Source organism: Scardinius erythrophthalmus, assembly GCF_964197995.2.
Source record: "Scardinius erythrophthalmus genome assembly, chromosome: 1".
NCBI lineage: Eukaryota > Metazoa > Chordata > Actinopteri > Cypriniformes > Leuciscidae > Scardinius > Scardinius erythrophthalmus.
In genome coordinates, this window is record NC_138221.1 from 18033289 (window position 1) to 18105377 (window position 72089).

Consider the following 72089-nt stretch of genomic DNA (forward strand, 5'->3'; position numbering starts at 1 on the left):
AAGTAGACTACAAAAAACGGCTCGATTGGACTACACCCCTCTACATCCTGCATTAGTGACATCACCAGAACCGTTTCTTGACTAACCTCCGCCCACAGGAATGCTCCCTCAACTCTACTGGCTATTTGCGCACTTCTTATAACTTAGGCTACTGTGTTTACTCAGCTCTTACGGTGATTTTCTGAAGTAAAACTGACGCTTCATCTTTTGTGTGATGTACAATAAACTTTATTATACTCATCAGTATATGTTTGATCATCATTCAGACAGCAGACTTGTAGGCTATTAGTAAGTAATGGATACATAGCCTACAAGCAGATGACAAATACGTTATAATAACCGTAATTAAACTAATAAACCATACCTGTTTCATCTCTATACAGCACTCTGACTCTGTAGGCATTATTGTCCGACTCGAAATGAACGCCGTTACTGAGAGTTTCTGATATTATCATCATTCCGTGAGATGAATTTGTCCTGACAGACTGAGCGCGAGCTCATGAAGCTCCGCCCCCTGTGTCGTCCAGCAGCACCTCATTTGCATTTAAAGGGGACACACTGAAACGGCTCGTTTTTCTGAGCCCCAAAAAATGTCAATTTAAACATGCTGTAAAAAATGATCTGTTGGGTATTTTGAGCTCAAACTTCACATACACACTCTGGGGACATCAGAGACTTATTTTACATCTTGTGAAAAGGGGCATAGAACGGGACCTTTAAAACGTATTTCATTGTCAACTGACTGAGGGTATTTGTTGGTTACTCTGTGCGTTTATTTCTGTGTTTATGATTTTTTACTGTTTTTCTTACCATTATTTATACTTGGAAGAATTTAAATTATTTATATGTGTTTCTTTATTTCATAGATAACTGTATTTTAATGAAGAAGAAGAAGAATAATGTTAGGATTAGTAATGCAAATAATTAATGATTGGCATCAGTTACTGTACGATGAATAGATAGATAGACAGACATAAAGGCTTAGAAGTGTCATTTATTATAAAAACAAATTCAGTAATTTATATTTTTCATTTAGGCAGATCAGCTCCTCCCACATCAGTCACATCATCAGTGAAGTTCCTCCCACATCAGTCACATCTTCAGTGAAGCTCCTCCCACTGCAATTCTCTAATAAATGCTGTAAATTCCCATCAGCTACAAGTGAAGACGAGCATCAGAAAGAGCTGAAATCTGCAAAGACTGAGTTTATTAAAGAGGACAGTGAGAACATGAGTGATCCAGAACCCTGCAGAATGAAACACACTGAAGATCCTGAAGAACAAAGAGGTTGGTGTTTATTCTTCATTCATTCATGATGCTGAAGAACATTCATGTTAGAAACATTCAAGCACTTCATCACTTTTAGATTGTTCAACTGTGAAATGGTACAGGGAGGTTTGAGAAATGTTTATATTGATTGTCAACATCAGATCAAGCTAAATACTATTTTAACTGTTTTATTTTACATTTATTTTATATCTGGTTCCCAATTTGCAACAATGTTACCAGAATTCTAGTCATTTTCAACATTCAACATTTAGGAATAATCAGTAAACAGTAAATGTAGCAGCACATAAAAACAATCCAAAAACCGCTAAGGAGCTTAGTGCAGGAATAACTAATGTGACACGTTTATCCTTGAAGCTTGCACGTCGTTTTATTTTGTATAGGTTTGCACAGTCAACAAAATATGTGCTTCAGCACTCACCCCATTCTTCCATGTGAACACACAACAGGTGTTTTAACCCCACTTAATTAATGACACTCCCATTATCAGTTGGTCACATGACTTTCCAATTATATGGCTCCTACATACTAGCCCCTAATTATTATAAATCAATAATTACATTAAATACACATAGGAGACATTTATAAATATAAGATCTCAAAATACAAAAAAAAAAAAAAAAAAAAACATGCGCATGTATATACACACATGCTTTACAACAAATGTTTGCACATTTACAATACATAATTTCTTCAGTACTGAGTCTTTGTAAAGTCCATAACACAGTGTCAGTAGATGTGAAGTGAGAAATATGTGGTGTGTCAATGTGATACGTGTAATAAGTCCATGTCTGTGTTAAAGAGAAATTCCCTTTCAAGGAAAATGTCAAATATCCACCTCTTGCAAAAGGCAGATTTTTGTCACTGGTCTAATCAAACGTTTGTCTTTGTCTTAAAGGAGAACTCCGGTCAATTTTAACATTGAGCTCATTTTTTTGTACATTTGGAGTGCTGTCAATACAGAGAACAACGACAAAAATCGGTGTTGCCTACACCGAGTTATTCTATTTTTAAAATTTGCACCCTGTTGACTTCAATAGGGCAAGTACTAAACCTGCTTTTAGCCTCTTAACATCCTTGATGTGTCATTACAAGTGCACAGAAAATGTGAGTGATTCCTTCTGAGTGAACACGAGTGGATCTGACTGCAGTAGATGTGAAAGAAATGTATAAAAATGATGTTATTTAAGCCAGCGCAAATACCTTTGTTTACATCCTGTTTTCGGGTGAAGTCCAAAGTAGTCGATTGCCGAGTTCACGCGCATAGGTTTAGTTACCTATGATCATATATAAATATTGCACCTGTTTCCATCGACGACGAGCATATATATCCTCCTTTTGAAAGATCCCTGGTGGCAATGATGTGTCTTTAACAGTAGCAAATGATTGGGTGTCAGTGCTTCCAAATCATTGATGTCAGTAGATTCCTTAGTGAATAAACAAGAGGAGTGGCTAGCCGCACACTGATCCACTCAAGACTAGAAGTCTACAAAAGCATATTTTATTTTTCAAATTGCATTGTGCAAAAAAAGTGCAAAGTGCATGTGGGTTAAAAACAAACTAGACACCAGCACTTTTTTTGCACAATGCAATTTGAAAAATAAAATATGCTTTTGTAGACTTCTAGTCTTGAGTGGATCAGTGTGCGGCTAGCCACTCCTCTTGTTTATTCAATATGCCATTGGCTCTACGCACCTGAAGTACAAGGACCTGCAGTACAAGAACTTTTTTCTGTTTGGAGCGCTACATATTTTTTCCAGTTTTAGTAGATTCCTTAGTACCATTAATATTTTCTTCAGCTTCACATAAAACTGTATGAAGGCCTTCTTCATCAAGGTTTTGTGTTCTTAAGGTGGTGTTAAGTACTTTTCTTACAGAGCTAATCATTCTTTCCCATATGCCTCCGTGATGTGAACCAGTTGGGGGATTAAAAATCCACTTTATTCCCTTCTGCAGGAGCACATTGTTGATCTGAAATTGGTTCCAGCATTCAACATCTTGTCTTATTTCGCGTTCCGCTCCAAGTAAATTTGTACCATTGTCAGACTGCATTTCCAAAACTTGTCCACATCTTGCAATAAATCTTCACAGTGCATTGATAAAGGAACCAGTATCCTATAATTGTACCACTTCGATATGAATAGCACAAATGGCTAGGCATGTGAAGATAATCCCGTATCTCTTCACAATACTTCTGCTCTTAATTTCAAAGGGTCCAAAATATACAATTCCAACGTACGTAAATGGAAGTTTATCTGGAGAAACTCTATTCAGAGGTAGGTTTGAATAGCTGCTTGCAAACGCTTGCAGATCACACACTTGGACAATATCTTCCTTATGGCTACACTGGCACCAGGTATCCAGTACCTCTGATGCAACCTTGATGGCATATAGTTTCGACCACCATGACCCACCTCTTGATGTATATGTTTAAGAATGATGTCTGAGATGTGAAAATCCTTAGCAAGTATAGCGGGATGTTTTGTCTCTTCTGGCATAACCGCCCTACTCAAACGTCTGCCAACTCTTAAAACACCGTCTTCAAGGATAGGATTGAGCTTATAAATGTGACTGTTCTTTTTCAGTTTTTTTCCCTTTTGCAAGCTTGAGAGTTCATCAGAGTATATTTTTCTTTGGCAGTTACGAATTACCTCTAATTCAGCTTTCTTTAGCTCTACCACAGAAAGCTTACTTCTGCCACATTGTGCCTTGATTTTCTCCATTTCCTGTTTTAAATGTTGTCTTTGTTGGTTTTCGTCCATGCAACAAGATCATGATACAGAGAAAGAGCTTTTTTCTCTGAAATTACTGACAACAGACAGTCATCCACATAAAAACAATGCAAAATTGCATCAATTACTTCCTTGCTGAAGTCTTTGTTATCTTCAGCACACCTTCTGAGGGCAAAATTTGCACAACTGGCCAAAGAGGTGCACAACCATACGATGCTTAACCATATTTCGAGTAAGGTCAACATCAGGCCACCAAAGAAATCTCAGCATATCTGCATCATCTTTTGGTACCCTCACCTGATGAAACATAGCTTTGATATCTGCTGTGATCACAACTCTTTCCTTCCTGAATCTGGTCATTACTCCAGTCAGTGAACTGGTGAGGTCTGGACCCTGTAACAGTTCGGTATTCAAAGATGTCCCTCGAAATGTAGCACCTCAGTCAAATACAACCCGAAGCTTTCCTTTTCGTTGGTGATGGACACCGTGGTGGGGTATGTAACATACCTTACCGTTACTACATCCTTAGTCCTCAGTTGGCACTCTCTCTGCATAACCTTTAGAAATAATGTCTTTCATGAAAACAGATTATTCAGAATGAAGTAAAACGTCCTTTTTCATCCTTTTCTTTAGGTTCAGAGTACGCTGCTCAGCAATTGTCCTGTTGTCTGGCATACAAACATTTTTTTCTTCCTCAAAGGTAAGCCAATAGAATAATGACCATCTACAAGCTTTAATGAGTCTGTTACCATCTCAATGAATTTGTGATCTTCTCTTGAAAACCCAAATTGTTCGTTTTTGTTACACTCAGGAAAATCAGCCTTGAATTGTTGTTGCTAAAGCTCTCCCAAGTTTGCCCAACTGAAATCCTGTTAACTGTAACATCAGGATACCCATAGGTTGACTGGTCACCACCATCTCCTCTTAGTGGACCATTTACTGTCCATCCCAAACTGGTTTGAATTGCATATGGTCCATTATTGAAACTGCAGATCACTTGAATTGGCTCCATAACCCTTGGGGCATTGATTCCTATAAGCGTTTCAACCTCAGAGTTAATTTCAGTTGAAGTCACATGCTTCAGATGTGGCCATCCCTGCAGATCTCTTTGTCTTGGGATGTTTCCACTATGCACAGGCATAGTATTTTGTGTATAGGCATCAGGCAACTCCCAAAATTCATCTTTATTCAAACCAGCCACCTCTAATCCAGAAACGACATGGGTAGTTGTGACTCTTTCCTCCATAGTACGCAAGAGAATATTAGTCTTTTTACCTGAAAGACCAAGTCTGTTCATCAATGTAAGTGTACAAAATACTGCAGTGCTACCTTGATCCAGAAAAGCGTAAGTAATTACAGACTTATTTCCTTTTTTAGATTTCACTTGCACAGGAACTATGGAAAGTTTACATTCAAATTCACCAGCCCCAATAAATCCACTGGACTCAACAGATTGCAGAGCACTGCCCATTACAGCGTCTGTTTGTCTCCTGACAGGTTTTAAATCTGTCTCCTCTTGGGTAGGTGTGATGTATACTTGGGTGCTTAAGATTACACACTTTACATGAAAGGCGATTTCTACTATCTTTACTGATGTGCCCTGTGCACATACAGCCAAAACAAACGCCCTTTTCTTTTAAGAATGCAATCTTCTCACCATGAGTCCTCTTTTCCAAAAGAGGGCACAATTCTAGAACATGTCCACATCTACAAAACAAAAAACTATTGTTGGTGGGTGAAACAATTTCCTTTTTGTTGGTTCCAATTTCTGATTTATTTTCCATTGCTCTGACGGTAGTAGCAAAACTGCTTCTTTTAGATTTAAGATAATACTGAGACTTGCCCTTGTTCAATAATTTACCTCCTGTTAATGCTGGACCATCCTGTATGTCTCTGAAAACTGGATCAGTCATTATTTTCACTTGTCTTTCAACAAAGTTAACAATGTTGCTAAAGGTAGCTCCTTGATTGTCGTCTTCCTGCAATTCACAGGCTTCAGATCTCCATTTTTCCCTCAATTTGTATGGTAGTTTCTTCACTACAGTAAACATATTAAAGGGCGTATCCAACTCATGAAAATACTGAATATCTCCAATGGAGTTACAACAGCTTCTTAGGAACAGACTATAATCCCGTAAAGCATGTACATCTTCACTTTTGATATTTGCCTTTGAAAGAGCCTTTTCCATTTAGGTAGATGCAATTATATACTGGTCACCAAAATGCTCTTGTAGTAAACCTTTGGCCCTTAAATACCCACGGTCGGCAAGCATATGCTGGCAACTTTTTATAATCTCTGTTGGATGTCCCCTGGTATACTGTTCAAAAAAGTTTAAGCGATCGCTGGGGCTTTCAGTTTTACGCTCCACACCGCTTTCAAAGGATTTCATAAAGGTATGATATTGCAGAGGGTTTCCATCAAACACTTGAATTTCACTTTTAAGCAAAGATGACAAACACTGTTGTTGAATCAGTAAAGATGTTATTTCATTTTGTTTATCCATAATATGGAGAACTTGATCAGTATTTCCTGGACTGGCATTCACATAACCACTCTGAGAAGTTTTACTTAACTTTGAGATGTTCTGGGAATAAATTGTCTGAGAAACATTCCCCTTGTTTGCCTTGTTACCATCCTTAGAAGAAACAATTTGTTGCGTCTCAGCTCTAGGAGTAAATGAACTTGCATCAGCGTTGAGTGTCTCTGTTGCCTGTTGTCCTCTATCAAACTAGGAATTCATTCCATCAGACAGATGAGTCACATCACTTTTAACACATTGCACACTAGAACATTTAAGCACTTTCACTTTAGCCATAGTTGCAGCAATCTCCATTCGCAACTCAAAATCCTCTTTCTGTTTCCTTAAATTCTGTTCCTTTTCTTCAATTGCATGTTTTACCTTCATTAAATTTTGACGTACCAACAAAGCTGCAATATCAGCCTCTGCCTTAATGCGGGCCGAAGAAGTTGTTGATGTAGTTGAACGTCTTGTGGCAGAGCTACATTGACTTGATCCTTTACTTCCAACATTAGAAACACTGTCACTTGGGTTTATATCATCTTGACTATGCATGGAAATTTGAGACATATTCTGTTGTTTTGAATCAATTGAAGGGCATTCAACTGTTTTTGACTGTTGATCCTGGTTATCATCACTTGACATCTCAATTCCATTTATCTATTGCTTTGTCTCTTTTATAAATGCATCACTGTGTTTATAAATGCTCGAGAACCACTCATTTTGTTTGATTTGTTCATCACTAGGCAATAATGGGATCACTGAATCATGAAGCTTGACTGTCTCTTTAAAAGTTTGCACCAAAGTTTCAAGTTCAGACTGTACAGCTGCAATGTTCTCATTTTTCAGCATGAGTTCTTTGATGGCTGGTATAGAACTTTTAATCACATTTACATTTCTTTTTCGTTCTTTCTGAAGTTGCTCAAGTTTATAAGTCAAAGCCTTTACTGTGAGTTGAACTTTTCTTCTACATTTGTCCTGTTCAGGTTCAACATCCGCACCCGTTTCAATCTCACTCATGATTGAAGCACGCACACATCATCACGTCTAAATACGGAGACGCTTCCCACAACAAGCAAACACAATCCAAAACAACGCATATCATCGGATATGTCTCACAACTCCAATAGATTCACAAAAGCCCAGCAATCTAAACAATGATTCACTAAACACACCAATAGCGCTGCATCAATCGTAAACAAACTGCAAAACCATTTCAAATCGTTCTGCGAACACAAGCAAAGATGTAACAAACCAATGTCCTACCGGTTCAACAGCATCAAACCTATCCGAAGACGTTGGTCCTGTTGCTTTGAACATCCAATTGTGCAATGATTGTTAGCAGCATACATATCCAAAGATGTTGGTATTGTTGCTTTGAAAGTCCAATGTGCAATAGTCCTTCTGATTAAAACAAGCGAGAGCAGGGCGAATCTCCGTCAGCCAGCTCTGCGCTTCCTTTCCGTCCAGTCAAAGCATGAGGGCCTCTTCCTTGAATCCAAAGTCGATGCGCATCGTTCAAAAATAAACAATTTTTTTGACTAACTTGTAGCGGCACATAAAAACAATCCAAAAACCGCTAAGGGGCTTAGTGCAAGAATAACTAATGTGACACGTTTATCCTTTAAGCTTGCATGTTGTTTTATTTGTATAGGTTTGCAAGGTCAACAAAATATGTGCCCCAGCACTCACCCCATTCTTCCATGTGAACACACACAACAGGTGTTTTAACTCCACTTAATGACACTCCCATTATCAGTTGGTATAGAGATTCTTCTTACAGTAAATTTGATAACAGGGTTGATGATTGTGATCAACACTGTACAGTTTGTGTAAAACTGAGACAATGGATTGAGATTATTTTCTTGTCCTCCCATCATGCCGCAGAAAGAGCCTAGTCTAGTGTGAACGGCCATTAATAATCAAACGCTTTTAGTAAAATAAATATCAATCTCAAAGTTGGTGTCAAAACATGGCAGTATTGTATATTTTAGTGTTAATATCATGTTAAATAATTGAGTTATTTATCAAATATATTAAATATTTCTTGCTAAAGAAACATGGGATTTGTGTCTATAATGTTTTAAAAATAATAACTGGAAGATAAATTTACCTCATTCATGAAAAGTTTCAAGGACATATAATCAATTTATAAAAAGGCATCAAATTATCATGTTATAACAGTTGTCTACTTTCTACTATTACATCAGGGCTCACTTTCATGTCCTTTCACTTTATATTTCTCTTTGAATTATTTCGATGTACTAAAAATTTAATTTAATACATTTCTTTCATGTCAGACCTGATGGAAGTGGAGGAGAGTGAAGAACTGAGTGAAGTGGAGGAGGAACATCATGTCAAACCTGGAGAAAAACCTTTGAGTCGCTCAAAGACTAAAAAGACATTTTTAAAGAAAAGAAGAGCCAAGAAATCTTTCACCTGCACTCAGTGTGGAAAGAGCTTTACAACCAAACAAAGTCTTGAATGTCACATGAGAATCCACACTGGAGAGAAGCCATTCTCATGTGATCAGTGTGAAAAGAGTTTCCCATACAAACAAAGTCTTGAGCGTCACATGAGGATCCACACCGGAGAGAAGCCGTTCTCATGTGATCAGTGCGGCAACACTTTTCTTAGGGCATCAGAGCTGAAGACACACATGGCAGTTCATACGAAGGAGAAGACGCATTCATGTTCTGTGTGTGGAAAGAGTTTTTCACTGCGGCAACATTTACAGCTTCACATGAGAGTTCACACTGGAGAGAAGCCGCATGTATGCTATCAGTGTGGGAAGAGTTTCAGTCAACCAGACCACCTTAAAGTACACATGAGGATCCACACTGGAGAGAAGCCATTCATGTGTGATCAATGTGAAAAGAGTTTCCCATACAAACAAAGTCTTAAGATGCACATGAGGATCCACACTGGAGAGAAGCCGTTCACATGTGATCAGTGCGGCAAAACATTTATCTGTGCATCAGTCCTGAAGAAACACCTGACAGTTCATATGAAGGAGAAGCCGCATTCATGTTCTGTGTGTGGAAAGAGTTTTTCACGACTGCCATATTTACATGCACATCAGAAAATTCACACTGGTGTGAGAGAGTATGTGTGTTTTGAGTGTGAGAAGACTTTTACTACAGCAAACTGTTTGAAACTGCACCAGAGAATTCACACTGGAGAAAAACCTTACAAGTGTTCACACTGTGACAAGAGATTCAATCAGTCTGCAAATCTTAAAGCACATGAAGGAATTCACTCTGGAGAAAAACCTTACAAGTGTTCACACTGTGACAAGAGATTCAGTCAGTTAGCACATCTGAAAATTCATGAGAGGATTCACACTGGAGAAAAACCTTTCAAGTGTTCACAGTGTGACAAGAGATTCATTCAGTCAGCAGATTTGAAAAAAACATGAGAGGATCCACATCAGAGAGAAGCCGCACACGTGTGATCAGTGCGGGACAAGTTTCTCTTTTAAAATTCACCTGAAGCTACACATGAAGATCCATACAGTGGAGAAACCACATCAACACAGTCTGAGATCACAGTATGTAGTTCATCTTTATGTGCTGAGCATTAAAGTCTCTTCTGTGTAAGTTAGCCACACATCACTCTATAGCCAAATCTCTCCTCTCCACCTATAGCGTGTGTGTGGTGAGCACAGGACATTTTGTTGATTGATTGGTATTTATTAACTCATGGTCTACCAGCAGGAATATCTAATTAGTCAGTTCAGATCAGGGCTTTGACGCCGAACTTCGTTATCCTAATATAATTTGAATATTTAAAAAATTAATGGTATTCGAACGAATATTAGGCAGCCTTTAACCCCCCTGGGGTCGGCGGTATCGCCGGCGATACCAGCTCGCTTTTTTTTTTATCAGTTCAAAAGAGATTCATTTTTCTCTGTTGACTTTGATATTACAAACAAGTTTCATACATCAATCGATTCTGTTAAATGTGTATTATTTGTGTATACTCACAATAAAAAGTTTTGTGCTTTTTGCCAAATAAAGAAAAATAAACGCAAAGCGAGTTCTGCCTTCTCTCTGTCAGTGAAGTCCATTCTGAAACGCGTCCGAAAATGAACAATAACTCAGCGAATACTCAGTCAAACAGGCATACAGACACACAGGCATGAAGCTTGAATTCTCTTCTTTTAAATGCAGTAATTTATATAAAAAACAAATATTCTCAGTTCATGTAATCTGTAAGAAAAGAGCGAGATGTCAGTCGTTCTCATCTCATCTAATTATTTTTTTTGATACTTTCTTTTTATTGATTTTCTTTAAACATTATACAGGGGGGAAGGGGGTAACAAAAAAAAAACAAAACAAAAAAAAAAACAAAGGAATGAAAGGGAACATGTTGGATCACCATGTTTCTACAGTTTGATCCTTTCTCAATGTCAATGTGATGGTCTTTGTTCTGTCGATTTTATGTATTCAATCCATTTCTCCCACTTTTGGCAGTATTGATCCTCTTGAGTCCTTATTCTGTAGGTTAGTTGCTCCATAATATGTAATTCGTCCATAACTGTCATCCAGTCGTCCTGTAATGGTGGGTCAATCTTGTACCATTTTCTTGTAATTGCCTTTTTACAGGCTGCTAACATAATTTTCAATATGTATCTATCTTCTTTCAACACATTTCCCGTAATGACACCAAGATATAATAATGTACAGGACTTGGGTACAGCATAACCCAGAACTTTGCCTATAACTAAGTGAACATCTTCCCAAAATTTTGCGATCTTAGGACAGAGCCAAAACACATGCGAATGATTCACGTTCACATCTCCACAGCTTCTCCAACATGGCTGTGGTAATGAAGTATGTTTATTCCTAATTTTGGGTGTTATAAAAAATCTAATTAAATTTTTCCAGCAATGTAATCTCCAGACACGCGATGATGTTGTTGATTGCTGTGTTTTCCAAATATATGACCATTCATCATCAGATATGTTCACTCCCAACTCTCTCTGCCACTTCAGTTTTACATACATCGTTGTATTCCCTCTTGCCTCCATTATATGTCCATAAATTGTAGAGATTATTCTAAATTTCTTTGCGTTGTAGGCTTCAATTATGCTTTTGATTGTTGGATTTTTGTCCAGATTTACACTGCTTTTTATTTTTTTATTGAAAAAGTCCCTTATCTGCAAATATCTGAAATGGTCTTGATTACTTAGATCATATTTTTGTTTAATCTCCTGAAAGCTCATGAAATTCCCATTTTTAATTAATGTGCATATTGCTGTTAATCCATTAGGAATCCATTGTTTAAATCTTTGGTCAAGGGAACCAGGGATGAAACCCTTGTCATAAACTATCCACCGAAGCAGTCCGAGCTCTTTCTCTAATTTGTATTTTCGTACCAGATTAAACCATATTTTTAGCGTAAACTGAGTGACTGTATTCACCTGTTTAATTACACTCATTGCTTCTTCTCTGTCTCCAATAAGACTTTGAATTTCTCTTCCTTGTACCGATTTTTCTAAATTCTTCCATTTGGCTATATATTCTTTGTCACACCAACAAATTACATGCCTAATTTGTGCAGCATGAAAATATCCCTTAAGATATGGCAGTGCCAAACCCCCCTTATCCTTTTTTATCTGTAATGTTTCAAATTTGATTCTCGGTCTGCGGCCATTCCATATAAACCTTGACATGATTTTGTCCCACAGTCTGAATTGTTTTTCGGGTATCTCAATGGGTAGTGACTGAAAGAGGTAAAGAAGTCGGGGTAGAACACTCATTTTTATGGTCTCTATTCGTGAACCAATGTCTAACGGGAGGAGAGCCCACCTGTCAAAATCACTCTTAATTTCCTTATCTAGTTTGACATAATTATGCTCATATAGATCATCAGTGTTTTTTGTTAAAGTGACCCCAAGATATTTCATTTTTGTTGCTCTCCAGTTCAGATGATATTTTTGTTGTATGTTTTTGGATGGTAAATAGTTAAATGTTAAAATCTGTGTTTTGGTCAAATTAAGTTTGTATCCAGAATAAAAGCCAAATGTCTCGAGTTGGTCGATTAGTACGGGGATGCATGTGTCTGGGTCCTCTAAAAAACATACCACATCATCGGCGAAAAGTCCAATGATATGTTCCTCTTCCCCAACCTCTATTCCTTTAAGATTACTATTTTGCCTGATTGCTTGTGCCAGGGGCTCTATGAAGATTGCAAACAAGGTTGGAGAAAGACAGCAGCCCTGTCTGGTAGATCGTCCTAAATTTATGCTTTCAGTTAGACTGCCATTTATTCTTATTCTTGCGGTCGGGTTTTGGTAAAGCGTTTTAATACATCTGACAGCTTTGTCGTTAAGTCCAAATTTCTCAAGTACCTGATATAGAAAAGTCCAATTTACGCTATCAAAAGCCTTTTCTGCATCAAGGCTTATTAAGGCGGCACATTTTCCCTTTTTTAGAATATGATTGATTATATATAAAGTTCTCCTTGTGTTATCTTGGGCTTGACGTCCCTTAATAAAGCCTGTCTGGTCTTCATCTATAATGTCACTGATAAAATATTCATATCTTTTGGCGATAATTGAGGTATACAATTTATAGTCAACATTGAGTAGTGATATAGGTCTATAGTCTGAACAAGTCTCACTGTTGTTTTTCTTGGGGATCACTGATATTACCGCTTCATTCCAAGAAGGGGGCATTTCACCATGTTGAAGTGTGTAGTTGAATGATTTTTCGAGTAGAGGTATAAGCTGTTCATTAAATGTTTTATACCACTCGGATGGTAGACCGTCACTGCCGGGAGATTTGTTTGTTTTTAGTTTGTTCATTGCTTTCTCTATCTCTGCTTTTGTGATGGGCGAAGTCAGATGATCATTCTGATTTTTTCCAATTGATGGTAAGTCCAGTTTCTCAAGAAAAGCGTTCATTTGGTCGATGTTCGCGGAGGGAGGCTGACTGTATAAATCTCTATAGTAGTTCATAAACTGAGTTCCAATCTCTTTGGGGTCATGAATTATTTGATTCGTATTTGTATCCCTTATCTTGTGAATTGTCCGATCTGCTTGCTGTTTTTTCAATTGTTTTGCCAGTAATTTGGCTGCCCTTGGTCCCACTTCATAATAGGATTGTTTTAGAAATCTGGTCTTCTTTTCAATTTCTGTGATTAGTATTTTATCTATATTATCCCTAAATTCTTTAATTTTTGGAAGTAGCGAGGGATCTTGTGTAGTCTTGTGTTGCTGTTCGGTTATAAATAGCTTCTCCTTCTCCTTTTTGTAGACTTCCTCTCTGTTTTTTTTAATTGCTGCCGTCTTAGCAACCAGTTTTCCCCTTATAACTGCTTTGAGAGCATCCCATAAAATAACTGGGGTAACCTCTCCATTGTCATTTTCATTTTGATAGATTATGATGTCTTTCTTAAGTTCCTCCACACTTGACTTATTATTTAACATTCCTACGTTTAGCCTCCATAACGTATTTTTCTCTTGTACTTTCAAATTAACTGTAAGGAGAACCGCACAGTGATCAGACACATCTGCTTGTTGAATTTCACACTTCTTTACCCTATTTAAATCATTCTTATTCATGAAGAAGTAATCAATTCTAGCATAGCTGTTGTTAGGGGGAGAATAGTGCGTGTAGTCTCTTTTAGAAGAATGTAACTCCCTCCATGTATCAACTATCCCAAATTCTTTAAGTGTTCTCTTGACCATTCTCATAACCGGATTGGTATGCTTATTTTTATTTGTCGTGTCTAGTTTACTGTTCATCACAATATTAAAGTCACCACCACATATTAATACTCCATCCATTTCTAAAAACATGATATCAAATAGGGTTTTAAAGAATTGTTTTGCACTATTGGGTGGGGCATACACGTTAACCAGTGTCACCATTTCGTTCTCGAGTTTTCCTTTCACAAAAATAAATCTCCCTTCTTTATCACTAATTTTTTTGATACATTCAAATTTCACTGAATTGGATATAAGTATGATCACACCTCTTCTACATCCATGACGGTATGAGCTATAAAATGAGTTGGTATATCCAAATCTCTTAAGTTTCTCGCTCTCCAGACTGGACAGGTGTGTTTCTTGTAGAAAAATAATCTGTGACTTATCCTTCTTTAATTTGGTCATTATCTTCTGACGCTTCACAGGATTATTTAGACCATTAACATTCAACGTCAGTATTTTAGTATTAAGCTCTACCATTTCTAATGAGTTTAAGAGGCAATCCAACACTGAACATAAGGAACAAAACCAAAGAATAACAATTGAACTCTGAACAATGTGACTTCCAAAATAGAGATGTACTTATCCATCCCTTGTGGTCCCTGTTGGTGGGAGGAGGGTTTTGTGCCTCACTGTGGTGGGGGCCCTCCCTAGCTGTGAGAGAAAACCCACAAATACTAGAATTGTCCAACATTTTGTGCTTGCTGCAGAACACTCCCTCTTGTCGGTTCAACTGATCTATAAACTTAAGTCGTGAGTCATTATGTCTAATATGACCCAGATTTGTGCGTATCAGACTAATATTCTTTAGTTCAAAAGTAATATTGTTTTTAACAAAAAAGATAATGATGATACTGATGATCGAGTTCACTCCGCGACGTAGCCTTTATCTTTTCATCCATTGCAGTTCTCTTGGTGTGAGTCTCGTCTGAACTCTGTCAGCCTCTCCCTTGCACGCTGAGCTGCGCTGTCTGGAGTGTTGGTGGTGCGTTTCCATGGCAACGCTGCATTCAGTCGCTCCTCCGCTGCCGCGGCGGTGTTCGGTTTAGTCACCACCTCCACCCTGATTCCGCGTCGATTCAGGTCCCGTGCTGCCTCATCCGCTGTGCTGTATATCACCAGACCGGAATCCCAGTACACCCGCATCTTCGTGTAGGGTGTCTGGTACCGGATCCCCTTCTCCCTCAGAGCCACTTTGATAGGTCCGTACATCTTGCGCCTCTCCATGACGTCCGTTGCATAGTCGTTATCAAAGTAAAGTCTTTTCCCGTTAATCTCGATCTTCTGTTGCCACGCTTTCCTCAGGACTAACTCTTTGACATGAAACTCTAAAAAGTTAACGATTATTGATCTCGGGGAAGAGGCAGCTGCTGGCTTTGGAATCAATGCTCTGTGTGCCCGCTGGACACGGAGCTCGAGACCCTCTGGCAGGGTCAGGTGGCTTTTAAACAACTCGTTAACAAACTCAGTGACAGATCTTCCTTCTTTTTCCTCCGGCACCTCGTAAATCCTAATATTATTTCTTCTTGAGCGGCTCTCGAGATCAACAACTTTGTCCCGCATCTGCGTGTTTTCTTTCACCACCGCCAGTAGCGTTTCTTTCATCTCCAAGCAGGCCGACTCCATGTCAGCTATTCGGGTTTGTGTCTCAGCTATGCTGGCGTTTTGGCTCTGAAGCTCCTGCAGAACTTCACCTTTAAACTGCGAGAGGTCGTCTTTCAAAACTTTCTTCACGTCGTTTTTAAATTCGTCCAGGTCCCGTCTCATTCCTTGTTTAAAATCTTTTAGCTCTGTACGAAGCATCGTTAGGGATTGAAGCAGAGCTTTCTGATCGGTGCTAGCTTCCCCTAGCATAGCGGTGTTAGCTTCACCTCCGTTATCGTCGTTTTCCTCGTATTCAGTAGACTCGATCACTTCTGGGTTTTGTTGCGTATCACTCGCATTTTTATTCATCATCTGACTCCTTAGCTTTTTTCCTCCTTTCATACTTAAATTAAAACGATCTCAGTGTTATTTATATTGACTGGAGGTACTTTGTCTAAACCGACTTGAGGAGCTCGCTATTATGCGTCCATCTTGTTGTAGCACCGCACCGGAAGTCCATCATCTAATTATTTTTAATGTGACCCCACCCACGGAGAGTGTGCGCTATTCAAACGCAAATGACTGAGGTAATCCACGCAAACCTGTGAACACCCCCATATCAGCTCGAGAAAACAAGTTTATTCAGATCATTACTTGTTTACACCGTCTCGCAGCGCTGTGAGGAATAATAATAATGGAAAATGTACCTCAGAAGTGCGGGTATTTCGAGGAGCAAGGATCTGACTGAGCTAAATTTTTTAGCTCAGTAGTAAATTTTTTCAAACCTGTTAGGGGCATTATTTTTTGTAAATGTGTTTGCTTGTAAACGTTGTTTTCAATTCAGATTCTGAGGCTTTATGGCCAGTGTTGGAAACTTTTCCTTCGTCAAAGCAGAGACCAGGAGACGTTGGGATATCTTTCAAGCAGAAGTTACTCTTTATTGAGAACTCGCTGTGCGTCGCTGTAGTCATCCAAGTCAAGTCTAACTCAAACAGTATACATTGTAGTTTATATACATTCCAAGGGGGAGGGATTTACATAAAGGGGGCATGTACATGAAGTAGCCTACATGAGTCAGCTTGTTTACAGAGATTTCCTGATCTCATCAGCATAACAGTGTCATTCAAATGATCCAATCAGCCTGACAGTATCACACATACCTTCACATTATCATAGCTTAACTTGGGACAATGACACTGTTCAGGAGGTGCATAAAGACAAAAGACAAAAGGTTAATGTCAGACACCTGGATTGCTTGACTTAATCTTCTTTGAATATCATCATCTATGCCTCAAATGCTAAATTCAATCTACTAAACTTTCACAGTTTATATACTATTGTATTGGAACCTAAATTAAACATTTAATAAATGTGTAATACAATATTTCCCCCTTTGAGAGTTCTAATAACTCTCACAAAATACAAATTTAGACACTTAAAAGTTCATTCTTGTAACTTGTGATCGTTACATGCACATAGCACATGCTCTGTGTTGATTTTCTGTAATTGCATGCTGACACAGAAACAAACATGCAATTAGGGTCCATGAAGTTCTTACGGGTAATAGTCTTGTCTGGTTGGAACTGTCATTTTCTCGTGAGAGGCGCGAGTCATTTGTTGAATGATACACTTGATACTGTGGATGCATAGATAGTACGCCAGTAGGAGAAACAACAGCAGAATTGCTATTTCCTTGATCCACAGCCAGGGTTTACCTAACAAGTTTCCGAACCATGAAGAATTATCTTCAGTCATCTGGTGTAATTTTGCTGGATTTTGTTCAGGTTCTCTGTTGTATCCATTAACCCGGTGCAGCACACTGGTGCAGGCTCCCCCTTGCGTTGCAAGAATGTAATCCAAGACCACTCTGTTCTGTAAGATCATTATCTTGTGCGAAGCGAGAGTTTTCGTGATGTTACCCAGGGCCAAAGCCGTATCATTGGCCAAGTTCTGTACATAATTCGATAAGCTTCTGACTTGATCAAGGGCCTGCATGACACCATAAGACGGGATTAATGATCCAAGAGTTCTTGACCACCATTGTGCACAAGTGAGTCCTAGAATGCAGCCATCTTCTTTGTTCGTGGTAGAAGCTGGATTTTTTTGGTGTAGATGGGGTGTGTCACCCATGGGATTCCTGCTCCTACATAAGGTGGATTTGGCATGCAAACGTTCCAGAAAACAAGACGTTTTTCGACATATTCATCAGCTCTAAGAATATGTTGTTCCTGGAGTCTACACTTTGTGCGATGTCCATGATGGTTAGTAGTACGACAATCTTGATCATGTTGATGGATGACTGAAGTTCCCGTATGTGAGTCTCTGCGTTGTGTATTTTTTCTTTTTCTTTTGTGATAGTTGGCTTGGCTGTGGGTCTAGTTGTTTCATTGAGGTTGTGGCTTCATACGCAGGTGAAGGAGGTTGGTGCATATGGGTCTCAGGACAGCCATCAAGTGCTATCTGCACAGAGTAAGAAATAAAACAAAAGACAGATAGAGTAGTATTTGTTCAAACACTAGGGTTGTATCCTCTTCTGAGTCTGCTATTGTTGTTCCTTCTGTCCCTATTTCTTAATTCCTGCGACACCTAAAGAACAGTGAGGTAAGGATGGACTAGTGGATGGGGAAGGCCTATGAGGGAGTCTTCACCGCAGGGTTCGCCCCCGAAGCCTGCTGCATTCGGTTATTCCTTGGGCTCCTCACTGGTCCATGTCCTATCCTATTCCTGTAGGTGGGGGAACAACTTTACAGTGTGACACATGAGTCCAGGTTTTCCTTCCCTGACAAAATACTGCAGCTGCTGTAATCAACATCACTTGATGTGGTCCGCGCCACTTAGGCTCTAAGGGCTTGTTTCTGAATGACTTTATCATGACCCATTGACCTGGGATGATTGTGTGTCCACCTTCTGGTGGAGTCTGCCAACAAGACTCAACTCTCTCTTTGGCACTCTGTACTGCCTTTGTGAGGTTTTCACAATTAAGTCTACTAGTTCTGCAGCTTGAGCTGAAAAATGATCTGGAAGACAGCCTGAAACTACCACTTCCACAAGTTACTGCATAACCTGCTCGTCTGTTACCTTCTATGACTTGAGCTGAACCATCAACAAACATTTAAGGCTGTGAGTCTACTTAACCAGTGTCTCCCAAAGGAGGGCTGAAACAGTCACTTTCATTTTGTTCTATTAAACAAAAATCAATCTTTCATCTTTGTTGTAAGTTACTGGGGAAATTAAGCACTCACAGCCCAAATGGTTAACACCTCAACAAGCTGCCCCACAAGTTTAATGACGAGGGGAGGGGCTGCTTCAGAGTAGCAAGCAGACTGAGTAGAAGCTGAGTAACATTGTTAACTTCTCTAAAGTTCTTTTTGTTTTTCCTACACTCTTTTCTCCAAAGTCCATGCTTACCATAGTAATAACAACTGCCCTCTCTTTTAGGACATTTGCGTTTCTGTTGATTCTCTGTGTTGACCTTAAAGGATGCTGCTGCAATTTTTACTCTTGCCTTGACATCAGAGTCTCTTTCCCAAGTAGCTAAACTCTCCAAGTTGTTATGTAGGGTTTTAGTGGACCATGTGAAGTCTAAGAAAGGCAATAGCTTTCTATGTTCTGACAAAAGACCATCAAATCATGTGCAAACTAGGGGGCCATTATCATCTAGCACCTTCTCTGAAGTGTCAGCTATCCCACTGTATGCTGCAGCTGACTGACAAAATCTTTCAGTGTACTCACTAACAGTTTCATCCTTCTTCTGTACACAACTAGTGATCTTTGACCAGTCCACTTTTAGTCCAACAATGTTCTTTAACCCTTTCAAAACACCTTCTCTCAAATAATCTTTACTGGCATGTTGTAGTTCAGAAGTAACGGCAGACTCAAAACTGTTGAATTCAGATTCAGTTAGAATTTGTGACATCAGCTGTGGGACTTCTGCCAACGACATGTCGTAGAGACGCATTTTGCTGATCAATGCTCTTCTAAATTCAGAAAAATGTGTATGTGCTGAGGGTAAGCTCTGGGATAGTCTCTCTATATCTTTAGGTCCTAGCGCTTTGGCAACAGTTTGTATTTGGACAACAGAAGAGTAGGGAGGAACACTTTCAGTTCCCTCAATTCTCTGAGATCTTCTCCTAGCGCCACATACTGAATCTACAGGCTAATCAGTTAATGATTGGATGGCTACGTCTGTTTCAAAGAAAGCTTGATACATGCACCTTCTTGCAAATGGAATCGTTGATGCTACCACGCCCCCATGTCACGTTCGGTCGGCTTGTCAAGCGGAAAAAAACATGCGTGTTGAAGTGTTGCGAGTCAACCTCCTCTAAAGGGGGCGCCGCACACCGGATGAGAAGCGCAGCACCGCACTGCATCTGACAACTCGAGGTGTCGCACACTGGAGGCGCACTTTCTCAGTTTATGGCCTGCAATATTGTTATGTTTAAGGACATTATGGAATTAAAGGGATAGTTCACTTTAAAATGAAAATTCTGTCATCATATACTCACCCTGAATTTCTTCCTTCTGCTGAACCGAAAGGAAGATATTTAGAAGAATGTCAGTAACCAGACAGTTTCTGGGTCCCATTGACTTCCATAGTATATTTTTTTCCTACTAAGGAAGTCAATGGGACCCAGAAACTGCCTAGTTACTGACATTCTTCTAAATAACTTCCTTTCTGTTCAGCAGAAGAAAGAAATTCGTAAAGGTTTTAAACAACATGAGGGTGAGTATATGATGACAGAATTTTCATTTTAAAGTGAACTATCCCTTTAATTCCATAATGTCCTTAAACATAACAATATTGCAGGCCATAAACTGAGAAAGTGCGCCTCCAGTGTGCGACCCCTTTAAGATCATGTCTGTACTATGTTATTATTGTAGGCTAATCTACAATTAAATGCGTTGCTTAGTCTGCAGTCTGAATTCACTTTATCTTAGAGTGTCCGTTAACTGAATGAATTGAGAATATCACAATCCGACAAATCCGATAACATCAGCAATTTTCATTCAACCAGCTGATTTCTGTAAATGAATGTAAAACTAAATGTAGCCTTTTTATGTAGCCTATATTGCAGCACAGGGTGAAGTCATAATGACGATTTGAGACAAATAAATGTAAATTTAATTTAAAATTATGTAATGACGCTCTGTGGCATGGCAGGATTTTGAACAAGGTCCTGAGTCGTGCCTGGTGTGTGTACACTCATAGAGAATAATGTGTTCGAATTTTAAAGACGTGGCGCTGCGCAACACATAATTTATCTGTTAAAGCCAACAACTGTTTGTTTGTTTTGTTGTGAACTTGAATGTCAACTTCTGTGAAGATGACTGCAGTTACAAAAGAGAAACTAGATGGCAGGTTAAGTTTCTAAATGACTGAAGATATAAGTTATTGTTACATTATGTTCTTAATAAATGTTTTGAATTTGACTTTGTAGTGAGGGAGGCCAGGGAACGAATTATAGATTCATGAGACTAAAGATTGCCCATTAGGTCTACACGAGACAAATTATATGTTTAACCACTACAGAGACGTCAGAGTTAGCGGCAAACGTCAGAACGACTAGCCAAGGAAAGGCTGTTCCAGGCGGGGAACATGAGCGCCCAGTGATCGCCTGGATCTCATAACCTGGATACAATTTTCATAAATCTTTTATAAATAAACCACAAATTTGAGCTTTAAACATCTACATTCTCGCCTTTAAAAACTCTTAAAACTACATTTCGTGACACAATAACAGTAGTATTATATTTCAACTATTAAAAAATGGTGCTTCTAATGTCGTCATTCCCCTTGTAGCACGAGCAAGTGACGATTCTCTGTCAACCAATCAACATTCTGCAGTGAGTCTAGCTCCACCCTTTAGTACCATTCAATACTTTTGACAGTGGAAATGCAAAATGCAATTCCGTACCGTACCGCTCAGTGGAATCGAGGCTTAAATGGAAGTCAATGGTAGAAAAAGTCTAGTGTGACCAGCCTTTAATAAATTTAGAAGTTTAGTAAAAAAAATTAAATAGCAATCTAAAAGTTAGTGCCATAATTATGGCAGTATTCTCTATTCTTTAATGTTAATATTACATTAGGTAATTGTGTCATTGTTCAAATAAAATTGTAGTTCTCACTACAGAAACATGGGATATGTGCCTATAATGTTCAATAACTGAAAGATTTACCAAAAATTACCTTTTTCCCCCTTTTATTGCAGACCTGATGGAAGTGAAGGAGGAGAGTGAAGAATTGGGTGAAGTGGAGGAGGAAAATGCTAAACCTGGGAAAAAACCTTTGAGTCGCTCAAAGACTAAAAAGACATTTTTAAAGAAAAGAGATAAGAAATCTTTCACCTGCACTCAGTGTGGAAAGAGCTTTGTATATAAACGAAGTCTTGTGATTCACATGAGAATCCACACCGGAGAGAAGCCGTTCTCATGCGATCAGTGCGGGAAGAGTTTCCCATACAAACAAAGTCTTGTGATTCACATGAGAATCCACACCGGAGAGAAGCCGTTCTCATGTGATCAGTGCGGGAAGAGTTTCCCATACAAACAAAGTCTTGAGCTTCACATGAGTGTTCATCCTGGAGAGAAGCCACATGCATGCCATCAATGTGAGAAGAGTTTCTTGCGATCATCTCTACTTAAGAAACACATGAAAGTTCATACTGGAGAGAAACCGTTCACATGTGATCAGTGTGGGAAGAGGTTTCCATACAGAGAAGGTCTTAATGTTCACATGAGGAGACACACTGGAGAGAAGCCGTTCACTTGTAATTGCTGTGAAAAGAGATTCTCAAGCAAACGACAACTAGAGGTTCACATGAGAGTTCGTACTGGAGAGAAACTGTTCACATGCACTCAGTGTGGGAAGAGTTTCACACACAGAGAAAATCTTAAAGTTCACATGAGGATCCACACTGGAGAAAGACCGTTCACATGTGATCAATGCGGGAAGAGTTTCAGACAATTGGTACAACTTAAAGGGCACAGGAATATTCACACCGGAGAGAAGCTGTTCACATGTGATCAGTGTGGGAAAACGTTTATTTGGGCATTAGCCCTGAAGAGACACCTGATAGTTCATACGATGGAGAAGCCACATTCGTGTTCTGTATGTGGGAAGAGTTTTTCACAGCTGCCATATTTACATAGACATGAGAAAATTCATTCTGGTGTAAGAGATCATGTGTGCTTTGAGTGTGGGAAGTCTTTTATTTCATTGGCCTATTTAAAACTGCACCAGAGTATTCACACTGGAGAAAAACCTTACAAGTGTTCACTCTGTGATAAGAGATTCAGTCAGTCATCAACTCTGAAAAAACATGTGATGATCCACAGCGGAGAGAAGCCGCACACATGTGATCAGTGTGGAAAGAGTTTCTCTGGCAAAGTTCAACTAAAGCTACACATGAGGATCCACACTGGAGAAAAACCTTACAAGTGTTCACACTGTGACAAGAGATTCAGTCACTCATCATCTCTGAAAAGACATGAGAGGATCCACACTGGAGAAAAACCTTACAAGTGTTCACACTGTGACAAGAGATTCAGTCACTCATCATCTCTGAAAACAAACGAGAGGATCCTCACTGGAGAGAAGCCACACACGTGTGATCGATACGGGATCAGTTTCGCTATTAAACGCAACCTGGATCAACACATTAAGATCCACACTGGAGAGAAACCTTACATTTGTTCACACTGTGACAAGAGATTCAGTCGATCATCATCTCTGAAAACACATGAAAGAACCCACAGCAGAGAAGCCGCACACATGTGATCAGTGTGAGCTTTTAGAACTCACCTGAAGCGACACATGAAGATCCATGCAGTGGAGAAACCACTTAAACACAGTCTGAGATCAAGGTAATTAATAGTAATAATAATAATACATTTTATTTGGCGGACGCCTTTCTAGATACACAAGGACATCTTACATATTTTGGAGGACATAAAAGAAGAAAATACTTTAAAATACATTACATTTCATAGAAATACATTTTACAAATGAGACAAATCTGAAAAATGTGCTAAGATGTCAGAGAGCAGTAAAAAAAGTGTGTCTGGAGGGTTACTATGGCGATGTAGTACTAAGAGGTTTTAAAGATTAAAAGCTTTCTTAAAAAGATAGGTCTTTAACATTTTTTTGGTCCCACTTTATATTAAGTGGCGTTAAGTACTATGTACTTACATCAAAAAATAAGTACAATGTACTTCTTGTGTTCATGTTGTATTGTAAAACACTTTTGCTGCTATTGAGGTGTGATATGGGTAAGGACAGGTGTGGTGCATTGGGTAGGTTTAAGGTGTAAGGGAAGGGTCAACTGTGTAATTACATAAATTAATTACAGCTGTAATTACATGCAGGATTTTTTTTAAATGTAACTACAATGTAAAAACATGTAGTTACACAATAAGTACATTGTATCAAATGATTAATTTCAATGTAAGTACATGTAAGTACATAGTACTTAAAGCCACTTTATATAAAGTGGGACCTTTTTTTTTTTAAATGAAATGACTGTGTCTGCCTGTCGAATGTGGGAGGGGAGGGCATTCCAAAGTCTTGGTGCAACGCAACTGAAGGCCCTGGCCCCCATGGTGGAGAGGTGGAATGTGGGGGTGACAAGGTGGCCAGTCGAGGAAGAACGGAGGGAGTGTGCAGGGACATAACCTGATAGGAGGATTGTGACTGGGTGCAAGATTATGGAGTGCTTTGTAGGTGATGACGAGGGTCTTAAATTCAATACGGAAGTGCACAGGGAGCCAGTGTAGAATGATAAGGATAGGTGTGATGTGTTCTGAAGTTCTAGTACCTGTGAGGATTCGAGCAGCAGAGTTCTGAACAAGTTGGAGTCTAACAAGCTTAGAAGGGAGTTCCGGTGAGAAGGGAGTTGCAGTAATCCAGATGTGACAAGGGCTTTAATTAGTGTTTCAGTGCTGGATTGTGACAATGAAGGTCTAAGCCTGGAGATACTGCAGAGGTAAAAGAACGAGGTCCGGGTAATTGCTTTAATCTGGGATTTGAATGAAAGGGAACTGTCCAGAATGACACCAAGGCTTTTGACTTGAGTTGACAAGGGGACCGAGAGCTCATCTATGGTAATATTGAGGTTATGCTGTTTTGAAAGAGTAGATTTGGAGCCGGTGAGTAGGACTTCTGTCTTATTGCCATTAAGTTTCAAAAAGTTTGTGATCATCCAGGTTTGAATGTCTTCAAGACAGTTGCTGAGTGAGGTGGGAGCAGGGCTCAACAACAAAAAAAAAAAATCCCCACTGGCCCCCGGGGCCAGTAGATCAGAGTTTTGCTGGCCCCTTCTATATTTTTACTGGCCCTGAAATAAATAAAAGGTAAAGCACTTTTCTATTAATCTGTATTTATTGTATACATTAGGATTGATCAATACAGTAAAGGGAGTACATGAATTAAGAGAGAGCCTCTGGAGACATGCAAAAATAACCAAATTTTCATTGTAACTATGAATGGTTATTGCAGTATATATTATTTTTCCAGCGATGAACATAGGCTCACCAACACAGAGAGAATGTTGTTTTCACAGGGATCCATTTTACTAAGAGATTCCACTTTTCCTCTTTTCTTCCCCTTAGCTCCTCCCTTTTCTCCCTCAGCGGTCCATTTTATTCACTGGAAACTCCTTCTGTCTGCCTCCATTTGTCTTATCCAATGATATGCAAGTGATTGTCATATATGACAAAGAAAAGCATCCGAAAAAAGTGAGCTTTTAATATAAACTATTTAAAAACTGTAGCAAACAAGGACAAACTCTGAAAGAAGAATGCCCACATCAGGAACCAGGACAGGTCAGGGTAGAAAGAAAACCCTAACCCTAACCTCCAACACAGTGTGACATCTTCATGGGCCCCTCCCTTTCTCTCCCTCAGCAGTCCATTTTATTCACTGGAAACTCCTTCTGTCCGCCTCCATGAGCCACCTCTTCACTATTGGCATGGGGTTGAAGTGCTCCAAGTTGGGACCCTCCAAGCTAATGAAGAGCAAGCTCTTCAACATTTCAACACTCAAGCTGTATAAATAAATACATTAATAAATACATCAATAACATTTATCAAAATATAATTGGACATCAAAAAAACAAATCATTTATTAGAATATAATTGGACATCACAAAAATAAAACAAAACAACAAAAATTAAACAAAATCTAAGAACTTTATTTGGTGCCTTCCTCTTTCGCTGGGCAAGGCAAAGTTTCAGTGACCTCCTTTCTGCATTTTTTTTTCTTTCTTTTGCCCTGGGAGCTAGTGGTTGGGCAGGGTCAGCTCCATCAGGGGCATCTTCCTAATGCCATCGCTTCATGGCACTGAAGTCCCTCTCGACAACAAAAATTAAACAAAATCTAAGAACTTTTTCAGTGCCTTCCTCTTTCACTGTGCAAGGCAAAGTTTCAGTGACCTCCTTTCTGCATTATTTTTTCTTTCTTTTGCCCTGGGAGCTAGTGGTAGGGCAGGGTCATCTCCATCAGGGGCATCTTCCTAATGCCATCGCTTCATGGCACTGAAGTCCCTCTCGACAACAAAAATTAAACAAAATCTAAGAACTTTTTCGGTGCCTTCCTCTTTCGCTGGGCAAGGCAAAGTTTCAGTGACCTCCTTTCTGCATTTTGATGGTCAGCAACCCAATCGTGAGGATCCACCAGTTTTGCTGCAGCCTGCAGCACCCGATGAGTCTCAACCCCCTTGAATCGGGACTGTAGCCTGGCAATCACACTGCGCAGGAGCATCCGCTTCACACTGGAGAAAAAAATAATAATAAATAATTATAATGTCTCAGATTTGAACACCTTAAAAATAAATTGTCATCCTTCTTGTTTAAATATATACTTGGAAAACTCTTCTTTGCTGTCCCTGAACCTCAACAGCTCAACATTTTGATAAGTTCCATTCTTGGTTTCAGCTAGGAAGCCCTCCACACAATTTCCTGCCTCTATCTCCATGGCTGTCAGCCTCAACCATGCTGATCTGGTTGATGTAAACAACCAAATAAGAATTCATGTTGACCGAGATTTGAGCCTCAAGAATGAAAACATGACTCAACTCAGGTACACTACACTGCAACTTAATTTGAAAATAAACTGATCAAACAAATTATATTTAATAGAAACTTGCCAACTCAAGACTTCTATGACGTCTTGGACCAGCATGATGAAGAGAAAGTGTTGAAAATCTTTGACCATGGACCATTTTGTCCCCATAACACATGGTTTACCAAGCCACACACACACACACACTCCCCACATTTCAACATGCAGACACACCATTTAACCCCCTGAGGTCGGCTGTCGCGTCGGCGCGATAGGCTCGTTTTTTTCCGTATGAGTGCAAAAAAAATATATAAATTTTTATCTTATATGCTTGTGTTATACATCAATCGATCCTGTTTAGTGTGTTTTTTTTTTGTGTATGCTCATAATAAAAACAAAGTGTTGTGCTTTTTGCCAAATAAAGAAAAATAAACATGATGCGAGTTCTGCCTACTCTCCGTCAGTGAAGTCAATTCTGAAACGCGTCCGAAAATGAACTGTAACTCAGCGAATACTCAGTCAAACAGGCATACAGTCACACAGGCATGAAGCTTGAATTTTCTTCTTTTAAATGAAGTAATTTTTATAAAAAACAAATATTCACAGTTTATGTAATATGTATGCAAAGAGAGAGATGTCAGTCGTTCTCATCTCAGCTAATTAAGTTTTAATGTGCTCCGCCCACGGAGAGCGCGCGCTATTCAAACGCAAATGTGAGGCGATCCAAACAAACCTGTGAAACGCCCACATCAGCTGGATAACACACACCGCGAGTTCACTTTCAGACTTATGTACTTTACGATGCTGTGAGGAATACTACTATCTTGATAATAATCCTGCAAAAATTTACCTCAGAAGTTCTGGAAGTATCATTTCGAGGAGCAAACGGATCCCGCTGAGGAATTAGGTCAGTTCTGTTTGCTTTGTTCTAATCTTAATGAAGGAACGCACAGATGCGCGCTGTTGTGGAGCTACAACAGCTGGCAAAAATACTGTTTAAATATGAATTGCGTTTCTGTGTATGAATGAATGAACGAACGAACGCACAGATGCGTGCTGTTGTGGAGCTACTACAGCTGGCAAAAATACTGTTTAAATAATATGAATCGCGTTTGAATGAATGAACGCACAGATGCGCGCTGTTGTGGAGCTACTACAGCTGGCAAAAATACTGTTTGAATAATATGAATCGCGTTTGAATGAATGAACGCAAAGATGCGCGCTGTTGTGGAGCTACTACAGCTGGCAAAAATACTGTTTAAATATGAATTGCGTTTCTGTGTATGAATGAATGAACGAACGAACGCACAGATGCGTGCTGTTGTGGAGCTACTACAGCTGGCAAAAATACTGTTTAAATAATATGAATCGCGTTTGAATGAATGAACGCACAGATGCGCTGTTGTGGAGCTACTACAGCTGGCAAAAATACTGTTTAAATAATATGAATCGCGTTTGAATGAATGAACGCAAAGATGCGTGCTGTTGTGGAGCTACTACAGCTGGCAAAAATACTGTTTAAATATGAATTGCGTTTCTGTGAATGAATGAACGAACGAACGCACAGATGCGCGCTGTTGTGGAGCTACTACAGCTGGCAAAAATACTGTTTTAATATGAATCGCGAATACAAAGAAAGATTACACTGGAAATATTGTTACAATTTTAAATGTTGTTGTAATTGTATAACCTTAATTGTATAATAAAAAAAAAAATAAAAAAAAAAAAATATATATATATATAAGGATAGATGTAAACAAAATCTTAAAAGGTCATTATAAGCCTTCTCTTTAAATAATTTTATTATGCTTTATTAGTGACACATTTGGGAAGAGAATATATTCCAAATCTGAAAATACAGTATGAGAACAATTAACTGCACAATTACTAGAAACGTTAACCTTGGATATTGTACAATTTGCAAGCAAAATTTGTGGAAAAAAACAACAAACCAGTTATATATTGTCCTTGCATTTTTGTGGCTCATTCACACACCTGAATGAAAGGCTCATTATGTATGCAGCCTCATTATGCGGGCCCCATTGACTCCACAGGTGTGAATCACGCCCCCTCGCATATGGCCTTTCCAAACAAAAAGTGTTTTACAAGATTTAAATCAATTTATTGTGTTATGTGAATGATTAGGCAGGATGATTTTCACATAATTTTGAAGAAAAAATTCTAGGCAACATCATCCATTAGTCAAAAGTCTTATTTACATATATTTAGAATGTGTTTTATGGCCTTATTTCAGAAACTTTAGTTTTTTGTTTTTGAAAAAAACATGCATAAACATTATTCTATCAAAAATACAAACATGTACATGCAAGTTGTTCACATATTATGGTAGCCCTGTTTGTGCTAAATAGAGTGAATTTACACCTTTGCCATTAATATGTTTATAAGCAACTGAAAAAAGCACAAATGTCAGGGCATGTCAGAACATCTCAAGGACCCCAAAAACCCCTCAGACCCCAGAGGGTTAACACTCGTCTCACACTCACACCCTGCAGGTGGCTTGGATACTAACACCTCAGGAATTCAGATGAGAAGTATGAAAACATCCTGCTGACCTCATCAGAAGCAGAACACAAGCAGGAGCAAGGGTGTTAGACTGCTTGGCTCGTCCAATCATTTCAGCACTTGCTGATCTGTTTGATGTAAACAACCAAATAAGAATTCATGTTGACCGAGATTGATTAAGTATGATGAGCTAGGAAACAGGAATGTATTACTAGCCCTTGCTTCCACTGTGTTTTCCATCTGGGCAAGCAATACTGGGTAGTTTTTCAACAAGACCCTGAGTGCCCTCTCCATGTGTGGGAGCCACCTTGTCCCTCCCAAGTTGGTCATCTTCCAGACCTTTTGGTTGAACACATCTGCCAGATCTTTTAACTCTCTCCACACTTTTGGAGAGTGATGATACTGTTTATGCAGCCCCTTCAGTATGTATCCCCAGTCGAGGTCAACAGCTGCCCACCTCCACTGTAAACAGCATTATAAAACTCCTCGGTGGCAAGGCACCGGGGGTGGATGAGATCCGCCCTGAGTACCTCAAGTCTCTGGATGTTGTGGGGCTGTCTTGGCTGACACGCCTCTGCAACATCGCGTGGCGGTCGGGGACAGTACCTTTGGACTGGCAGACCGGGGTGGTGGTCCCTCTTTTCAAGAAGGGGGATCGGAGGGTGTGCTCCAACTATAGGGGGATCACACTTCTCAGCCTCCCTGGGAAAGTCTACGCCAGGGTACTGGAGAGGAGAATCCGGCCGATAGTAGAACCTCGGATTCAGGAGGAACAGTGTGGTTTTCGTCCCGGTCGTGGAACACTGGATCAGCTCTATACCCTCTACAGGGTGCTGGAGGGTTCATGGGAGTTTGCCCAACCAATCCACATGTGCTTTGTGGATTTGGAGAAGGCATTCGACTGTGTCCCTCGCGGCGGCCTGTGGAGGGTGCTCCGGGAGTATGGGGTCCGGGGCCCTTTGCTAAGGGCTATCCAGTCCCTGTACGACCGGAGCAGGAGCTTTGTTTGTATTGCCAGCAGTAAGTCAGACTTGTTCCCGGTGCGTGTTGGACTCCAGCAGGGCTGCCCTTTGTCACCGGTTCTGTTCATAATTTTTATGGACAGAATTTCTAGGCGCAGCCAGGGGCCGGAGGGGGTCAGGTTTGGGGACCACACGATTTCATCTCTGCTCTTTGCGGATGATGTGGTCGTGTTGGCCTCATCAAACCAGGACCTCCAGCATGCACTGGGACGGTTTGCAGCCGAGTGTGAAGCGGCCGGGATGAGAATCAGCACCTCCAAATCCGAGGCCATGGTCCTCAGTCGGAAAAGGGTGGCTTGCCCGCTTCAGGTTGGTGGAGAGTTCCTGCCTCAAGTGGAGGAGTTCAAGTATCTCGGGGTCTTGTTCACGAGTGAGGGAAGGATGGAACGGGAGATTGACAGACGGATCGGTGCAGCTTCTGCAGTAATGCGGTCGCTGTACCGGTCTGTCGTGGTGAAGAAGGAGCTGAGCCGCAAGGCGAAGCTCTCGATTTACCGGTCAATCTACGTTCCTACTCTCACCTATGGTCATGAGCTTTGGGTCGTGACCGAAAGGACAAGATCCCGGATACAAGCGGCCGAAATGAGCTTTCTCCGCAGGGTGGCTGGGCGCTCCCTTAGAGATAGGGTGAGAAGCTCGGTCACTCGGGAGGAGCTCAGAGTAGAGCCGCTGCTCCTCCACATCGAGATGGGTCAGTTGAGGTGGCTCGGGCATCTTTTCCGGATGCCTCCTGGACGCCTTCCTGGGAAGGCGTTCCGGGCATGTCCCACCGGGAGGAGACCCCTGGGAAGACCTAGGACACGCTGGAGAGACTATGTCTCCCGGCTGGCCTGGGAACGCCTCGGTGTCCCCCCGGAAGAGCTGGAGGAAGTGTTGAGGGAGAGGGAAGTCTGGGCATCCCTGCTTAGACTGCTGCCCCCGCGACCCGGCCCCGGATAGGCGGTAGAAGATGGATGGATGGATGGATGATAATTATACAAATTGGCTTAAGTAGTACATAACATGTTGGGTTTATGTAGGACATGATTTTCTCAGTTTACTATACAGAATTTGCTGAAGGCTGGCTTTTTACTTCCTTGTTACTTGCCTTTCTCATTATTTCTTGGTCTTTCATAGCATCCATGGCAGCCAACTCCAGGCCATGGCTTAGGCACTGGATATTTATCAGGTGGGGAACTTCAGCACGAAGAAGTGTGACAACACCCCCAATCCTCCCAACCATCACAGCAGCTCCATCAGTACCCAAGCCCACTACCTTATCCATCCACTGGGATATGTCTGCCTTATCCAATGCTGTAGACTGAGAAATACTTGTTATTGATGTAACGTTACTCAACAAGTGAGAAAACAGCAAGCAACACAAACAGATTCAATAGCCAGGGCTTACCATCGCTCATTGCAGCAAAATGACCAGGCGCTGTGGCGTGTTGGAGCTCCTCTACACCAATAAAGATGTTCTTTGGATGTCCACAGCTCAATATACGGACAAAAAAACTTCCAGGTCTCTGCCACTCATGTCAGTAGATGAGTCTGACAGAACACTTAAAAAATTTGCTGCTTTAATTTCTGCAACACAGCCCTCCCACAGCTCTCTATACATAACATCGACAAACCTAAAAATAAACAAAAAAAAGTTAGGACAATTACAATATTAGGGTTATTTAAGTTATACATCTATTATCTCTATTCATCTATTTTTTTTGTATTCGGGGTCCGGGGCACTTGGAAAGTAGAAAACAAATCACTATTTCTGCACCACTAACAAAGCTAAAAATAGTACAACACTTCAACGGTAGCATAATGAGGGTCCCTACATGTTAACCGAAGCATTGAGAACTTTGTAAGAGTATAGACAAAAGTTAGAAAATATTGTTTAGAAAGACTAGCTATACTGTTCACGTATACGGGCAGTCGCCATCTTGGGCCGCTACTTAATATGCTAGCTAATCAGCGGTTCGCGCTAGCTTGTTTCAAGCTACAAGCACATTTGATTAACTAGCATGAAAACATATACATGTTATACATAGCTAGCTAATGTGGCTTGGTTGCTAGCTGTGACACCCAAACTCACTCATGACACATGTCAAGCAGTCGCACTTTGGATCTATCATTTATGAGCAAAGTTACGGTGATATATTAGCTAGCTAGCTGAGTAACTTACCTTCGACATGCTACATCGGTGAGGTACTGAGAGCCAACGTCTTCACCACTGATCGAGGGTTTTTGATTAGGGAGGACCTTTCAGCATACGGTGCAACCCTTCATATCCCACACTTCACAAAATGCAAGAAACAGCTCTCTGGTCATGAAGTTGACACTTGAGAATGTCAAATGTGAGAATACACGTGGAAAGAGTCATTGGTTGATGGAAGAAATTCAACATTTTAACATCTGTAATTCAACTTACTCAGGTAGACATTCTGGATGGTATGGTAATAGTGTGAGGGGCATTAACAAATCTTTGAAAAAGTGTAGTGCCTAAAAGATAGACAAACTAACAAGCAAGCCAATCATTCATAATGTGAAAAAGCAGTAACCGAGATGGCACACACATGGTATATTTTCATTGTGGGTTAACTTTGGGATGGTTTTCTCTATGCATGATTTATTTTAATTGCTTTTGATTAACTTTGAATATTTAAATGAAATGAGTCCTGCATTGACATTTTACCGGACATCTTAAGTTCTAACATTTCATGTTTCATGAATATACTAAAAATATATTTTTGTAATATTTTTTATACTCACTTGTTTCTGTTCTCATTGTCACATTGCTGTAGTTGAACGCACTAGTCAGTCTTTGAATATTGTTTTACTGTCAATACAAGTCAGCTGTGTATGTAATGGGTGTGACACCATTAAACAATACTTTATTTCGAGTATTGAATGTTTTTTTTTTCTTTAACAATGAATTTAATTAAAATATTTAAATTGTACACAAATCAATGTTTCAGTTTTTAGTAACCATTTTGCCAAACAAGCAACATTTAGGGAGGGAATGTGATAAGTATATTGGACATTCTCTTGCTATTAAGTATTTTGTTTTTAAAAATATAATCTCTCAACCAAAATTCTTAGATGTTAGGAACAACATCTACTGGTTGTACAACCATACACTGTAGAGCAAATATACACAGATAAGATGATCACTAATCTAAAGTTGCAGATTGTAAAGGAACAACGTGTAAATATGTATATATATATATATATATATTTTTTTTTTATATTATGTCCATGTGGAGCTATATTACCCTTTAGGTGTTACACAGTTTGCAAAGCCACTTAGAAGACCTTCTTTTGATCTGAACTCACTTGTAATGGAAATGACTTTTGCACTTACCACAGTGAATCATCTTGCCATAATCTGGATTGTTGCAGTGTGGACAGTACAGTGTGTGTTCATCTACAATGCTGGGATCCATGCTCCAGGTCAACAGCTCTGGCAGAAGATGGTCAAGGAAGAGTTGTTCAGCCTTAGGCATGGCTTTCAGCAGCAAGTCTGCATCTCTCACAATACGATTAATAACCATGACCTGTTGGTCCAAACTATAAAGTCATTGTAGTGGACATCACACACAAAAATCTGCTGCTGGACCTGATAGTATTACGGGTGGTCCCTCTTCAGCTGCCCAGTTGTGTCAAGGCAGAACTGGGGTTCTTCATTGCAGCTGGTCAGGCCCTCTCTGTATTTATATGGGCATTTAATCTCCAGTGTTCCCCTCCCACAACATGAGCAGCTTACAATCCCATCAGGTGATGCACCAATATGTAAGTGGTCTGGGCGAACAACAAGACCAGAGAGTCTAGCAAAGAAATTAGTGTGACCTTTACTCATTTCTTCTATGTAGCATTTTCTTGCTGTATCCTCCATTTGTCTCCCCCAGCGTACGGCTGGTACTTGTAGATCCTCTGTCTTGTAATGCATGATGTTTTTAATATCATTGTAGGCTCTCCAGCTGTACACAAGTGGTGCAAGTTTGTGCTTGTTATTCTGCCGTCTCTGTGTGTGTGCCAGGCCCTGCATTTTGATTGCTCCCTGGTAGTAAACTCGAGAGCTTCACACTGATCTGAAGCTTCTTTCTAAGTCTCTGAAACATCTCAAGACTCTTCTCCTTTAGAACATGTGGTGGTAGGCCCCTCAACGGTTTATCATAAACAGCTGTAAGTGGCTATGGTAGGTTTGTTTCAGTGTCCGATTCAGATGCAGAATCTGTGTCACTAAGGTCCACGCTGGTGAAAATAGCTGCATTAGGTGCAAGGTCTCTTAGATCCCTTAGATCAGGGGTGCCCAACCCTGCTCCTGCCAATCGACTGTCCTGCAACCAACCCTAATCAAACAGTCGATTGGCAGGAGCAGGGTTGGGCACCCCTGCCTTCGACTGACAATCTGTGCGTTCTGGAAAAGTCATAATGGGTCAGTAATGGGTGGGGAGACAGTGAGAGAGAGAAGATTGTACAATCAGGTCTCCGTTAATCCATTTACATGCACAAGCAACAGGATTTACTGTCATTGAATACATAAACCTCTCTTACAGTACTTTTACAGTACTTACAACTCCTTTCAAATCTGGGCAGTTTTTCACAACAGATTTGAATTCTGAATAATCCAACTTATGGATGCCAGCCTTTGCAAAGTCCAGTAGGCGATGATGCACCGAGCAGTAGGCCTACAGCGAACAAGATAGCCTGTTACGTAGATGCAGTCATAGCCGGCTTGCCCATGTCACAGTCAAAGTTGAGCCTGATCTAAGCAGCGAGTGAAAGAGATGAACAGTTACAACTAGTAAGTTCATAAAACAGGGATGGCCAGTAAAAGATGAACTGTCAATAAGTGAAGGACTGATAATTCTGGGCAGACGCATTTGTATTCCAAGTGAAATGAGACAGGACATCCTTGAGCGCATCCACGAAGGCCATCTAGGGTTGACAAAATGCAGAGAACGTGCAAATTCATCCGTATGGTGGCCTGGTATATCATCGGATATAAATAACAAAATTGACTTGTGTATGTTCTGTCGTGAAAACAGGAAAACACAAAGAAAAGAGCCACTGAAGTCAACCCCGCTACCTGACAGACCGTGGCAGCGCGTGGCTATAGACATTTGTGAGAACAAAGGCCAGATGTAGAGGTTGACCAATATGAGATTTTTCAGGCCGATGCCGATCTTTTGAAATCCGGGTCGGCCGATGGCCGATAAATGCTGCCGATTTATTTTGGCCGGTATTTGGCCGATTATGTGCTTGTTTTTAACCCCCTGAGGTCGGCTGTCGCGCCGGCGCGATAGGCTCGTTTTTTTCCGTATGAGTGCAAAAAAATAATAAAAAAATATTAATTTTTATCTTATATGCTTGTGTTATACATCAATCGATCCTTTTTAGTGTGTATTTGTTTTGTGTATGCTCATAATAAAAACAAAGTGTTGTGCTTTTTGCCAAATAAAGAAAAATAAACATGATGCGAGTTCTGCCTACTCTCCGTCAGTGAAGTCAATTCTGAAACGCGTCCGAAAATGAACTGTAACTCAGCGAATACTCAGTCAAACAGGCATTCAGTCAAACAGGCATACAGTCACACAGGCATGAAGCTTGAATTTTCTTCTTTTAAATGAAGTAATTTTTATAAAAAACAAATATTCACAGTTTATGTAATATGTATGCAAAGAGAGAGATGTCAGTCGTTCTCATCTCAGCTAATTAAGTTTTAATGTGCTCCGCCCACGGAGAGCGCGCGCTATTCAAACGCAAATGTGAGGCGATCCAAACAAACCTGTGAAACGCCCACATCAGCTGGATAACACACACCGCGAGTTCACTTTCAGATTTATGTACTTTACGATGCTGTGAGGAATACTACTATCTTGATAATAATCCTGCAAAAATTTACCTCAGAAGTTCTGGAAGTATCATTTCAAGGAGCAAACGGATCCCGCTGAGGAATTAGGTCAGTTCTGTTTGCTTTGTTCTAATCTGAATGAATGAACGCAAAGATGCGTGCTGTTGTGGAGCTACTACAAATGGCAAAAATACTGTTTAAATCTGAATTGCGTTTCTGTGTATGAATGAATGAACGAACGAACGCACAGATGCGTGCTGTTGTGGAGCTACTACAGCTGGCAAAAATACTGTTAAAATAATATGAATCGCGTTTGAATGAATGAACGCACAGATGCGTGCTGTTGTGGAGCTACTACAGCTGGCAAAAATACTGTTTAAATAATATGAATCGCGTTTGAATGAATGAACGCAAAGATGCGTGCTGTTGTGGAGCTACTACAGCTGGCAAAAATACTGTTTAAATATGAATTGCGTTTCTGTGTATGAATGAATGAACGAACGAACGCACAGATGCGCGCTGTTGTGGAGCTACTACAGCTGGCAAAATACTGTTTTAATATGAATCGCGAATACAAAGAAAGATTACACTGGAAATATTGTTACAATTTTAAATGTTGTTGTAATTGTATAACCTTAATTGTATAAAAAAATAATAATAATAATAATATATTGTAACGGAAAGCAGATGATCAGGTCTGCCTTTTTGTTGATTAATCAAATCTAATCAACAAACAAAAGGTACTGATTAACCCCTCAAAACAAAACAACAGTGTTAGCAGATGCTCGGTCAGGTCCCCTGAGTTAATCTCATCAACTCAAGAAGATATTCACACTGAAAAGGAAGGACAAAGTTCGCCACGCGGTTCCACGTGTGCACGACTCTGCATACACACACAAAACACAGACTCCTTATCATGCCCGACCACTTGTGGTCAAAATTACCTTTTTAAAATGTTTAAAATGTATTTCTTGCTGTGCTTATGATCCTTATACCCGAAATACGATATCTATAAGCTTTATTGATATGTAATCAGTTTAATAGGCATGTAATCACGAGAAATCCTGTTTCTTTGTGTTGTTGACTAACAGAATTGTCATTCGCGGTATTGTTTTGTTCAGAAGAACACAACGGTGTTGAATATTTAGCACAGAATATTAGAGGATGCATTATTTGATTAATACCAGTTTTATAAATGTTTATGAACGAAGTTTATTCCGCCAGCATTAGTTAGAAGAGGCGTGTACCTTTCCAAATGAAAGGACATGACCACAATACGTCCTCCCAGGCGATTGGGTCACGCACGCAAGGGGGCGTGACTTGAGCTCCTTCAAAACACAGCGGGCTCTCTCACCTCTCTCTCTCTCACCTCGCTCTCATCCTTCCTCCTCTTCTACCGGCCCGACGCTTCCCCGAGGAACATCCCGGAAGGCCTCGGACAAACACATGTTCGAGTCGTAGCAGCCGTTCTTTTGCAACTAAGTTATATTTGCCTCTTCCTTCACGGAAGATGAAGACGAACTTTCTCGGTAACGTTACATTTCAGTGAGCCTTTTCAAGCTTCCCGCGACACCGGAAGACGCAGTCGAAACAGGACCTCGTCCGCGCTTTCAGCATCAACCAAACAGAGAACAGACTTGCAAGTATATTTATCTGATTAAAGCTGCTTTCCTGGGGTCCGGCATTTAGGTTTCTGTATGTAACAATTACTAGTTTTTCCCTTCTCTCTATTGCTCTCTTTCTTTCTTTCATTTTATTCTTATCACGTATGTTATTATTGTTTAAATGTTTGTTTGTGTTTATTGTTTGCATTTTTACGTACGTTTCTATTCGTAGCTCATATAATCTTTAGTCACATTTATTAAAATCCATTTATACTTTTCACTGTCTCTGTGTTTGAAAACCCACCATTCTAAAGTAAATGAAACAAAAGATCTTAAGCTACAAGCTCGATATTAGACTACATTCAGTAGATTTAATTAATAAACTCAGAAGGTTTGATGTCCGTGGCCAGGAGATCAAACTTTCTTGGAGTTTGTAAAGAGATAACCCTTCTTAACTGTGATAATCTCACCGTTATTCGCTGGACGAATAACGATTAGATCAGTTACAGAACCAGTTAATCTCTATAATTGATAAAATAAATGTATATGACCATGAGTCATAATTATTAATATTTCCAAAATTCCCTATATTCTTGAGCTAATTCAAATTTACCCAAAGTCGTATTCGCTACAATATATATAAGGATAGATGTAAACAAAATCTTAAAAGGTCATTATAAGCCTTCTCTTTAAATAATTTTATTATGCTTTATTAGTGACACATTTGGGAAGAGAATATATTCCAAATCTGAAAATACAGTATGAGAACAATTAACTGCACAATTACTAGAAATGTTTACCTTGGATATTGTACAATTTGCAAGCAAAATTTGTGGAAAAAAACAACAAACCAGTTATATATTGTCCTTGCATTTTTGTGGCTCATTCACACACCTGACTGAAAGGCTCATTACGTATGCAGCCTCATTATGCGGGCCCCATTGACTCCACAGGTGTGAATCACGCCCACCCGCATATGGCCTTTCCAAACAAAAAGTGTTTTACAAGATTTAAATCAATGTATTGTGTTATGTGAATGATTAGGCAGGATGATTTTCACATAATTTTGAAGAAAAAATTCTAGGCAACGTCATCCATTAGTCAAAAGTCTTATTTACATATATTTAGAATGTGTTTTATGGCCTTATTTCAGAAACTTTAGTTTTTTTGTTTTTGAAAAAAACATGCATAAACATTATTCTATCAAAAATACAAACATGTACATGCAAGTTGTTCACATATTATGGTAGCCCTGTTTGTGCTAAATAGAGTGAATTTACACCTTTGCCATTAATATGTTTATAAGCAACTGAAAAAAGCACAAATGTCAGGGCATGTCAGAACATCTCAAGGACCCCAAAAACCCCTCAGACCCCAGAGGGTTAACATCTATTTGAAAGATAAAATGTAACACAAATAATTACTTAAAATGTAAGTTGCAGGTTAACCACCACAGCCTATTAATATGTAAATTAAAGTGCTCTATATGTATATATTTAATTATTTCTGTCTTAAAATGCGTTAAAATAACATTTATTGGGGTTTCTTCAAAGGTAGCGTGTTTTTTCAGTTACTGGGTGATGACGTCACAAGAGGAACTCGCAACCCATACTCTGCTAGATTCCTACTGTATTATGGCTATTTGGAGAACGACTGAGGATGTGGGAAACCATCAAATTCTTTATGGACCACAGCCCTACAATTTTTAACCGGTCAGGCGTGAGAGAGGGGAGCCATCATGGCACTCAAAGAGTTATTAATGCTTGGTGTGAGGAGAATGAGTGGAGGGTTGGCCAGGTGAGTAACGTTAGCTACGTTAGAGCTAGTCTAGCCTGGTGCAAACTTAACCCGGATAATATAACGGAACAAGCAAGTCTTTTCAAAATATTGCTGTCATGTAGAATAGCAAGGAGGGACGACTTAAGACATTATTTACTTACAGTAAGTCAGTCCAAATCAGAGCTGTAACGTTAGAGATGCACACACTGCACAGGCATCAATCGCTAGTCTCATCGACGCCTCAAACGTCATGTAATACACTTCCTCAATCCACGCGTTATCAATTTCTCACAATTTAATTAGCGATGTTTATTGTCAGAAAGAAAAAGAGAGATCGATGTCCCCATCACTGTGTTTGTGTGGGCTATCAGCAGTGGAGAGTATGTGCTGCCGTGAGGTGAACGCGTTTTGGAGTTTAGTGGAACAGCTCGACCCGCGACCGGCTGATCTGACGTGCCTGAACCCATTTGTTTTGCGAATAGCTTATTCTCATTTCAGGCAGGATCACGGTCCCCTTGAAGTCAGCACACACGAGTATGTTTACAATGGAGTTATTTTATCCATAATTTTTTTTATCAAATAAAACATACAACCAACTTTTCTGAAGTTATGTAAGGCGAATATAGCTGCTAGCGTACGGTAACTCTACTAGTGAGTTCCTCTTATGACGTCACGCCCCATCTAGTGGAAGGGAGCGGGAGCGGTTAAAACCACTGTTAAAAGTGCCAACTTTTCATATTATATCAGCATTTTGGTATAAAAAAACAATGGTGTGCGGTTCTTATCTTTATGTTTAATAAACACATTGCATTATCTTCGTGAAAAATTTAACCTGCAACTTACACTTTAAGATAGACAAGATTTCTCAACAAAAACATTTATTGAACACTTGACCAATCTGCACTTGTACAAAAGACAAAAAGACCTTGAGATACGTTTGGTAATTGTACCTGATGAATTGAAAATTAATTTGCTACATTTCAGATTAACCCTCAGACGGTCTTCGTTTCGGAGTCACATCACAAAAATGAAACTTCCTCCATCCCAGTAAAACCAATGCAATTTATTTTTGTTCTATAATATTTATTCTTTTTAATTTTGTATTTTGAGATCATTTTATTGAATTTATTAATATTTATGCAATATTTATGGTCTATTTTTGCCATTGAAATTAATAAAAAAAAATATATAAATATATTTATTTTTTTATTTTTTATTTATGCAGTATTTTAGTTTAATATAGAGTCTAGGCCTTCAAAAAAATTTTTTTGAAGCAGATTAGCACCATCTGGTGAGAGTATGGAGAGAAAGCGTAGGAGCATGGTGTAACCACTAGATGGCATCTACAGTTCTCTATGGAGAGGCATGTGAATTCCCCAGCTGTTTATGGACACATTTACTTTTTTTTTTTGTACAGAATTTGTAACAAAAAATGCAATTCATTCAATTATAACACTTTATGTAAAATAATTTTTTTATTTTTTTATTTTTTTCATTTTTTTCATTTTTTTTTTTTCAATTTCCCATTCATTTTCTATGGGGGTCATTTTTGACCGAAGACCACAAGTGTGACTTTTTTTTTTTCGACCACTTAGCATGCTCGAATCATGACCCCAATTTTTTTTGTGTGTGCACATACCTAATGCCATACAAGTCACCAAGTTTCGTAACATTCCAATGAAGCTGTGATTTTTAAAAATTCAAAACAGATTTTTTGTAATCAAAATTTATTGGTGTTTATGTGTATAAAAGTGTGTGTGTATGTGTGTGTGTGTGTGTGGGTGGGTGTGTCTTTTTTGTACTCTTGATGTTGTAGAGTGTCACCCCTTTACAGCAGTGTACTTTTTTTTAGGATTGGGGGGCGATTTGTAGATTGTACACACAAAAATTCGGAGAATTTTTTTTTGTGTCAATTTCCCATTCATTTCCTATGGGTCGGTCATTTTTGACCGAAGACCAAAATCGTCACTATTTTTTGTACGACCACTTAGCATGCTCGGATCATGACCTCAATTTTTTTTTGTATTCACATACCTAATGCCATAAAAGTCACCAAGTTTCATAACATTCTGATGAAGCTCTGATTTTTAGAAATTCAAAACAGAAAATTTATCGGTCAGAAATGACCGAGGACCGTCTGATTTGTTTTCCTTAAAATTTTAATGAACAGTAACTTAAACACTTTGCAGTTTTAATGATGTCTTGTATAAACAAAATGACGGAGTATGTTTTTATGTTTCCACTGTTCGATCGCATCCGCGCCTCACACACACACACACACACACACACGTCCAACCGAGGGTCGTCGGCACAAAAAAAAAAAGTCAATATGAGCAATATGAACAGCCAACAGCAGGGGCACTAATACGATCACTTATATGCAACGTGTAAAAAACAACAACTGAGGAAAAAGAGTCGGCCTATAGCCACTGACAGAAAGTTAGTTTTATAAGGCTGCACTTTTAAATTTGCTTACATTATATTTGAATAGCAGTGGTCTCCAACGTGGTGCCTGTGAGTTGCCCGCTTAACACATTCTATAAATAGCCCCAACTTGCCGTCGGGGTTCCAGACTTTGAATAAATGGTATAATTTTTGCGACCTTTTCAACTAAACGTTTCAATTTGAACTTTTGCCTCTACAAAATTACCCAACTCTCTTTGATTATACGCTGTCATTTGCGTTGCGTACGAGAAACATCAAATGGCAAACACTCAAAAAGCGGAACAAAACTTGTTTGATCTGAGCAGCGCATTATTAGCTCGGCCCAAAAAACTGCGATCGCGGCCAAAGCACGTTATGCTGATCTCGATCACGCGAACATTATTACACATAGCTGCGCGATCCACTGAGAAGCATTTAAATTCAGCTATAATCTCTATTATAAACCCACAAATGACTATGTGATTTAAGCTTGTAAAAAGCCAGATGAAACAGCGCTGATATTCTCAACATATTGAAGCAAAAAACAAACAAAAAAAAAACAGGCGAAACATTGTTGCAAGAACAAACCAGTTAGAAGACATTTCACACAAAAACGTATGAATTAATTTTAGTAAAACAAACTTTTTTGCTAGAAATGTGCCTGTATTCATATTAAAAATGCTGTTATATTAATATTATAGTCATGTAAAATGTAGCCTAATGCAGGAATGTTTTGTTTAGAAGTTATGGCAGTTTATTTTTTTTTTTTTTTTTTTTTCATTTATATTTATACTAAATGTTTGGGCTACTGTTTTTGATAACACATACAATAGGTTTATAGAAAATCAACAAAAAAAATCAATAAATATTTTCATAATTTTTCAGGAATTGTTTTTTTTTTTAAACGCTTGTAAGTCTGAACCAGAATATCAAGATATTTTATTATTTCCCATATGATGGTGAAAAGTAAAAAAGCTTCACCATGTTATGTATAATAAATATTGGAGTATAAGAAATAAAAATGCCTTCTAGATTATTTTATCCCTTGAGGTAGCCCACGCACACAAAAAAGTTGGACCCTGGTGAATAGTAACTATATGCAGGGGCGTAGCCATCATTTCAAAAGTGAGGGGGACAGAATGTCAAGTGTAATACCAGTTTTTTTTTCAGACTTTTGTTGACAGGTTTTTGCTTAATTGGCTTAAAGAAAGAACGAAAGAAAGAAAGATGTTCAGTACTTTATATCACACATGCAGGTTTTTTCCTGGCTCCAAACTAGGCGGAGATGGTAAAGGCGGATGATCGTGTATTTTAATAATAAGATAATAAAATTTGTATTTTTCATAGACCATCATATAGCCTTCTGTGTTTGTGGGTGGAGCTCTGTACCTCTAGGGGGGTCCGGGGGCATGCCCCCCCGGAAGAAATTTTTGACATTTTAAAGATAAATTCATTAATCTGGTGCACTTTGAGTCACCCGAATCTGCTGTTAAAAATAAAAAATCCACCCGCCATCCGCCCAAACCTATGATATTTATCATCACAATTACAATTATTCAAATTCTCAGTGTTAAGCATGATAATATGGTAAAATGTCACACTGAAGTAGGCTGCTTCTATCTATCTATCTATCTATCTATCTATCTATCTATCTATCTATCTATCTATCTATCTATCTATCTATCTATCTATCTATCTAAACTAAAACTTTCCAATTGAAAACCTTCAAACTTCAAGCTTTTAAAACTACTTCAAACTTTCTGGTTAGGCTTGTTTTTCAAGAGTTTTTTTGTCATGTTTGTCATCATGTGCACGTTACAACGCTGCCTGATTCAAGCAGGCTGTTAATGCATTAAAATACAAATTCAGCATTAACAATCACCATGTTTATTCTAATTTGAAGAGCTTTGATAACATCTGTGAAAATAAAAGACATTACGATTAAAAAAAGATTGAAAATAAGTGCACGTTTCGCGGGTAGTGAATATTTTTAGTAGCCTAGTAAACTTGTTAATTATTCAACAAGAGAAATAGACAGAGTTATTCATCATTGTGCAACCCAATTCGGATACCACATGACAACTTACTTACAGTGCTTGACTTTTTCGTGAAAAAGGAGTGAAGAGTTTTTTTTGCCGTTTTGAACTCATTGCGAGTTTGCGACGACCTCTATGAAAAAAATGGATTGGGCGCGGCCGCGCGGATGCGAGCATGGGCGTGTCGTGTCGTGATGCGCGAGTGACTGATTACCATGGAAACGTGAAAGTCACGTATGTAGATAGACTATGACTATCCTTGACTCTTTGGATTTTAAATCTCGATGTATAGGCTATACACACCCGCGAAAAAAACCTCAGCTTGTCATGGACAAACTTGCCCTATGAAAAAGTGCGGGGGACGAATTTACATTTTATAAAAAGTGGGGGGGACACGTCCCCCGCGTCCTCCGCGTAATCTACGCCCATGACTATATGTTTTATAATTACAAATTTGTGTAATTTGGGGTTACTGTAGCCAGTGACATTTCATTATTTGTATTTTACGGCATTGTACATTTTTTGTTTTTATTTGAAGGCTTAGGCTTCATTAATAAACACAACCCCAATTATCATCATTTGTTTTGAGATGTTACTTGCTGTGAATACCTTGTCTGATAGGCTACAGTATTGTGGCATATAGTATCAGGACATCCTGGCTAGTGTCTGTCGCACACGGCTGGCGAATGGCCGGATGATGGGCCTATTTGGGAGAAAGTCCAGGGCTGTTTTTTAGCCCCAGTCCGTCCCTGATCATCAGCAGTGAGCTCTATAATGTAACAAAAGATGGTCATTAGTCTCAGTTATTATAGCAGTTATATGTCTTGCTTATAAAGTTTCATTTTGAAACCGCACATCTAAGTACTTTAATCAAAAATCACTGATAAATATGACTGTAAATGAACTTGATAACACTGAAATCAATTGATATTCATGCCTTTCACATTAGGCTTGCCACTTTTCTCAGGAATATCTTTAAGCTGGCTGTCTTTTCTCTTTGGCTTGCTGAAATTGATCTGACTCAGGGCTGCTGTCTTGACCTCTCTCCTGGACATGTATTTCCACATGCAGGCCCCTGATGTGCTTGCTGTGTCTGTCCTTCCCATCCTGCCATACAGCTCAAAGAAAAAAAGCAGTGCGGCTTCATGGCTGCAGCATGACCCTAGCCTACGTTAAATGGACACTAGGTAACTTTTTAACCTTAACTGAACAGCTTCGGAGTCAGTGGAATGGTTATATTACTTATTTCGGGTTGAATGGTGGTGGTTTCGCACCCCCCTGGTGCCCGAGAGCGGAAAAAACTCACTTGCAACTTTGGGACGCGGGTCGGTGTCAGGAAGTATCGCGTGATATCAGGTCTCGCGATGTAACGAATTGCTTGACGGCACTGCACACGTACACGCCCCGATTCAAGCACCGGCTAGCTATAAGCAAAGGGCAACGATAGATTGAGTTATGGCTGAGCCTGTAAAAAAGAAGCAGAAAGCTAGGAAATCTTTGTCGGAGGACCAACGAAAGAGGAAATGGGAGACTGACCGAGCAAGAAGTCAGATTCGAGTAAATATATCGGACCGGCTTTTTCAGAATGGTGAGAACTGAGAGAAACAGAAGCCTGCAAAACGGATGCTGACCTGGCTGCTGTTGCACTTGTAAGTTAACCCTCAGAGGTCGGAGATCACGCCGGCGTGATCTGCTCGCTTTTTTCCTTATGAGTTGAATTGAGACCCAAAATACTCTTTTGACTTTGATTTTACAAAACAAGTTTCATACATCAATCGATTCTGTTAAATGTGTATTATTTTTGTGTATACTCACAATAAAAACAAAGTGTTGTGCTTTTTGCCAAATAAAGAAAAATAAACGTGATGCGAGTTCTGCCTTCTATCTGCCAGTGTCGTGCATTCTGAAACGCGTCCGAAAATGAACAATAACTCAGCGAATACTCAGTCAAACAGGCAAACAGACATACAGGCATGAAGCTTGAATTCTCTTCTCTTAAATGAAGTAATTTATATAAAAAACAAATATTCTCATGTTGTGAAATCTGTATTAAAAGAGAGCGATTCCAGTCGACCTCATTAGAGCTAATTCAAATGTAATGTGACTCCGCCTACGGAGAGCGCGCACTATTCAAACGCAAATGAATGAGGCAATCCAAGCAAACCTGTGAACGCCCACATATCAGTTTATTCAGATCATTACTTTAACACCGTCTCAGCAGCGCTGTGAGCAATAACAATAATGAAAAAAGTACCTCAGAAGTGCGGGTATATCGAGGAGCGAGCTGAGGAATACTGTAAGTTTTTTTTTCTTCTCACGTGAATCGGGTTTCTGTTTTTGATGAATGAACGGCAGAGATGCACGCTGTTTACCACAGCTCGCAAAAAGACAGTTTAAATTTAAATCGCGTGTGTGAATGAATGAGGATGTTTTAGCAAACTGTATTACTATACTGAGATGAGTAAAAATCGACTGAAATATGTTGAAATAAAATGTAGGCTATTTGTATAAGCAATACGTATTAAACTGCAAATTAACATTTATATGCCCTAATATTTCATAAAAACAACGTTACAGTCAGGCGAAATATGAAAGACAACATTTTGTTGAATAGATTTGAGTACAGTTTTTACTGTAGAATATAGTGAATATATATATCAAATAAGCTTTTGTTTAGCAATTTTTATATATATATATAAAATAAAGTCATCAACTAAGATGTTAGCTGTTCCAATTTTGGCTATATTCAAACTAATGAATACATAGATAGGCCTAAAATGTAGGCCTATAATCTTTTTTTTTTTTACAAAGAAAGAGTACACTTGAAATATTGTTGAAATTTTTATTATTGTTGTAATTGTAACCTTTTTAATAAAAAAGCAAAACATATTTACAAGATAGATGTAAGCAAAATCTTAAATGGTCAATATAAGTCTTCTAATTTTTTGTCCTTGCATTGTGGCTCAGTCAGTCAGAGTCACACCTGAATGAATGGCTAATTATGCAGAGTCATTATGCATAATGGGTGGGACATTTTGTATTCCAAGGTGTAAACCACTCCTCGTTCACACCCACTCGCATAATGGCTTTCCAAGCAAAACCTGTTTTACATCAATTTAAATCAATGTATTGTTTTATCTGAATGATAAAGCAAGACTATTTTCACATAATTTTGAAGCCAGAACTCGAAGGAAGAACATCCATTTCTCAAAAGTCTTATTCATGCATATTTATTATGAGTTTTGAGGTCTTCTTTCAGCAACTTTCATTTTAAATTTTTTAATAACCACGCATAAGCATTATTCTCTTAAAAAAAAAAAATATACATGCATGGTGATCACATATTTTGGTAGCCCTGTTTGTGCTATATAGAGTGAATTTACACCTTTGCCATTAACATGTTTATAAATAACTGAAAAAAGCACAAATGTCAGAGCATGTCAGAACACCTCCAGTGCCCAGAAAACACCTCAGACTCCAGAGGGTTAAGTATCTTTGGAATAAACTGTGTTTAATATTTAAATTTCAAGTAATTGCGACCTCAGGATGTTTGCTATTGTCTGTAAAGGTTTTTATTATGATCGCTGTCTGTTAGGGGCTTACTACCCAGATAGCAAAAAATATCTGCACGGCTTCTTTTTGCCGCCGGCCCCAAGCTGTCGGCTATAGGTGCGCCCCGCTGGCGGAGATTAAACGTTTGCCGCCGAATACGTCACTCCCATTTCTTGCGAGATGCCGCCGGCGAACAGCCGCCGGGCCGCCGACTTCATTCTCTCTGACGGCTGCCGCCGTCTAAATGAACCGCGGCCGGCTGGCGGCAAGCCGCTTTGATATCGACCAGCCATGAGTGAAACTGATAGCATTTTAACTACTTTTCACATTTAAAGCGATTATAATTATTATGTGAATTATATAAATTTTTGTTGTTGCTCTAAAGCCATTAGGGGTTATAACAGATTTGACTCTGATTCCATTTAAATTAGCCTACTTTGAAACTCTGAAGCGATAGCAGATATGTAAAATATATAGAATTATATTATTCACTTAAGGTGACAATTCTTTACATTTCTTTGATTTATGCACAATTTGAGATGTACCAATAATAGACCAAAAATGATTAATTTTTCTAAAACTTACTTGGCAATAAATATCTTTCTGATTCTGATTATTTTTTTAAATAAATATTTCATTCATGGTATGAACAATTTAGATTTTTCACCAATGCCTGAAATCAGTGAACAATGAAAGACATCTGCAACTTGGCCAAAATCTTGGGTTTGCTTTATATTTTTTTTTATTAATTTGCAACCATGGTAATGTCTATGAGAAACATGAAAATGTCTGTTTTGACCTGAAGGATAAAGTGAAATATTTAGAAATATTTTGTCTCTCTGTCATGTCTTTCATTGTTTTTACAAGCTAATTTTTTTTAATTTATTTTACCTTTTACATGTATAAGGGATTACTTTGCAGTTTGCAATTGCGAGTTTCACGACCTGTACAAATGTTTAAGAAAATGTTAAAGCACAAACAGAGAAGTACCTCCACCGGTCGAGAGGGGCAGCACCTAAAAAACTGAAGCAGATAACTCGTCTCGTCACCTCTATGCTCCTCACACGGTTGCAGTATTTGGAGAGAGGAAATATATGATCTTTTAAGTAAGTACATTTTGCCTTTTTGTGTGATGCAATATTACTATGTTCATTTTTGACATTGTTTTTAGTACTTCTTCTTAAAATCTGTTCTTGCCTAACTAGTCAAGCTAAAGTAACTTAAGTTAGTCTTGTTTGCAAAGTTTCCACCATGTTTCTGACATAGCTAGGCTAACGTTACTTGGTTTCTTCCTGGCGTTGAGTTTTTTTCTTCTTCTAAGTATATGTTTAACTGTTACGTATGTTTGTACAAGTGTGAGTACATGTGGTTTAAGATAGTATTGGTCAGTCGAATTAACTAACGTTACAGTTCCTGAACTACGGACAATTATTCTGCCGCCTAACGTTACGAGGGAATGGAACCGTTAGCAAAATCTTCACGACAAGAAAGACTGATTTTTATAGTAGTATAACTTGTGTTGTTTTCTAACTAAACATAATTATGCTGCTAGTCTAGATTACAGTGTTCGCTACCACATGCTGTTCACCTTTTTTACACAGTTCAAGCATGTTAACGTTGCTACATGTTGAAATGTATCTAGCTACAGTAGGTAACGTTAGCCAAACTTTACATCTAGAAAGACTTAGCGGTAGTTTAACTTTTGGTGTTTTCTTACAAAAATAACGATATATATAGGTTGTTTATATGATTTTGTTTGTCTGAACATGGTTTTCTGTTGATCCACTTGTGAAAATTACTGCTTTTTCGAAGGGGTGAGCATTTTAATGTTGTTGATTTTGCCTGAAAAAAATGAATCAAAAAGTATACTTTATGCTAATGTGTCTTCTATTTTAGATGCTTCACATTGTTCAGTTTATCAACAAGGAGGATCTGCCATTTGCAGTGGTTCCGCAAGAGTGGTTTAGCGAAGGGCATGTGCCATTGGCCCCCATTTAACCTCCGCAAAAAAGACAAGGGAACAATTTAGCCATCCGCTGCACACCTCCACACAGCACCTGGGAGAAACATCATTTTAAGTTCATGAAGGGAGCAGGTATATGGGTCTGACTTGTACATTTGATTTTCCTTTATTTCATCTGTGTAATTTATTTGTCTGTTCATTGTGGATAACGGACTCTTTCATTCATTATTATTATTATTATTATTATTATTATTATTATTATTATTATTATCAAATTTCTGTTTCCTCTTCCTCAGAACCAGGTTTCTCCCCAGTAATCCAGAATCCGCCAAGAGTTTGAGTACAAGTAAGTGATGTTATTTGTGAAGTTTTTTGTCTTGGAAACTATTGCTTCTATTTAAAGTCGGCATGAACCAGAAGTTACAAACGACTTTTCTCCAGTGTTGTGATGTATTTCCAAGTGAAAGGGAATATTGAATAGAGGAGCAGGGTTTTACTCTAGCTCTCCTCACCTCCATCTCTGCTCATAGCAGACTAATGGTTTGAGGGAAGTTGCCACGCCCTCACGCCATTGCACATGACTGGAAGAGAAGTTGTTTCGAGGGGGGAGGGAAGGGTAATGTATTTGATTAAAGATTATAAGGGTACATGAATAAAAAAAAAATGAAGTGCACAGATGAATCATTTACATAAACACTACAATAGTACATATAAAAATACAAATTGTAAAAAAAATTTCATGCTGACTTTAAGATGATGAATCCTTTACTCATAATCTGTTTTTCACTAGGACACTTGATGGGATTCGCTGCAGCAGTTTCTAGATGAAAGGTGTTGAGGTGTGTTGTACATTCCATTAGCTTTGCACAGTTCAATTATTGTTTCGTTACTGAATATGCAATACTCTGCATTGAAATGAAAGATGTTATGTTTGCTCCCCCAGCTCATCAAGTACTAAGCTTTACACCCCCGGCAGCAAATTTACCCTGGCAGCATATGGGTGAAAACTCTGGAGATATGTAATACGTTGCGCTTAACTAAGTGTTACATTTAAGTCCAATTCATTAAATGTATGCACTAACTTCAAACATATTTTTACATGTCAATGATTGTCAATAGGAGGGAGAAAGTCATTGATCTATTGTTGGCCCTTGTACTCCAATGGCATCTCGTGTCAAGCATGAAGTTTTCAGCTGTGAAGGTATATTCTAGCCCTATGTTTTAATGTCCAGTGTTTTAACAGTATTGAAAATAGTGCCTTTAGTTGTTTTTTATTTTATTTTTTAAATGTAGAACCAGGCCCTGAGGGAAAGCAATGCACGAGCAGGTGAGAATTTGCACTGTTTCTTAAATTGTACTTTTTTGTGTGTGATGTAAGTCCAAAATTACCATATGCCTTTCATTTTGTAGCTTCGGATGACAGCGGCTTACTTCAAGAGCAGGTGAAGCAAGTTCAACAAACAATGTTGAAGATGTTTGCTTGCACTGGGCAATCAGGTACAACTTGCAAACAGCACTTGTGGTTGTTGGTTTAATTCCCACTGGGGCTACCTGTACATGTAGTAGATCTAGATATAAATGTCATAGTTTAGTAATTGAGGGACCAGGACTGACTATGTTATTCTGGGAAACCCTGTAGGTGCAGATCAGACCCTTATGCTGTGACGTCTTGCAGAATTTGGTGATGTTGTGTCTGTTGGAGTTATCCCTGTCAGGGGATCTGTTACTCCCCCTACACACCCAGGAAGATTTGCCGTGTCTTGACAACAGTTTGAAGCAGGATAAAAAGCTCCAGGAACAATTTGTAAGTTTGCTGATTATAACGCCATAGAGTAATCTAAAAAGTAAAATTTAGGATTGTATACTGCATATATTACAGTCTGAATCCTTAGCCTTTCACATTTTTTATTTATTTATGAGAAGCTTCAGAGAAATGTAATTTGTAACACTTTTTTGGATTTTCAGCTTGGTGTCGGGGATAAAGCATGTTTTAGAGACATGTTCCTGAAGATCATTGTTCAAAGTAAGTTGGATATATTTTTTATTATATTTAAGTAGATGTGTATGGCCTCAAGCAATTCAAATGAAATGATAGATCTGTATTTTCTAAATTAGCCATCAGGAAGAACCCGGCAACCCAGGATGCCACCGATGAAGCAGTCTAGGTTAACGTTTCGCGTTACCTGAAAGGAGCATCTGACCGTGAAGGCAGAAAAAGGCACCAGGCTGACTACTGACACCCCAGAATCACTGACAACTGGAATCCTTTCTTAATCTTGCAGTCAGTAACATCAAGACCCCTAAAGAAGTCAGAAGTGTCACGCTATACTCACTAACTGTGCAAAATACTTTTATTTTCTTTTTTCAAATATTAGTCCTTGTGCCACAGGTCAGCATTGCAGTTATACCGGTAATGGTCTATTCTACTCCAGAGCTTTACTAAATTACTGCCACTTATCCTATTGTTAGAAATGGCTTGTAAATGTGATGTCATACTTTTATTTATTTTATTTGGTATGCTGCACATTATTTTCAAGTATTCTCTTTACTTGTCATAATGTTTACTGGTAATTTTTTTCACCCTAGAGCTGTCCTCTTTATATGAACAATTATTGTAAGAGTTGTAATTTGCTTGTAAGGCTGTTTTTTGTTGTTCTTTTTTACCAAAATTTAATTAGAAACCTGCATGTTAGTATATTTATTTATTTATTTTTCTGTTATGTTTCAGTGATCTGACACATCTTGTTTAAATGACAGTTACTGTACTTTGAAATGTGGAATAAAAATGCCAAGTGGATATTTGTCTGGTTTGAGCAATCATTATTCTTGATAAACTGCATGCTATAAATATTAAATATATATATATATATATAGCCAGAATAAGCGGCGGCAGATCGCTGGAAAATAGCGCTTGCCTCCGGCGGGCCACGGAAGGGTCGCCTTCAATATAAAGGCGGCGGAATAGTGGTTGGCCCGCGGGCCGGCCGCGGAACGAAGGCGGTAGGAAGGCGGCTGCCGCTTTTAAAAAGCGGCTGCCACCGGCGGTGCGCCGTCCAACGTGTTTGCGATGTCGCCATTCTGCCGCTTCTACTGCCGCCGGAGCACCGACGGTGGTCCGCCGACTCATTGCTATCTGGGGATACGTCCGCGATATTGATGTGATTTGGCTCAGCTTGTCAGTTAACTACGGCTCTTTGTAGTAAATGCCGCTCCATCTGAAGCAGGTGATGGTGATTTACTACTAATCAAGGAACCGGCTTTACTGATGAGATGCGCATAACAATCGCATGCGATATATCGCCCATCCCTAATTATTATTATTCATGCAGCAGTGCATGCTGGGAGTTTTATATTATCCTGGAACCCAGCATGCATTGCAACATGAAACTTTTCACCATTGTTGAGATTCATATGCTGATTGTTGATATCTGTGTGTGTCTGAGCCAAACAGGAGTAAAATAAAATTGAATGCACTATATGATTACAATATTCTTCAGAAGACCTGATTACAGAAATATTGATTTCCTTTTGTAGATTCACAGATATATGCTTAATATGAGATAACTATAATTTCAATGACTATATACAGGAAAAAAACTGTAAATCAGGCATGTCCAGGATGATTGTAACATCATCACACAAAAATAAAAACACCTAATCATCTTCCTCTTGACTTTTTCTTGCCATAACAAATGTGTTTTATAAACTCACTGTCAGAGAGAGATGAAAGGTAAGAAGTCAAGGTACAAGAGACCAACTAAAGCAAATACTGATCTCCATCATGGTGACAACAAATTTTATTAATAACTAAATCTCTGTTAATTCTCAACAAGAACTTTTGTACATGTATGAAAGAAATAATCGTAAACTGGTTTCAGACTCAGTGTGGCTGGAAGTCAGTTGTATTTTTTTTGTTCCTCTTTTTTCTGTTCTTGATTCTCTGTCGTTCAGTGATTCTGCTTATCAGTGTTCATCAGTCTCTCAATTCACTCACTTCTTTTCATTCAAGTGGACTATATTAGTGAACTAATGTAGGGAATAGTGAATGAGGGTATAGGGTGTGATTGGGAAAACAGCCTCTGAGTGTCGACTTTGAGCACTGTTAATTCACAGTATATTCCTGTAGGCTAGTTTTATTTTCTACGGTATATTACTGTTTTAATGGAAAATGGTATAATATTGTCAGAATTTTACAGCAAGGGTTAACAGTGTGGTTGAAAACACTGAAAAGTTGTGATATATGATAGCTCAGAGCGCGCCTGTCTCTGGCTCAGCGCCAGCCAACGCGCGAAATTTAGCAGTTGATCACGTGATGCACTGACCGTTCTAATCACACCGGTGTTAAATGTTAAATCAGTGTTAATGTTCTGTCAATGTTAACTGCATTGAATCAGCATCAATTTTACACCCATCATTTTATTTTTAGATTTCATCCAAAAATCAATGATAATGGCATTGAATTTATGTTACAATGTGATGATGATGATTCAACATCATGCTTGCACTCTCAGAAAATAAAACACAATAAATATAATAGTATAACAGTGGCTCTCCAGGACCGAACCCTAATTTGTCCTTTAGGGTCAATATGAGCCCAGTCGACTTTTCTTTAGTTAAAAATAATGGTTTCCTTCATCTCAGTGCAATAAGATTTTGTGACTTTTTCTAAATTATCTATCTATACACACACAAAAAACTGGGCTTGATTCGGTTGTTCTGAAGGTATTAAAAAAAAAAAAAAAATCACACTCAAGACCTTTGAAATGAATGTCTCTGAAATTAAAATAGTTTTTTATTTTTCATTTGTCACAAAAAATTGTAAAAATAAATCCATAATAAATCTGAAAATTTCCATACCTCAGAGCACAAATACAATGTGGAATGAACGTGATCACACACACACACACACGCACACGCACACACACACACACACACACACACACAGGTGTGACTGGAATATAGAGCATTTTTATAGAAATAAAATTTACTTTTATGTACTAAAAATGTGTTTCTTATTCTAAAGTTAATAATTTTATAAATTTGGATTATTGAAATAAATAATATGTAACTGCATTCAAGTCTTTTCTTTTAGTGTCATTACTGCAAATGTATGTGGCATTATTGCAAAAACAAGACATTTCAAAAGACCTCAAATAACAACAAAAAACTGATTTAATGTATTTTAAAATGTTTAAATATATATATTCATAACAAAAGCTGTTATAAGAGCAGTCAGTCATATCCAAAAAATGAATGGATCTCTATGGCGCCTCTGCTGGAAGTGTACGGTAATTACACTTTTTGGCAAAACTATATTATCTGCAAAAAAAATTCTCACCAGCAGATGAAGAATTATGCATCTCACACTGAGATCAATATCCAGGAACAACTCATATTTCATTTCGATCATCATTAATGTGTTTTTTTTTCTTCATAAAAAGGTAATATTTCATATGCATGCTAATCGTGTAGCTGAGGTATTTTGCAGTAAATAGATACAAAAGTACTTAAAATCTCCCAAAACATTGCATTAATTTATAGATGAGAAGTAAACCAAATAAAATTATTTGTATTATTAAAGGGACACTTCACCCATTTGCATTAAGCTTTGCATTGTTAGAAACCCAGTCATACTATTGAATGGTCGTGCAACACTCTTTCATTTTCCCCTGATACGGGAGAAATCTGTTATTTACCTCTTACACTTCCTCCTACAATGACGCAAAAATCGTCATTTTTCTGTTGAGACTACAAGCACTAGTTCCTCATCTTTCCCAGGGGGCGGGACCCGCTCACGCTACAGACCTATTACAGATCAGTGGGTGGGACTTTACTCTCTGAAACTGAAAGCAATATCCTCCATCTTGTTTGAAGCTAAGCTAACAGGCGCTGTGTAGACAGATGTAAACATGGGCGAGGCTAGCCCCTTTTTAGGGGTGCTTCAGCACCCCTAAAACTTGGAGTAAGAAATGTTGTTATTCTAAAAAATATATATATTTTTTTGTCTTTGACAAGGTTAAATAATGTTCTTCATCTTCAGTCCGCAGCAGCGCCAAGCAGAGCGCAGGTCAGAAACAGAGGCGCGCGTGTGTGTGTTTGTTCATCTGAGCCTCATTGGTCTTTCACTTCTCGTCAATGTCAGAATATTTGAGATGACCAATCAAATCAAAGTAGGCAGGGTTTATGTTCACAGAAGCTGCTGAGCGCGAATTTTACATGGAATTTTAGCAGCATGTCACGACTGACGCTTCAGTTTACGGTCAAGTGCGAGTTAAGAAGATGTAAGTAGCTAAACTAAGCATTTTATATTTGACAGTTTTTTAGGTCATAAATGTTAAACGAATGACAAAAATAATTAGAAAACTATAAACTTGTCTAATTTCGCCATTTTGAGTTGAAAATAGGCCTATATAACGTGTAATTATGTCATTGTGAGGGGACAAGAAACATTAACAAAGCCGTTTTCATAGGCACAAGATTACTAATGCATGTGTACATGTTGAGAATTAATATAATACAATTTGTAGCCTTCAGTAAATTAAAAAAGTTCAGCTTTAGGAGGGGAAGAGACAGGGCAAGATCAGGAGACTGAGAGAAAAAGACAGTGATGGAGATGAGGAGAGAGCAGGTTTTAAATCTATTTCTTATCCTTTTTTGGCCTTCAAACGTCTTGAAATGCACATATCAGAGAAATAAAAATGTTTAACCCCATAACAACTTCAAATTTATGACCTCTTTGATTATAAAGCCCTGTCTACGGCCATGTATTAGGCCTAGATCAATAATGAATGTGTACATATTGTGAATGAATTCAATAAACTTAGTTACCTAGCTTTCCTGGTAGCTTTGTCTGAGAACATGATTCATAAATCAACCTATCAGTTGACCCAATGTTTACTTTCTTCACTGACAGACAAAAATGGAAAGCCTATATCAGTCAAAGCTCAGCTTTAGGAGGGGAAAAGACAGAGCAAGATAAAAACAAAGAGAAAAAGAGTGATGCTGATGAAGTGTGGAAAATAAACAGCTGCCCGCACATGGTTTTAAAGCTGTTGTTATCCAATTTTTTTGGCCTTCAAAACATCTTAAAATGCACATATGTAGATCAGAGAAATCAAAATTTTTCGGGGGAGCATGCCCCGAACCCCCCTAAATACCTCGCATTTGGTACCTCAGTGATTCTAAAACCCTGCCATATGCATGTTACTGGATGAATGAATGAAACTAGTTAATAATGCGCATTAGACCATAAACTAACTTTTTTTTTTTAAATCATACCCTCATTGGGGGCTGAGCCCCCCTAAAATGAAAATCCTAGAAACGCCCCTGGATGTAAAGTTATGACAATAGCGGAGGAGAGTGCTCAATATGATATAGACTAGAGGAAGAGGATTTCGGAAGTCTGATGCTTGAATCAGGTGTTTGTGGCTACCTTTACAAGCCGCATTATAGCGAAGAGCAGCCGAGGCAGAAGACCTGCCTGCCGCGGACGAGGAGCCCGGACTGGCTCGGGTTAGGGCGGACTGGTGGCGCCGGTGATTTCACTATGCAACTACGAACCGCTACGAACACAGAGATAGAGTCCGTCTGCGGCATGATGACAATTTCTCCTGGACGAAATCTGTGAATCAGACGAGGACACGGACGTTTGTGTTGTGAACTAGTTTCCTAGTTTCGCACCGCATAAGTTCTGACTGAACATCCAGGTACCATGCAATAATTCACCTTTTCGAAAGAAATACAAACGAGGAGTAATGCACTAATGAGTTCGCCAACTAACTAGACATTTTGTGTGAATGTGAAATTAATTTCAAGCTCTGGTGGTAGCTAGACTTGTAGACGGAAGAGTGATTTCTCTTATAGGCAGATATGCGCTTTCTGGATTAGTGGGAGTGGCTTGCGGAGCTGTGCAATGTGGTGCATTGTGGGAGTTGTTGTCTTTCATACAAATGCGTCCTGAAGTTATTTTTTGTCTTTTCTTGGTCACAAAGGCACCAAATTCAAAATTTCTTTTACATTTCGACTACATATATGACCCACTTTAAATAAAAAACAATGTTCAAATGGGTGAAATGCCCCTTTAATTGGTATTAAATGATTTGTTAATGCATTAAAAAGTCACACTCAAGACCTTTGAAATGAAAATTGTTTATTCATTTTTCATTTGTTAAAAAAATAAAATCAATAAATCCAGAATAAATCTGAACATTTCCATATGTCAATGTACTAGCGCACAAATGCAATGTGGAACGAACGTGATCACTTACACACATTTTTCTTATTCTAAAGTTAATGATTTTATACATTTTGGATTATTGAAATAAATAATATGTAACTGCATTCAAGTCTTTTCTTTTAGTGTCATTACTGCAAATTTATGTGGCATTACTGCAAAAACAAAACACTTCAAAAGACCTCAAATAACAACAAAAAAAATACTGATTTAATGTATTTTAAAAAGTTTAAATATATATATTCATAACAAAAGCTGTTATAAGAGCAGTCAGTCACATCCAGAAAAATGAATGGATCTCTATGGCGCCTCTGCTGGAAGTGTACGGTAATTACACTTTTTGGCAAAACTATATTATCTGCAAAAAAAAATCTAACCAGCAGATGAAGAATTATGCATCTCACACTGAGATCAATATCCAGAAACAACTCATATTTCATTTCGATCATCATTAATGTGTTTTATTAAAAAGGTAATATTTCATATGCATGCTAATGGTGTGGCTGAGGTATTTTGCAGTAAATAGATACAAAAGTACTTAAAATCTCCCAAAACATTGCATTAATGTATAGATGAGAAGTAAACCAAAAAAATTATATATTATGTGTATTATTAAAAATGTAAAAAAAATTTTTTTTTTAAAATCACTCTATACATTTTTGGGGTCATATTTGGACTACATATCAAAGTGTAAACAGGTGTAAACAGGAAACTAGAGACATATGAGGAAAAAGATGGTTCAGTCCTGTGTCTGCTGGGAAACTTCCCGCTAAAACTGTATAAGAATGTTTAGAGAGGGTTATCTTTCCTTTTAGGAGAACATTCTGGTAACAAAAAATACAATTATCTACAGAAAACATTACAAGAACAACATAATGCTCTCAAAACATTGATAGAACAACAACATTTCTATCTGGGATGAGCTCGTATTGTCAAGTCAAGTCACCTTCATTTATATAGCGCTTTTAACAATATTGATATCGAGATCATAGTATGAGCACACAGTGAATGCGCTGTGAGTAAAAGAACTACAAATAACCTTTATCTTTTGATTTGTTTGTTTGTTTTGTTGTACTGGTGATTGTATTAAATGATTTGTTAATGCATTATGTTGTCATGACTTTTACTTGAGAGGGCCCTAATCATGATCAAATTCACTGTTAACTACTTCCCAAACTCAGCTCATGATTGATCATAAACTCACTATCAAACACACAACGAGTGTTCAGCTCAGTGAAGTGATGTTGTGTGGTCAGAGAACAGAAGTACAGTATCATCACGACTGTGTCTGGATGGAGAGTGAACTACTGATCCCAGCAAACCTTCCCTGAGTTTTGCTCCTTCCTTTGGGAACTGTTCCACAAATATTCTTTGTGGGTTTTGAATTGTTATTTTGTATTTAGCTGTGCATAAGTCACAGTAGGGTGAGTTTGAAGGAGAGAGAGAAACACAGAACAGATAAAGAGCTTTTAAGGGCAGTTATTAGTGTATTTTCTACGCTTGAAGAGGAGGATCAACTAATCCTGTGCCGTCCAATAATGTTTATGACAAAGCTCAAATCAAGAGTTCAAGATATGATGATATTACATTATTTACATTTGTTTCAAAGTCAGGGTATTTCTTATTCCTTCTTAAAGAGGCGTTTGATTTGGTTTATCCATAAATGTTAATTAATGCATTAACTATCAAACACCAGAAAAAGACTGTATGATTTGAATCTTCTGCTTATTATGCAAGTATGGTTTATGGTTTAATTTATTAATATAATAATGATCACTGAGATATTCTGTGTTTCAGGTATCAGTGGAGTGGAGGATCATAAGTTCATCAGTTCTGGTGAAAATGTGCGTCTGTCCTGTAATAATACTCTTTCTGACTGCAAATCTAAAACTACATGGACCTACTCTAACAGATTCAGACATTCAACAGCAGTTGGACTGATTACTAAAGGGATAAAGAAGAAAGACACAGAGAAACATGAGAGACTGAGTCTGGAGTCTGACTGCTCTCTGAACATCAAGAACGTCACAGAAGAAGATTATGGATTATACACCTGCCAACAATGGATAGATGTGTATGGAGGAGACCAAAAACTAGGACCTGATGCTGATGTTTCTCTGCATGTTCTTCATGGTAAGTTTATGATTATGTGTCAATTTAAAAAGGGCAGATTCTCCCTTTAAACTCAGATGATGATTGAAGAGTCTGTGATTTGTGTCTTGTGTTCAGATTCAGTGTCTCCATCATCATCATCATCATCTTCATCCTCACAGACTGAGATCAGTCCAGGCCACTCTGTGACTCTCTCCTGTCAGTTGTATTCAGATACTGGATTCTCCTGTGATTATTGGGTTCGTTCTGAGGGAGTTGAGCTGGTGTGGGTGAATCAGGCTGGTGTTGATCTGAAGACAGACTCCAGATATCAGATATCATCATCATCAGATCAATATCACTGTATCATCATCACTCTGACTACAACACTCCTGAATGAAGATAACAACAGAGAGTGGAGATGTCGGCTTACTCACAGAAATCAACTCAAGACCTCAGTCAGATACACTGTCAAGTATTCAGCTGAGAAAACACTCTTTTCTGGCAGATTTGTGAAAACTTTCACACACTGGCTCTACTCTTTCTGATGGCTTCATACGTTTGGCAATTGTAAAATATTAGTGGTCAAAGTCATAAACTGCATAAAAATCCTTATAATTCCCAATATTGACCTCCTATGGGTCATACTAGGCTAAAATAGACTCTTCTGATTTATGCAATATTTCATGTATGACCCATGAGGGAGGTCAATATTGGGAATTATAAGGATTTGTTTGCAGTTTTATGAATTCTAAGGCTTAACCCTCTGGGGTCTGGGGTGTTTTTGGGGTCCTTGAGATGTTCTGACATGCCCTGACATTTTTGCTTTTTCAGTTGCTTATAAACATATTAATGGCAAATGTGTAAATTCACTCTATATAGCACAAACAGGGCTACCATCATATGTGAGCACCATGCATGTACATGTTTTCTCATTTTTGAGAGAATAATGTTTATGCATGGTTATTGAAATAACTAAAAACTAAAGTTTCTGAAATAAGGCCATAAAACACATTCTAAATGTGTCAATAAGACTTGTGATGGATGGATGTCGTCACCTAGTGTTTTTTCTTCAAAATGATGTGAAAATTATCCTGCCTAATCATTCACATAACACAATGCATTGATTTAAATTTTGCAAAACACTTTCTGTCTGGAAAGGCAATATGCGGAGTGGGCGTCAACGATCATGCATATTTAGTGGTTCGCACCTGGAGATAATGGGGCCCACATACTTAATGAGCCATTCATTCAGGTGTGTCACAAGAAAGAATGCAAGAGCAACAGTTGGAAGCATCTCAATATATATATTTTTTTTTTTTTTCACAAATTGTGCTTGCAAATTGGCCTATAATATCAAAAGGAAAACATGTCTAGTAATTGTGCAGTTAATTCTCATACTGTATTTTCAGTTTTGGAATATTTATCCTCTCCCCAAATTTGTCACTAATAAAACACAATAAAAAATTATTTTAAAGAAAACGCTTATATTTGCCTTTTATTAGTTTGTTTACATCTACCTTGTATTTTTTTTATTAATAATGTCATTGATTCAGGAAAGCTGAAGGTTTATGGGAAGCAGCTCACTGTGTTTCTCTCTCATATAAACCAGGAATAAATGATACAGTAACATCTCTCTTCTCAACTACTGCCACTGTAAGCTGTGATGATTGAACACAAACTGCATGTCATGATCAATATGAAAATATGATGTTAATGTCCTGATGCGTCTGAACATTCATCTTCTGCAGCTCCAGTCGCTTCATCAACACTGACTCCAGTCAGAAGCTCAAACTCTGAGAAGACATCAAGCCGAACTACAGCAGCAGCTTCTACACAAGGTTCATGATCACATGATCACTGTCACACATCATCAGTCTCTCGCTTCAGTGGTTTGCACTGGCTCTCACAGACTGCTTTATCATCACACATATTAGCATCAAAAAAAGCTCTTTAGTCAGATTTGTCAGTGAGTTTTGATACATATGACCGGTCTTGTACAGTCTGTTGTCTGATAGAAAATAATCATAATAAACAGCTAGATATTATGTAGAAATACCAACTTATTGTGTTGAAATAACGAGATATTACGTCGAAATAACGACTTAATATCTCAAAATAACAAGATAAGTTTTCTTTTTTTTCTTCTCCACCATGTGGTTCACACTCAAAAAAAAAATTGTGTCTAAAAATAAGATTTATGTATTTGAATTGCATAACAAATTCCCATGCATTTGGATTACATAGTTTTAACATAAACCAATCAATACTCCTGAATGTGATTCATATGTTTAAGTCATACATAAATGAAACAGATAAGATTTATGTAATTGTATTAATAAACTGAATGTGATTTATATTTGTCAGTCGTATGTAAATGAAACAGGTAAGATTTATGTAATAGTACACAGAAAAACGCCCATGTTAAATTAGCACTGCTCAGTGTTCATATGTGTCAGGATGTCAGTTGTATCAGAAGTGGCTGCGCTGTCTTCATCTGTGGAGTAAGAAGAGTCAGGCTCACCAGTGTTCAGGAGAGAATGGTTCCATGGCTGGTTGTCGGGGCTTGGAGTTCTGGACGGCTGGTGATTCTGGTCCCAGAATCTTTCAGAGTGCTCGCTTTGGTGCTCTGACTAGCACTGTCACCGTAGTACTGCCCTCCGCTGGCCTGGAACGGTTCTGACTCTATGTAGTTAAGACTGTGACAGAGGGGTTGTTCAGAACCCTGTCAATGTCTGAAAGGTACGTGTGTACTAGGGCTGAACGATATATCGTTATCGTATCTATATCGAGATATTAATATCGAAAAAAGCAACGATATAGACGATATAGTTTTTCCCTCTCCGCGCTCGCCCTGCATACAACTCTGGCAGTCACAACAAACATCAGTTTTACGAGTGCCCTTGAATGCACCGCTAAAGCCAGCGCGCGCACACTACCAGGGACGTGAGAGGGGGGGGCGGCGTTTCCATGGTGACGCGTCATTGCTTGTCACGTGACACACCGCAGCAGCAACAGCGCTGAATGAATGATGATCTGCTTTTATGTCATTTTTCCTTTTTTATTCAGAATATTCACAAATGTGTTAGCTATGGCATGAAATATCTGATATTCCGATTGTCAAATACATGCAAGTGGAAGTATATTGTTGTTTAAACACCTTTATAACGATCGCGTTAGTTGAGCTGTATGCGCGATGGGCGCCGCCGTGTTAGTTTGTGCCGCAGACGCAGTTCAGAGAATCGGATCTGTTGGATTTACAACCTCTGTTTACAACACGTGAATTCATCCACTTCTCCCGAAATACTGAAAAGTAAGTGGCTGGTGAACTGGGAATAGAATAGAGTAAACATTGAAGTTACTTACACAATGTGTATCTGATATGAATAAAACGTGTCGAATTATAATGGAAAGGATTATTATTACCTCTTCCATAGACATCAGTGTGTATTTTACAAACTCTAAATGTATTGTTTTTTTAGTACTTACGTAGTCATATCGTATTGTATCGATATCGAGATATCTGGCATGAAAATCGAGATATGAAATTTTGTCCATATCGTTCAGCCCTAGTGTGTACATTGTGGTCTAGGGCTGTAACGATTCCTCGATTAAAGTCGAGTACTCGATTTTTAAAAATCCTCGATTGCAATTTACCCGTGTCGAGTAACCGGCAAAATACCGGAAGTGGCGCGTTCCACAGACGAGAATCCATGAACTGCATTACACCGTTTTCTAAGGCTACGCGGTATATTTACAATCATAATATTGTGAAATCAGTTAAATAAATTAGTTTAACTGGCTTTGATTCAGTTAAAAAAATATATGCGCTGTTTTTTGTCTCCCACAGAGAAGCACGACGCTTTAATTATTTACATGCGTGCAGATTGTGTTAAAGTACCTCAGCTCCGTTCACAGTAAATGCTGCTCCACACACACTCAGTCTCTGCATGTGCTGTTTGTTTAGGTTTTTTCCAACAATGTGCATTTGGGAACGCAAAACATCGGACGCGTGTTTCATAGTTGCAATGTCATAATTTATGCGTGGAGAATCTCGGGTTTCTCAAACTCCATCTCTGCGTGCTGTGAGTTTGTGTGGCTTATATCGTTCATCTGCACGCAGTGTGCGCCGTTTCACAAGATTCGAAACGCAGCTCATTTATAAATCTACGTCAAAACAGGAGACCACATAAGTATGTTTCTGAATATATTCAGAAATACATTCGCATATATTCTCATATGCGAATTGTTGTTCATCGCAATTTCAAAATAAAAGTTTAACCCTTGCACTGAGCTTGCATGTTTTGACGTGCACATGTTCTTGTTAAAAAAATTACAGCGACTGTTGCATTTCTATCGTCCAGAAGTGACCAAATATGAAAGATTAAGTTGACATTTGAATTAAATGTAATGTTTATTAGTTATCATATATTTTACAGGCTGTATTTTTAGTGTTGTTCAATAAAACCCATATGATTATTTTGATACTTTATTTGAACCAATAATTATTGCTTGTTATTATATATTTGGTTAACACTTTACAATAAGGCTCATTAGTTAATGTATTAACCAACATGAACTAACAATGAACAATAGCTACATTTCCAACTGTAACATTTGTTCATACAAATACAGCTGTTCATTGCTTGTTCATGTTAGTTCACTACATTAATGTTAACAAATACAACCTTTAATTTTAATAATGTATTAGTAAATGTTGAAATTAACATGAACTAAGATTAATAAATGCTGTAGAAGTATTTTTCATTCTTAGTAGGCCTATGTTAACTAAGGTAGTTAACTAATGTTAACTAATGAACCATATTGTAAAGTGTTACCTATTTGTATTTAAGTCATTTTAAAGGCTGTTGTTCACTTGGATCTATTTTTATTACCACAATTTTTTATCCGATTACTCGATTAATCGATGGAATAATCAGTAGAATACTCGATTACTAAAATAATCGATAGCTACAGCCCTATTCTGGTCTTCAGCAAACATAGGGATGTTTCTGGCCATTTTGTCAAAGCTTGTGGGGTGAGAGAGCTGTTTGCTGGGGGCCCAATCCGTCTGGGGGGATTCTGACCCATTACGGCTCTACTCTCTTCAGCTTGTGATGTGTTGACAGGCATGGTGTGGTGCAGTGGGCTTGCGCCCGCCTTTTCAGCTTTGTGTGTGTGGCTGAAAGGCGCAGACTCGCTGAAAGGGGATAACAGTGTGAGGTGTGTTTCCCCTTCCCGGTCACCTTTAAGTCTGTCAAAATGTGCAAGTTCTTTGTGAGCAATGTCAAGTTCGTACCTGAGATCATGACTTAGCTGAGTAAGCTGATGGAGTTCAGCTCGGGCCATTCGTAAATGGGTTTTACAGGCCTTGATTTCAGAGTCTTTGTCTCTGAGTTCAATATGTGCTCTCTCTATGAGAGCTTCAGCCAGTTGGAGTCTTTCGTCGAGGTCCTTCCGGGCCGCTGTGGCTTGAAGCTGTAGTGTGGCTGTCTTTTGCTGCAGGTCGGCGTTGCTCCTTTCGCTGTCCCGGGCCCTGGCGACGAGTTTGAGTGCGAGGTTTCCGAAGATTTTGGACAGCTGCTCGTGGCTGTATGTCTGGGCTGGATCATGGGACTCGAACTGGTCCAGGTCTGTGTCCCGTTGCTCTTGGCTCAAGGTCGTCTTAGCGGACTGCAGGACAGGGTGAGCTCGACATCTCCGCTTACTGTTGACGAGAGAGCACAGCACACACAAAAAGAAAAACAAAATGCAAGTTTGTTTTTAGGTTAATGCGCTAGACTCATACGGGCCGCTGCCGTTATGAGAATTTGGGCTAACTGATGCTGACAGTTAGCGGAGCCAATTGCGTGGGTACGTTTTAGACCCACAATAGAAATTTTGGCAGGCGGTAGCCTGGTGGTCGCCTGGCGATGCCAACTTTGATCGTCACTCTATTATTCAGCTTTCCTGGGGGTCTCTCTATAAGGTTCTGTCTCTAAGTGAAATGAGGGAACAAATCACACAGAAAAGAGAGAGATAAAGGTGAGAGCAGGGAAAAAGGTAAACACAACACAAGGAAGTGAATTGATCTGCAAATGAAATGTTGTAAACAATAACACGGGGAGCGTTATTTAAAATAGAGGCCTAAGCCTGTTAAACACTGCTAGAGTTCCTGATAGGTCCAGCAGTCGTGAGTTATCGGGACAGGATCTCGGAAGAGGGGGTGTCTAAGAGAGAAGAGTAGACCAAACACCTAAAATATGACCAGGGGAATATCTAGTATTCTGTGGTTTATAATAAGTGGATGGGTTTTATCAAATTTAGTTTACCTGAAGTGACTGCCGAATCACCGCAGTGCACTGAGAGGGTGCTGCCAATATATACACAATCAGGGATGAACGTTAGGCTTAATGTGAATTAAGGCTTTTTGGGTTCAACACATTGAGTAAATATGCATGCAGGAGTCAAAGGCGAAAGGTTTTACTACTTATGATAAAAACGAGAGGGAATTATGATAACTGGTGGTAATTATCAGAATAAACCCTCCCCCTTTTGGAGATTGGAGAAAGAAGAAAAGATTATCTGTGAGATAAAATTTTGAATAACAACACAGGCTTGTGATGCAGGAAAGGACTAGGCCTCTGATGTGGGTTTGGACCACAGGGGGGCGTAACTCCTTTCCACCTGGTTGAGCAGACACAATTTAAATTAAAATTCAAACTAGTTTAAATTAAAATTCAAATAAACATGCAAGAGATCCAAAGATAACAGAGGGAAGAAAATTAGAATGATAGCAGTGAAGTATCCATACTAATTATCAAAATAATTGAATTGAAAATCGGAATGATTTTTTTTTTCAATCCTTACAATAACCTTTAAGTTATTAGAAATGGTTATGGTTAACCACAATGTTGAGACACTTCAATGCAGACTTGAGGGGAGAAATGATAATCCGACCCAGGAGGACCACAAGGTGGCGTGCAACCCCCCCCCCCCCCCTCAATGGACTCTCAATGGACTGAGTGAATTAAATTTTAAGCTCTAATTTGATTTTCTTTTTCAAATTAAACTCAAAATGTGACAGTCAAAAACAGAAGAGAGAATTTATCTAACTCTCAAATAACATCCGCATAACAAACTCAGGGTTTTGAATGCATGTCCCATTTGAGAGCTCAGAAAAATTCAGTCTAGAAATGAAAGCAGTTTTAGAGGAAACGCAGGTCTTATCTGAGAGCGTCCACGAGATGGCGTTGTTGCGCTCGTGCAGGCTGACAGTAAGAGGAAGTGCTTGTTCAGATGACGTCAGCGTGGGGGCGTATACTTTGAGAACTGCCACACACCTAAAGGCTGCCCTCTAGTGTTGGTCAGTGTAGTGATTCAGCAACTGAGGCTTGCAGACTTTCTATGTCTTTTAAGAATCACAAATAAATTCTGGCTCGTTTTGCGCGCGTTTCACAAATGTGAATTACAGGAATTTAACGTCTGTCTTCGATTACACATTTTACAGGAAACGGTTCAAATACACACAGGAATTATCATCTGTAGTGTTTACAAGTAGGAATTATCGTCTACTTTCTAATGAATAGGCAGCAATTTCTGTTTGCTTAATGCGAGGAATTTCTCGTCTGCTTTTTAATGCGCAGGAATTTTTTCATCTGCTAGTAATTGCAGTCTCACATCACACAAAATTTCACTAATATGAATTTACATGCGTGGCTTCACACTGAGTAGCTAATTCAGTGTTTCACCAGGAGAGAATCGTTGCTAACGATTTAAGAAGGGGGCCCTAGTGACTGAAATGGGGAAACTCGCCCAGATCAGATTTATGCCTCGCATGGAAAGAGGAGAGCATCGTCCTAATTCGGCGGTACTTAAATACTGATCAGATTTATATGTGCTAATTAACCCTCTAAGCGCCAAAGTCGCAAAATTGCGACAAGACGTCATACTTAATAAAACAGGCTGTAGATCCTAATATGGTGTAATATCTCATTTGTATTCCCTACCACTAGATGGCAGACATGTAATTCTTCGATTCAAGACCAAAATAACGTCATGTTCCTATTCAAAGTGTTGGAGGAAACAGCAGAGCAAGTGAGCAATCGTGTCATTGATGCGGAAGCAGTTCAGTTCAAAGCGTCTGAGTAAATTGTGAGATTTGTGAGAGAAAATCGTCAAATGACTAATAAAAACTTGTACAGTGAGGATGTGTTCAAATGTTATTCACCGATTCTGACTCTGAAGAGGAATATTTGCCTTTTGGAAATGACGATCGGCCGTCTAATGATCGCGCTTCTCCTAGTACATCTTTGCCGCGCCGCCCACGCTTCTCCCGGTACATCTTACAATGGTACCGCCCGCGCTTCTCCCAGTACATCTTTGCCGTCGGCGCATCTCCCGGTAGGCTACATCTTTGCCGTGCAATGGAGCCGCGCGCGCATCTCCCGGTACATCTTTGCCGTGCAATGGAGCCGCGCGCGCTTCTCCCGGTTACATCTTTGCCGCGTAATGGTGTCGCCGTGCAAGGTGCGAGTGTTCACGAAGCACAAACAGATAATTTTGCTCGATAGGGGTGGCAGGGATGGACGTGGTCTTAGTGTACTCTTTTCCTGATCATTTGGAATAAGGATAAAAAGACCACAAAAAAAACACTCCATATATATTTTTTCCTGAATATTACTGATGAACTGATCAAAAAGTAGGCTACTGTTCACATGTGTTTTACTACTAAAGTATTGTAATATAGTAATAATTTAGTACTTTCTCCTATTTTATTGTTGGTTTCCTCTTATGTAAATAAATTTCACCATCAATTCAATATCTACTATTTCCTGAATATTTCTGATGAACTGATCAAAAAGTAGGCTACTGTTCACATGCGTTTTACTATATAGTATAGTAATAATTTAGTACTTTCTCCTGTTATGGTTGGTTTCCTCTTTTCTCATCATTTGGAATAATACAATAAAACATGCAAATAAGTTCAAAAATCAGTTCAATATCTACTATTTCCTGAACATTATGAAATTCAATAGGGCCGCCCCCCTGATGACGTCATAATATGCTAATTAGATTAGTATATTTACACCCCACATAAACTTTCAGTCATCCCCAACATTTTTCTAATTTACAGTAGATCTCTATATTTAAGTCCTTTCAAGGCACAAGCTTTTGACATTTTGATGTCAAAATCCAGCATTTTTTCAAAAAAACCTTGGCGCCTAAAGGGTTAAGAGTTTTCTTTGTCTTAACAGTCGTTTAATTTTAATACTGCAGTTTATACAATTTAACAGTGACTAAATGTTTGCCATTTGTGGACACTGTTAATTTGTAAGCTGAGCTGGCTTTGTGCCTCGGTCAGCTGGGTGAGTTCGCTTTACGACTTCTCTCACAGTTCAAAAACATGCATACACAATTTTTAATCAACAAATCAATAAACTTATGACTGAAACTGAATTTTTCCACCAAGTAAAGTTTGAAATGCGTTGCGTTCTCCACCATGTGTAGCGTTTATTGGTAACAATCGTAATTAGGTCATATATGAAATATTAGCTCGAGCAGTAAGGAAATTTGGGGAAATATTAAAATCATAACTCATAGTCATAATTCATAAATTTCACATATGCTATTACATTACCTGCTAATTATCAAAAATATTTCGTTCTATAACTGGTCTCTCATCAGTCATTCGACCAGCGAATACTTTGATTATACCAGTTAAGAAGGAATATTTATATTATCAAACCTCAGACAAATTCTCTCCTGGCCGTGGATGCAAATTGCTGGGTTTATGAATTAAAATAAAGAGCTAGCAGCCAGATCTTATTGCAATTTCATTGACAATTACATTGGTGGGATTGTAACACAGAGTCAGTCAAAGTATAAAAGATTTATTTAATCAAAAATGACACACAAAGGATTATATGCATATAGGAAGTAATATAGGCTAATCTACATACGTAAAATTACACAAGACCCACGAACGTTTAAACAAAACAAACATAAAACATGACTTGATCAGAATGAAAATAGGAAGAAAGTTAGGGAGAAAGTATGGTAATTTACAAACAGAACCTTTTAAGAGACAACTGTGAAAGCAGCTTCGAGAGAGATCATTTTATACGTTACTTGTGATTCTGTTCCTTTGTCTGTGTGAAGCTGGGCTTCGGGACCACGTGCGTATCTTGGCTGGACCGTGTCTCATCGATTTGTAGGCTTGCGTTTCACGTGAAGTTCTTAAAAACTTACTGATCGTAACATTACCGAGAGGTACGGAAGTCTCTTCCCGGTGCGGGAATGGCGAGAAAACTTGGTTACAGGACGAGACTGGATTTCTACATCCGCGGTTCGTTAGGATGAAGGCCCTGTCCCTTCTTCCGCTCCGCTGCTCGTGGTGCAGGGAGGGGTGAGAGTGCAGAGTTCAGAGTTCGGAGTCACGAGGGTGAGAGCGTGTGAGAGCAGAGAGAGAGAAAGGCGTCTGCTTGTGTTGTGGTTTTTAAAGCAGCGCGGGGTAACGCCCTGTTTCATGACGGGACCCAATGAAATCTTTCGGTTCTGAGGCGGGAGCGTTTCATTGTTTGTGAAGGAACGCCTCTTCTGATCGTACACAGAAAAATGCATTAAAACTTTAATACCACATTATGTCTAGGAATAAACATTTGTGCGGAATATAGTTTATATTTCTGTATAAAGAAGCTCAGTACGATCCGTAGGATATCACACCCGACATTAATATCAGTTAATGAAACAGATACATCTCAAATGTATCAACACACGTGTCCATTACATCTGCTGCAGAAGGGAATAAATATCTCAATTTATCCCATCACATCCCATAGACAAGAAAACTACATAAAAACATTTTGATAAGGATTCATGCGTGTGTGTAACTTGTATTTTAGGAGTTTCAGAGTGGTTTGGTGTGTGTGTGATTCAGAGCGGGTTTTCTGTTGAGATCGGAATGTCAGTAATGTCTTTGAAGCTCACACTGTGGAGAGGGGGGAAGTGAGTCGTAAACGGGGGTTCAGTTACAGAGTTTGCCAAGTCTGTGGGACTTAGAAAGTGTTTTCACTTTTAATTAGTATATAAATTAAAAGTCCATTTTTACCCATCGAGCCATAGTCGTTACAATACAAAAAAATCCTGATGCATAATTTATTAATGCCGCAATGCATGCTGGGAGATATGGGTGAGTTTTGATTGGTGGTACCCAGCATGCACTGCATTATGAAGCATTTCATTGATTGTCACCATTGTTGAGAGTCATACACTGATTCTTGATGTCTAAGTAATAATGTAGAAGAGAAAGTTTAATGCACTAAATGTTTTTAAAATTCTTTATATTATTTGATTAACTGTTGGATCTAATGCTGTCTAGTGATGTCCGGTTCGTGAACGAATCGTTCTTTTGAACCGGTTCTTTTTAGTGAACTGGTCGAACCAGTACACTAAATCGGACTGAATCGTTCGAAACAGTTCGCGTCTTGCGTCAGTGCTGATCCACAACAAGTTACTAAAGTTACTCACTTTCGGACAGTCCCTTCGACTCAAAATAAACCAATATCCCGGAGTAGGCATATATGTTGCTCCAGTAAATCCAATAGTTCACTGAACTGAGACATGTTATGCTGAGAGAAGTGATGAGCACGAGCAGTTGATACTGAGCATGCGCGCCCTACCGAACGTACAGGTACAGCGGTTCTCGGACCACCAGTACAGAACCGAGAACTGTTTCTTTCGGACACGTTCGATACAGAGAACCGATGAGCTGATGAGCTGAGCATGCGCGTAATTCTTTTAGAGGGACGAAATGCATGTTTCTTAAGTATTTTATTGAACATCAATAAGTGTAACAAAATAAAACATGTTAGAAACATGTTTATCACATAGGCTACTGCCTTTTCACTGTATTATTTTAAAGATTGGAAACACAATGAATGGATTGTAAAACTAAACATTTATTATTATAGCCTACTAAAACATTATTTTCTGGAACAGATCATTTAATTTCTAAGTAAGTTTATACATTTTTGACGTAAACTCTTGCCAATGTTTTAAAGGGTGCAAAGTAAATGTTTATAATGTGTAAATCAAAACATAACGTATTAAACAAACTGAAGACATGCATCGAGTTTTTAGTTTTGTCGACTGAA

At 38.7% G+C, this 72089-nt stretch overlaps 3 protein-coding genes across 6 annotated transcripts in view; all 3 read left to right on the forward strand.

Moving 5' to 3' along the window:
* Positions 1-10857, forward strand: part of LOC308692034 (uncharacterized protein) — a 14077-nt gene extending 3220 nt beyond the window's left edge. The window contains exons 2-3 of the mRNA XM_081367715.1: positions 1037-1287; positions 8839-10857. Of these exons, the coding sequence (XP_081223841.1) occupies positions 1230-1287; positions 8839-9956 (1176 nt within the window). The 5' untranslated portion in view covers positions 1037-1229 and the 3' untranslated portion in view covers positions 9957-10857. The remainder of the gene's footprint in view (positions 1-1036; positions 1288-8838) is intronic.
* Positions 10858-22053: 11196 nt separating this feature from the next.
* LOC308692043 (uncharacterized protein) lies at positions 22054-33379 on the forward strand (the record flags this gene model as incomplete). Its single annotated transcript, XM_081367726.1, has 2 exons — positions 22054-23702; positions 31557-33379. One exon carries the CDS (start codon positions 22054-22056, stop codon positions 23614-23616), a length of 1563 nt encoding a protein of 520 aa, XP_081223852.1. The 3' UTR covers positions 23617-23702; positions 31557-33379.
* A 16185-nt stretch (positions 33380-49564) lies between these two features.
* Positions 49565-52428, forward strand: LOC308690292 (uncharacterized protein). Of its 4 annotated transcripts, XM_081364695.1 has the most exons (9): positions 49565-49763; positions 49928-49977; positions 50575-50650; positions 50751-50832; positions 50925-50958; positions 51042-51128; positions 51307-51435; positions 51597-51654; positions 51747-52428. In XM_081364695.1, exons 3-7 carry the CDS (start codon positions 50628-50630, stop codon positions 51393-51395), a joined length of 315 nt encoding a protein of 104 aa, XP_081220821.1. In that variant the 5' UTR covers positions 49565-49763; positions 49928-49977; positions 50575-50627; the 3' UTR covers positions 51396-51435; positions 51597-51654; positions 51747-52428. The 4 variants fall into 4 exon arrangements, 3 of the variants coding, with proteins under 3 accessions (XP_081220821.1, XP_081220822.1, XP_081220820.1); XR_014030142.1 differs by having other exon boundaries at positions 50575-50832; positions 51271-51435; XM_081364696.1 differs by lacking the exons at positions 49565-49763; positions 49928-49977 and adding an exon at positions 50457-50470.
* The last annotated feature ends 19661 nt before the right edge of the window (positions 52429-72089 follow it).

Excerpts from the sequence above, each read along its gene's own strand:
- LOC308690292 (XM_081364694.1), top strand. The coding sequence starts at position 50,547 with ATGAAAGATGTTATGTTTGCTCCCCCAGCTCATCAAGTACTAAGCTTT. Across the intron at positions 50,651-50,750 it reads GGTGAAAACTCTGGAGATAT|GAGGGAGAAAGTCATTGATC; the intron begins GTAATACGTTGC and ends GATTGTCAATAG. Across the intron at positions 50,833-50,924 it reads TGAAGTTTTCAGCTGTGAAG|AACCAGGCCCTGAGGGAAAG; the intron begins GTATATTCTAGC and ends TTTTAAATGTAG.